The sequence below is a fragment of the Gossypium raimondii genome, chromosome 7 (genome assembly GCF_025698545.1).
Source record: "Gossypium raimondii isolate GPD5lz chromosome 7, ASM2569854v1, whole genome shotgun sequence".
NCBI classification, from domain to species: Eukaryota; Viridiplantae; Streptophyta; class Magnoliopsida; order Malvales; family Malvaceae; genus Gossypium; species Gossypium raimondii.
The window spans coordinates 5,414,309-5,486,397 of NC_068571.1; the positions used below are offsets into that span (position 1 = coordinate 5,414,309).

A 72,089-nucleotide genomic window follows, 5' to 3' on the forward strand; every position below is an offset into this window, starting at 1 on the left:
CATATATCAAATAATATCAAAATAATACATTAAGTCACGTGTTTACTTACCTCGGTGCAAAATATCGTAATTTTGCACTTTACTCCACTATCTTTTCTTTTCCCCGTTTGATATACTCTTCACGTCTTTCTTGATCTATAATAGCAAATTTAACTCGTTTAATATTCAAATTTATTAAAATAATCCACCACCCAACTTTTTGAAAATTACAATTTTGCCCCAAACTTTTGCATAATTACACTTTTGTCCCCAAGCTCGGAAATTAAACTTCATCACTTATTCTTAAGTTTTATAACATGCTGAACATTTTTCCCTTCTATGGCAACATCAAATTCCCACTCCAACACATACTTTTGAATATTAATTATTTTTGGATTATGTCTATTTACCTTTTAAGCTTAAAATTGCTTAGCAAAAGTTGTTTAACATAATCTCTAGCTTCATATTCCACCATAAAACAGCAAAATAAACACATTTCACCTATGGATATTTTTCCAAATATGAACCCTAACACGAATTAATGGTAGAATAAGCTAAACCAAGTTACCGGGACTCCAAAATCGAAGAACATTAAAAGCGGGCTTAGAATCACTTACTATGGAGCTTGAAAGCTTAAAACCCTAAATATGGCTTCCCCCTTGCTGATTTCGTTCACCATGAAGAAGATGAGCATATTTTGCCATCTTTTTCCCATTTAATTCTATTTAATAACCAAATGACTAAAATGCCCCCATTTAAAAAAATCTATTTCACCCATTTCTTATGTCTATTTTTGTCCATCAACTAACTAATGGTCTAATTACCACATAAAGACCTCCAATTTAAAATTTCATAACAATTAGACACCTCTAAGATGTAGAACTCAACTTTTGCACTATTTACAATTTAGTCCTTTTGACTAAATTGAGTGCCCAAACGTCGAAATTTTCGAACGAAATTTTTACGAAAATTTTCCGTGAAATTGTAGACCATAAAAATATAATAATAACCATATTTTCCCTCGTCGGATTTGTGGTCCCGAAACCACTATTCCGACTAGGCCCAGAATCGGGCTGTTACATTCTTAATGAAACTTAATGCATGTAATGAAATGTAATATAAATGCATGAATGCAAAGGGAGGCATTGGTTCTAATTCAATTTCATTAGAAGAACTTGATTTAGAAAACAAATTTCTTTACATAAAATGGACTACATATACGGCTTTGCCCTTATACTCAAAGTTTTAACACTCCTAAGGAGCTGAGCCAACTCTCGACCTCGGCTTGATTCTAATTCATAACTTAAACTTAGCACATCAGCTTGAACTGCTAAGGTTTGCAGATGATCGGCTACTTCTCGTACTTGAGTAACAGCTTGTCCCATAATGTAATCTCTATCTCTAATCTGATTTTGGGCATGATGGAACTGCTCTTGGTACTGTTCGTTATGCCTTTCAAGAAGCTCCACTCGCAGTTCAGAATTGTGCAATGCGTCTTCAAGCTCTTCTATCTTTCCTTTTAGTTCTTCGATCTTATTTAAGCTCGCTCTTAGTTTGATTGTGGAGTTGCGACCACGGTATAGGTTAAGTGACTTTTCCAGCTCCGCCACCCGAGCTTTTAAGTCTGCTTTCTCATTTTGACATTCTAATAAGCTTTTCTCCAAAACGCTTTCTCGAGCTCGAACATCTTGGAATTCCCTCTCCCATTTATCCGCCTTGGTTCTTTCTTCCTTGATCTCCAGTCGCCACTGCTCTGATGTTTTGCCTAAACCGGCAGTCCTCATCGACAATCGCAACTTCTTATAATCAGTTTTTAGACTGTCAAAATCCTCCTCAGCCTTGTTCTTTCCCTTCCTTAGTTTCTCGGCTTCTAGCTTGTGGACATCGACGTCTAGTCCCAAACGCATATTCTCCTCTTCCAGCTGTTCTATCTTCTTTCCCCATTCTGAACTCCTTTTTTCAAAGTCTTGTTTGATGATCTCCAATTCTGACGGAACCACCTGCAGATACTCCTCTAGAGACTGAACGCAATCTTCTCTCAACTTAGGGATGTTGTCATTGATCCTTTTACTCCACCATCTGTAATATTCAGGAGTTGTCATTGCCCCTACGGTAAATCTTTTCGTCCGGTGAACTTGTTTCCAAGCGTTAGATACTTCTCGAATTTTTCTCTTATAGTTGTCATCCTTATAAGAAAACTCACATTGCGCCAACCCATGTGTTACCGGTATGAACTGTCTCGATCTATACTGTCTTAATACCAACAAAGGGGTATATCCGACAACTCCCCAAATCCCAAGCAAAGGGACCCAGTTAAAGTCCCCACATCGGTATAAGATTTCATCGGGCACCATCCAAGGGGCCTTCCATTCAACATCATCCTCTTGAAGATTTTGGAGAATTGCCATCCATTTCTCCTCCGTGATGTCGTCTCGTCTTGGTGTAGCTACTAGTTCCTTTAGTGGGGAGTAGCTTTCTGAGAAGACCCGATATGAGACTTTTTCCACCTTCCAAAAATGGCTATGGAACCACGCCAATAGTAGTTGCGCGCATCCAATGAACCTTCCCTCTCCTGCTCTTCGACATGCATTTAGGGACCTGAAGGTTTCGGCCAAAACTTGTGGGACTGGTGTAACCCCTCTTCAAGCCTATCAAACAAATCTGAAACTGCCTCGTCCACATGGCCTAATGCTTTTGGGAAGACAACCAAACCATAAACGCTCAATGCAAAAATATCAACCCTTTTCTTTTCATCTGGATGTGCCAAGATTAAATCTCGCAAGTTCCTCCAAGGTATGCATTTACTGTCCCCCTTTTGCTTAATCCGCGCGGTGACCCATTGCTCACTCATTCCTGTGATGCACATTAATTTCTTCGAGAATGTCGGGACATTAGCTGATCTTGAATAGACCTTGTCAACTTGGATCCTTGGACAGCGTAGTAAGGTCGTATACTCCTCTATCGTAGGCACCAAATCTACTTTTCCCAACGTGAAACAACTATAGGCCGGATTCCTGTACTGCCCAAGGGCTCGAAATAAGCGTTTGTCTATTCTCACATCAAGTAAATAAGGCAAATCCCCATAGTTACTGTAAAAGAGTTGCTTAATTTTGTTATCCCACTGATTCCATATTTCCTTCAACTCTTGCACACCATCTTGAGTCACACTAATGCAAGTGAAATCCCATAATTCAGACGTGTATCCTTCTGCGAGGCTATCACCCTTTTCTTGCTGAACCTTTTCGGACCAAACTTGGACTGCCGCATTGTCTTCCACTTTACCAAGAAACTCTCTTTCCATATTGAGCTCTTCTATTTAGATCTCGAATATCAACCAACACCTCTTTAGAAATGAAATGTCATGCAATCCAAGATAAAGCCAAAATAGAATAAGTTAGTATTGCATATCAAGCTAATTTCATAACATGAAAAAGAATAAATAGTCTATTCAGGTGGCTACTAAGGTTTGGTGCGGTTCTACCTAGGGGAAGCTCTCAAGGCTCGTTATATGAGGTTCGGTTCTAAAGTAAGGGTACCCGAACCGGCAGATTCCTCGATCCTCACCCATTATAGGTTCATTCGGACCGAGTTCAGTTCAGGGGAACACATTTCCTTATGACTACACGGAGATGAAAATCTCACGAAGACATAAGTACGGATGTATCCCGGAAGTGATCCACTATCCTACACGGAGGTGAAAACCTCACGAAGGACTAGTTTCTTACTCCCACTTAGAAAGGTGTGACCTACGGTCATGCAATGTAATGCAGAAATATACTGAAACTTAAACTAACACAGCTTTATAAACCAAAACCGTGAAAATGTAATAAAGGCCGATGAAATGCAATGAAAGGATCGTACATTTAAACCAAGCTTTCGATTTTCGACAAAAAGACAAAAAGTAATCAACTCGTGGCCTGACTCTCTTTTTATTCTCCCCAGTGGAGTCGCCAAGCTGTTGACACCATTTTTTGATAAAAACGGGGTCGACTTGGGTTTTTTAAAAAATAAAAACGAAACAGGAGTCGCCACCAATCTTTTTTAATGAGGTGTGATTAGACCACCTTGTAAAAGGGGTTGTTTTTAATAAACAATTTAATTTTATTAAAATAACGATTTTGGTCTACGAAATTTAGAAAAATGGGTTCGGGAGTCGGTTACGTACGAGGAAGGGTTAGCACCCTCGTAACGCCCAAAATTGGTACCTAAGTTGATTAATTAATTTCTTAATGTCGAAGATTGAAAATTTTAAAGAGATTTAGGGTACGATCCTAAAAAAAACCTCGAATGACGGATTGAAAATTAAGAGGATATTTGGCTATTTGACTGAACGAGAAATCGAAATCCAAATAGCGTTAGGATACGTTCTCCGAATTTCCAAATACAAAACATTGCCTTATTTTAAAATTTCGAAAGGATATTCGACTATTTGGTTAAACGAGTAATCGACACCCAACACGTTAGGGCACGTTTCCTCGATTTTTCAAACGTAAAACATTGCCTTATTTTAAAACTTCGAAAGGATATTCGACTATTTGGTTAAACGAGTAATCGACACCCAACACGTTAGGGCACGTTTCCTCGATTCTCCAAACGTAAAATATTGCCTTATTTTGAAAATTTTATTATTTTTTTTAAAAAGGGTATTAGTATGCGTAATAAGATGTTAATGAATACAATGGCGTAGCATAAATAATACGAGTAATAGCAATGAAAGGAAATTGGATAAAAAAGGGCAAATCAATGACATGTAAAATAGCAATACATATAAGCAAATAAGATCAAAACGTTCTCTCAAAATAATAATGAAAATGTAAATAAAGAAATGAACAAAGAAAATGAATAGAACTATAGAAATGTAATGATATATATATATATATATATATGTAAAATTATGGAAGTTTGCAAAACGTATATATATGTATATGTTTCAAAATTATTGTAGAAAATATATATAAACATGTAGGTAAGCGTACGTATATGCATTAAAATATGTATAAAATTATAGAAAGTATATAAAGTATGTGTATATATATATGTAGAATATATACATAGGTGTATAAATGGGCTTTAAAAGGGTATTATAAAATAAGATTGCACACGAATATATATATATATATATATATTATACTAGATTAGCGTAGAAAACATATAAAGTTATACATAATGAAATTAAATATCAAAATATTAATGAAAATATGAACAAATATAATAATCTATAATAATAAGAGTAATAATAATTAATAGTAAGCCAAAGAAACGAAAGGGATTAAATCGAAGCTAAAACCAAATTACAAGGGAACAAACATAAATAAAACCAAACAAGGACCCATGTGCAATGCGCGAACAACGTGGAGGGTTAATCGGAAATATTTCCCACTCTCTCTAAACGCAGCGTAGCATGGGGACCAAGATGAAGTCCGTAGGAAAATAAGTGGCCCAATTTAAAGAAACAACGGAAACTAGATTAAACCAAGGCACAAAAGTGGAGGACCTGGCGCGCAAATAACCCTCCCTACGTCAAAACGCGCGGATCTAGCCGCGGTTGGATCGGGTCACTGGGTTAAAAGCCTCATACGACGCCGTTTTAAAGTCACCTTTAAATACTTCAAAAAAAGAAAAGAAAAACTAAAACCTAACATTTTAATCCCTAAAAGAGACAGATCCCCCTCACCCTCAGCCGCCTCACATTCGATGCTCCCCTTCGGCTCCGACGAAGACCGACAGAAGAGGTTCCAACGGCACGCCTTGGTGAGGCTTCTTTTATCCCCTTCTTTTTTTTTTATAAAAGGAAAAAAAAAGGTAACAAAACCAATTTAGGTACTTAAAAAACGAAATGGAAAAGAAAAGGAAATGGCCTTTCGGCCTTTGTCCCCGGTTGCAACACGAACGAACCCTCGAAGGGCTTTCGTGACCTTGACGAACAGAGGGGACCTCCGTCGACGGCGCATGACCCAACCCCCAAGTACGTTTTAACCCCTTTTCCTCTTTATACTTATAATAATATTCGAAAAAAAAATAAAAATTAAAAAACAGGAGTAGAAACTTGAAGATAAAAGAGACTATCAACCTTTTTTTTGATTGACTTTTGCTCTCCTTTTCTATTCGATTGATCCCCCCTTTTTTACAAGGTTATTTTAGTGGCTTTTATAGCCACGATTACACTGTTGGTCCATGTTACTGTTCGCTATTTTCTTTTCTATGTTTTGCTTTTGTTTCTGTCTTCTCGTTGTCGTTTCTGTGCTGCTTCTTTTGGTCTTTTTTGCAGGTGTCGGGGGTCAACGGAGAGGATTGCTATTTTGGTGTCAATGGAGGCTGGGCAGGCCTCGGGACGAGGCGTGGGCGTTGCGCCCGAGGAGGAGCGACGCAAAGGAGAGGGAACCCTAGGGTTCCCTGCGCTTGCCTAGTCTTTGGGCCCCCTTGGGCCGTTTAGAATCCGGGCCGTTTTGGGCCTGTTGTACGTGGGTCATTTTATTATTTTGGTTTTGTTTCGGGCCTGGGCTAAATTGGGCCTCTACATAATTAATTCAAAATTTAAAATTTTTATCGAATTTTTTAAATTAAATTGAATTTTGCTCATCCTAGATGTCCCATGTGGTAGGGTTGGTTGGTCATAAAAGTTTTAGGCTACGTATTTATCATGAATTTATAGGATCAACCCAATGGTCTAAAATATTTTAATTAAAAATTGCTAATAAATATTCATTAACATGGATAAAAATTAAGAGTTGGAATTCTAAACATACATATAAATCTACATTATTAATTCTAAAATCAATTTCATAGTTTGATTGACCATTCAATTTTAAGATCTATGCATTCAAGGTTTTGAAAGGCTCGGTTTAATAAATTTTAAATTTTCATCCAACTAAATTGAAATTAAAAATATATATAAACTATATGGTTTCCCAACTATGTTCGTGTTTTTGTTCACTCAACTTTAAAATTTTTCAATTTAGGCACGACATTAGAATTCGTTCATGTTTTGGTCACTCACAATTAATTTGATGATAAAAATATTTTTTTCTAACTGGTACAATAACACATTTAGTCCTCAATACTTGGATATTCTATCAATTTTATCCTAATTCTAAATGATTTAATAAATTTAACCCTTCACATTTATAAATTCTATCAATTTGATCCTTAAACTTTCTAAGCAAAGCTTTCACTTTAACAACAGAGGCATTTCACATCTATTAATTGTTTTATTTATAGTTGAAATTATCCAATTCGGTATATAATCCTTTTATTTATATTTGTAAGAAGTTAGTGTTAAAAATTAACTACGCACCATTAAAAAAACAAAAATACAAATTTTAAAAATATAATATATAATAAATTTATAAATAATTTAACATTTGTAAAAAAAATTTACTCGACTAGCATAATTTTAATTTTTAATTAATTTGGCAAATAATTGGACACTAAATCAGATTATTAGTGATACACCTTACTTATTGTGGATTTAAAATTAAAACAAATGCTTAAAAATAAATAGAACACGTAATAATCTCTTAATCAATTTATAAAATTAAAAAAATCATTATCAATGTAACAAGGAAATCCAATTAATTCTTTCACATTATTTTTCTTATGAAAAATTAAATGTTAATAATTTTCTTAAGTAATTATTTCTCGAGACTTACAAAAGTAAAAACCTACTTGAAAATATAAGTTAATAGATAACAACAAGTAGGGTTGTATCCACAGGATGGTAAAAATTTAAAACTAAAAACTAAGTAAAAGGGATTTAAAATTTAAAACTAAAAACTAAGTAAAAAGAGATGGTAAAATAAAATAAATCAATGGGGGAAAATTGTAATCAAAGGTGAAATCTCCGTTTGATTCATATATTCGATCATCGAGACAAAGATAACTTCAATGCCTTTAATAAATTAGTTCTAATTGTTGACTCAACTTCGAGCAACCAATCGATCCATACTTTCTTGGTAACCTAGAGGCAAGTCATTTGAAATTACTTCTCTAACCGATAAACAACCTCAAAACTCAACACCCAAGATTTAACTTACCAGCAACATTAAGAACTAGAGAGACCTAATTATAACCAACAAACTCACCTCAACGAGGTTCATTTAAACTAGATCACACATCCACACCACATAATCATAAACTACGACATAAACGGGTTATTCAGTTTGTCACTAGTATTAGAATGAATTAAACAATTACAAATTTAATTATCCTAATTGACTTAGCAACCATTTTAAGCTATTGAATATTGATCATTTATTCAATAAACTTGAACAATTATAATTAAATCAACAGAGGCATAAAGATCAAAGAATAATTAAAGCATAAATTAAGTTTTACGAATTTATTAAATTAAACTTTTATAAAACCTTTGACTAGAAAAGCGGGCTTAAAAACCCATAAAATAAAGAAAAAAAATAAAACATAGAACAATTATGTCTCAATCTCCTTTATCTCAACCTAATAATATCTATTTATAGGGGGAAAAATAATACAATGGAGAAAATACAAAAATGCCTTTAATTACATAAAGTAGAGATTTTCAAGATTTCTTGGTAATTTTCGCGTCAAACAACTAGGCCATTTTTGGACGTCTTCCTGACACTTTTTGGGCTCAAGCGGTGAAATAAATTTGGTTAAATTCTTTAATTCCCTTCGAATCGGTGGATTATGAGTCCAAAATGAAGGTCTATAACTTAAGTTATTGCTAAAATATTGAATTTACACGGTGCTGAAAGTCCAAAAAATAAAAACTTGCCAAAAATAAACTTTAAACTCACTTTTTTTTCCAATTATTCCCTAAATCAAATATAAATAAAATGTAAATATAAATAATACATTTAAGAACATAAACATCATTATTCAAGATAAAAAATATCACAAATAAATAAAAATTTTACGTACTTAAAATCAAAATTTAAAAACCAACTTCGAGAACCATTTCCCCTTCCAACGGCTTCCGCTCTCTTTTTTTCTAAAATACTGCCCTCCCTCCCCACGTTACTATGTAGCCATGAGGCTACTTAAAAAGTTAAATTTGACCTGTCGCGTGGGATATCTAAGTCCCCGTAATTTTGGCTTCCACAAGCATAGGAAACCATGCATCAAGACCATTTTTTTATTTTTAAAATTTTGTAACATTTTTAGAGTTTTTAGTAATTTTATAAAAATATATAAAACTTATATGATAAATGTTTAAATCATATTTTTTTTTCCTTTTTAATTTATTATATTAATATTTATTTATTATATTATCTACTATTTTGTTAATTTTATGTTATATTTCATAAAAAGATTTTATCAAAAAAAAGACAAACTCAGGGTGGGTTTGAATGGGCAGTGCGTTTACCTACGATTAGTATAAAAACAGCGTGGTAGTGAAATTAGATACTATAGCGATGTTGTAGAATGAAACAAAAAATAAGTTAAACGTACCGTACCCAATTACCCATCTAAACCCACCCTCAAATTACCGTACCCAAAAATCATCATCTTCAATCTCATGGCCGAAATTAGCAAGGGAAAGCCATGGTTAGGGTTTTCAAGCTTCCAATCTCGATTGTAAGCCCTTCTAACCCCGTTTTTAATGTTATTTACGTTTTTAGAGTCTCGGTAACTTGATTTAGCTTATTCTAGCAATAATTTAACCTAGGATTTATATTTGGAAAAATACTCATAGGTGAAATGTGTTTATTTTGATTTTTTATGGTAGAATATGAAGCTAGAAATTATGTTAAACAACTTTTACTAAGCGATTTTAAGTAAAACGAGTAAAATGACATAATCGGTAAAAATACCTAACGTTCATAAGTGTTAGAGTGGGAATTTGATGTTTCCATAGAAGGAAAAAATGTTCAGAATGTCATAAAACATAAGAATAAGAGATGAAATTTAATTTACGAGCTTTGGGGCAAAAGTGTAAATATGCAAAAGTTTAAGGGCAAAATCGTAATTTTACCAAAGTTCGAGTCAAGGACTGTTTTGATGAATGTGAGTGTTAAATAAGTTAAATGTGCCATTATAAGTCAAGAAAGACAAAGAATTGACTTTGATTAGTGAAAAAGAAAAGAGAGAAAAAATGAGAAAAAATGAAATTCCAGTTGAACCTTCGGAATAAATAGGGATACAAATGAAGTGACAGATATGATCACATGTGTGGCACAGACTGTGTGTATGCCACTATGTGAAAGTGAAAGTGATGGTCACGTGTGTAGTACTATGTGCAGGCTACTACGTGTACCAGAAAGATAGGTCGCATGTGTAGTACCATGTGCAGGCTACTATATGTACCGGATAGCTTCGATCACGTGTGTAGTACTATGTGCAGGCTACTACATGTATCGGATAGTGATGATCACATGTGTAGTACTATGTGTAGGCTATTATGTGAACCGGTATCATTAATTATAAGGTGGTTGCTATGTTTTGATCTCACCGGATATCATTGATTACTAAGGGTGATTGCTGTGTGTTGAATCCATCGTGTATCTGTTATTATTCCGAAGTGTTCATCGGGAAATTGACTAAGTGAAAATACATGAGATCATGTAACGATTAAGTGTAATTGAATAATGAATATATGTGTGGAATTGAATTGAATATTTACTTGAAAATGGCAAAGTGAATATTGAATTGAATAGTGATTGAAAGTGAAAAAGTGAAATTATGAAAAGTAGAATTAGCAACAAAACAGTTTTAGACAGCAACAATCATGTGACTTTGAAAATCACCAAAAATGGTAGAAATATAATTAGAGAGTGAATAAGATATGAAATGAAAGCTTAGTGAGTCTATTTTTACATAAAAGAAGCAGAGCAAGCAAAAGAGTTATATATTTTGAGATATTTGAATTTTAGTGAGACAGAGACGGATTGATTTCAGAATCCCTATTCTGATTTTAGAAAATCATTAAAATTGTATAAAAATAATTATGAGTTATAATTTATATTCTTAGAATCCTTAATGAGTATATTTTCAAGAGAAACAAATGAGAACACCATTTGAATTATGTACAATGAGATAATTCATTTTTAGTGAAAGTGGTCAGAACTGTCAGACTGCATAACAGGGTAAACTTTAAAGAATAAACTGTACTATTTGGCTAAACCAAAAATTTTTTAAATTTTATGGTAAGAAGATATGTGAGTCTAGTTTCAGGGAAAATTAACGGTTCTTAATTTGGAGTTCTGTAGCTCCAGATAAAAATAATTTAGTGATACTGACTCGGATAGTCAACTTTGAATATAGATAAGGGTGAATAAAGAAACTATAGAAAATGCTATTTCTAAGAATGTTAAGTACACTAAGGATGTGGAATGGAGAGGCGGAGGAGGAAAATTAAATATATATATATATATATATGAATGATTTATGTATAATTGGTTATATGATCGATTATAATCGATAAACGTGGAAATAGAAATAATGCTTACATTTGTATATTATTGATCATGGTTTAAGCTCATATTGAAAAATAAAGTTTCATAATATGTATGTATGGTATATTTGGTATATGATTTGGTATGAAGTAAGGCCATCAATGGTATATGGATTAAATGCACTAGCTTGCGACTATGGTTGAGTGTAATGTTTATATCTTGTGTGATATGCATAGGAAACGGGAGTGGAAAGGAAATGAAATACTAAGTTCATGCTTGAAGTGTAAAATGACGCAAAAAGGGGACGTTAAATTAAATGATAAATATGTAATAGTATTGAACTTAATGAAATTGAACTGTACGTGAATTAAATGGAAATTGCAAATGATTTTATTTGAATTAAATGAAGTATTGTGGTATTGAAATGTATATTGAATTGAGAAATTGAGTTGAATCGTGAACATGGGAATCATGAATTAAATGAAATGGAAATGAAGTATTGAATTGCATGAGTATGTATTGGGTCTCAGAAGCCCTATTTGTTACAAATATAGTATTTTGAAGTTATAACGTGAAGATTTATAAAAGCATGTTAAAAATTTAAAGAGTTCAAATTTGAATGAAAATTTATAACTCGGTTTAACATGTTTATAAGTGTATATGTTCTGGTAATGCCTCGTACCCTATTCCGGTGTCGAATACGGGTAAGGGGTGTTACATGTGGGTTAGTAATTTTTTTTAATTTTAAAAAAATATATTTATATATAAAGTTTATATATTATCTCTTGATTAATTTAAATTATTTTGATAATTTTTATATATTAAAATTAATATATTATCTCTTTTACAATATATAAAAAACTATCTCTTTAATATATAAAGTAAATGTATAAAATTATTTTAAATAATGATATTTCAATTTCTTGATTTTTAACATATTTTTCTATGTTTTACTTTCAATATTTTCTATGTGTCATCAAGTCTTTTAAAATTTTAATATTAAATTAAAAATAATTTGTATTTTAATTAATACATCCAATCAACTTGTGAATCATACAGGAAAGAAACTAGTTTATATATAAAGAAAACATAGACATGAATCTAAAAAGAAAAAATTAGATTAAAATCTGCAACGAGTCCTTGAACTCATCACAAATTTGGAATTTAGTTCTTGTACTTTTATTTTTAGGAATATAGTACTTCATTTTTCGATTCTGAAAATCGAGTCCAACTATTAATCTTGTTAAAATTATTTTGTTAAATTCAAGTTAATTATAACATCATTTTTTAGTTACATATCCACTAAATAGGGTTTTTTTATTTCAAAATGTTACATAAAAATTAAAAAATTAATAATTTGACTTAAATTTTAAAATCTAAAAATAAAAAAATTAAATTTCTAAAAATAAAAACACAAAGGCTTAACTTGTGAAATATTTGTGTAGTTAATTTCTTTTAACTTTTAAAACTAAAATTCTATAACTTTAGTGCCCAAAAGGTTTCTAAAGGGTGAAATAGGAGTAGGAAAAAGGTAAATAAAGAGAATATTAAATTTAAATATGATGTCATTACATAGAAAGAAAAAAATAATTAAATTATAATGAAAAATAAAAATATATATAGCATATAAAATAGGTTAAACCTATGATACAAAAGTTTTGTAAGACAAAATAAAATGATAAACTATATAAATAGTCATTTAATTATTAGTGTGTTTTGTTATGGCTACTCGGGATTAAAAGTTTTTTATTTTAGTCATTAATACTATCGAAATTCAATATTTTAGTTACTCCTCTATTAAATCACTAACGGGACGTTGACGTGACTTTTTTTATTGGCATAATAAAAAGTCTTCAAATGTTTACACATTCTATTAATTTGATCCTAATGCTAAAACATCCAATAAATTTAACCCTCAACTTTACACATTTTTAAAATTTAATCTTGATTCTTAAAATTTCAAACATAAAAATTATAAAATAAAACCTTAAAAAATAAAAGTTCATTTTTCGATAAAAATACATACAAAATTATAAAAATATTTATAAACAAATATCTATTTTTCTCATTTTCTAACATGACATTTATTTATTAAAATATTTTATAAATAAAACAATTTAAGAGAAAAAAAAACCATGAAGAAGACTTGAGTCATCGTTTCTCTTATTTTTTTCAACATTAATGACAATCATTTTTAGATTATATATTAAACTCTAGCTTGAGGTTGAAAATGGTAAAAATTGATGTCTTTAGGTTGTTGCCCAAAACGAGTTTGTTGCATTTGAGGTTGTGTTTGAGGGTGGGTATAATTGGGAATATATAGGTGAGGATGAGGTCTTGAAGACCTAGTAGAGGGAAGATCATGCCAATAGCTCCACAACTGATTCTTAGTTTAATGGCATGACAGTGGAGGATGTAGAAATCGAGGAGTTTGGAGTAAGTTAATTGATGCTGGTGATTGTGACGAAGGCGGTACTTAACACTTGACAAATTTGGCAAAAACTAATAAATAAGGCGTGACCTATAATAAATAGATTATTATTTTTAAAATAAAACTAAAAAAAGAAATCTTGAATTTGATTCAAGTCTTTTTTGGGCTTTTAAAAAATATTTTATTCATAAAATCATTATTTTAAGAAATAAATTTCATGTCAGAAAAAGAGAAGATTGGGTATTCATTTATTTATAATTTTGTGTGTATTTTTATCGAAAAATGAACTTTTAAATAATTTTTATCTTTAAATTTTAAGAATCAAGACTAAATTAAAAATGTGTAAATTTGAAGGTTGAATTTATTGAATTCCTTAAAATTAGAACAAAATTATAAAATCTGTATATTTATTATAAAAACCCAACTTTCATTTTTTTCAAAGAAATAATGTTGAAAGTAAGTGAGACTATAGAGCTGAATGATTGATAGGGTCTAGTCCACTGCCACCCTTGATGCTCTTATATAATTAAAAGATGCTGTTACATGATATCTTAATGTTGGTGCTTTTGCTATAAAGATGATTGCACCAGCAAATACACAAATTTTACACTACTTGGATAATATTCTTTGTATATACATTGCACAGCAGCTGTTCTGGAACTTCAAACCAGGACCAAGTAATGGTTATTAGACCTCAACTTTCATATGGGATACTCGATTTGACCCCGCATTAATACAATAATCAGTCTACCATGAACGACTTATTATATAATTATGTGTGAGATTATGACTTTTTCTTACCCTGGAAGTTTTCTCATTGTAACCCCATTCCTGGCTAAGGTTTTGTGAAAATGAAATTAGCTAAGGGGAAGTTGATTGGAGGTAAATGGGTGTTGAAGTTGGGGCCATATTGCAGTATCCATTGGCTGCACTGAGCATTGGGTCATTGTCCCATTAGAAACATTGCTATGCAGTGCAAGGTTTTGCTGCTGCTGCCCAAAAATGGCTGATGCCCAGGAATCTATTGTGGATATTGGATGTGCAAAATTGTTGTTTGATTGAAATATCTGAAAAAAGAAAAAGGAAATTTAAAGAACTGAAACATTGTTCTTTAGAGAAATGAAATAAATATATAATTGTTGACATTAAAGCTTAGACTTACATCCTCGGACATGACACTATCCAGCTTAAAATCCAGTCTGCTATTAACTGAAGCTAGCTTCATTGAGAGGAACTTTTCATGGAAAAAAAATTCTCATAACCATTAGTCATGAAAATTTATCTAAAGAAAATTTTTTGATCACTATATATGTTCATCAATATTAATCTACCTCAACTTGTCTCTGCAATGATTGAACGTATTTTATAATTTCATCCAGCATAACTGCTTTTCCAATGACCTGCAATTAGAGGGTTTGATCAGTAAATTCTCACTTATCACAATAAAGGCATTTCCAAATTACCTTGTTGCAACCAGGAACAAGATCTTGCAGAAGCTTCATTCTTTCACTAATTTTCTCTCTACGGACCTGATCAAGTGACAAATTTATATAGCCTTTGTTAAATGCAAGAAAAACCCAGTTGGTCATGCTTGAATTCAGAACAGTATATATATGATTCTCACTCTTTCAGCTAAACTGTGGCTGTCAGTGGCTTCACCCCTTCTTGCTCTAACATGAATATAGTCCTTGGGAGGTTCTAGAGGCTTAGTATTGGTATTAGTGTTGCTCCGTTTTTCATTTGATTCTTGGTTTCTTTCAGACCCCTGGAAATGGATATAATTTTAGTGTCTTAAATGTTGAAATAAATTTTCTAGAGTTGCAATTTTGAGACCTTAAAGTCTATTGTACCTTTGCAGCAATTGTTGGTGAAGCTGAAGTTTCCACTGTTTTTGTTCTTTTCCTTGAATTCCAATATTTTGAAGCTTCCAAATCAGCATTGGGATTCAGTAATGATTCATTTTGAGAAGTGACAGACTTTGATCGACCCTGCAATGGAGAAATGTTGTTGTTGTTCCCTTGAAAACCACCAACTTGGGATGGCATTGAACTCAGGGGGAGGTGGAAGTGTAGACCATAATAATCAGTTGGTTGTTCACAATGTTGGGAGCAATTCAGCTCGGTTGCATGAATGTCCATGGCGGAAGATAGGTAGTAGGAAGCTGATAGGGAGGGTTCAAGGTGGAATGGTGGTGCATTGAGGGAAAACTGGTTGTCCATGGAAGAAGGAAAGGTTATTAGGTGAATGTGAAAATCCAGATGAAGAAAGGGGCAATTTGAAAAAAAGAGTGATAAATAGTTTGATAGTTGAGCTTTGGATTCTTTATGTTTGGGAAAGAGAAAAGAGGTGAACTGTGAATGGAAATGAATGTGCTGTATTTGTGAGATCAAAATGATTACATTACTTTTTTATATATAGAGAAGAGAAAGAAGAAGATTGGTTAGGTAACGAAATGCTAAGGAGAAATAAATAAAGAAAAAGGACGAGGGAAAAAAAAAAAGGTTAGGATCATTTGACTTTTAATACCAAACCTCAAACCCTAAATCTTGAACTATGAACCCCTGAACCCTAAGGGCACGTTTGGTTCGCTGTATTGGATTAGAGGTGTAATAGCAAATCAACTGTTTGGTTGAATGTAATGGAATAGAGGCGTAATAGTAATCTTGTGTTTGGTTGAATGGAATAGAGATGTAATAGCATAATGGAAAAAACTAAAATGACTAGAATACCCTTAGCATAAATTTGTTTTGGTAAATGATTATTGTTATTGTTATTTAAATTTTAATAATATTATTATTATCAATAATAAATAATTTAATCATATTTAAACATAATTATTATTAAATATATTTTAATTAAAATATTTAATTTAATAAAATTCTTAATAATTAGCGAAATTTGTTTTGGTAAATTATTATTGTTATTGTTATTTAAATTTTAATAAGATTATTAATATCAATAATAAATAATTTAATCATATTTAAACATAATTATTATTAAATATATTTTAATTAAAATATATAATTTAATAAAATTCTTAATAATTAATATTCTTATATGAATTTACTTAAATCATAATATATGATCTTGAAAAATATAAATTAACATAATTATTATTAAATATATTATAATTAAAATATATAATTTAATAAAATTCTTAATAATTAATATTCTTATATGAATTTACTCAAATCATAATATATGATACTATAAAAGAAAATTTGAAATAATTAATATTAAATATATTTTAATTAAAATATATGATTTAATAAAATTTAAAATAATTATAACTAATAAATTATATTTTATGAATTTGTATAATTTAAAATAATTATTATTACATATAATTTAATAATAATATATAATTTCATAAAATTCTTAATAATAAATTTTCTTATATGAATTTATACAATTTAAAATAATTAATATTAAAAATAACTAAAAAGCACGTCCCGATGAGTTTGGATAAATGATTGTCTAGATGCACTTGAATCAATAAATTCATTCTTGATGTAAAAACCTTTTTTATATTAATTTATATAATTTAAAATTTCAAAATACTAATAATATAAATAACCACTTATTAAAAAATACATATAGAATGGATCTAGATAAATAGGTGTCCAAATTCAATTGTATCTAGATAATATTCAAATAATAAACATAAAACAGAATGGAATGAAGAGGGCAGACAGTAAAAATTTTGCCATGAAAGTATGACTGCAGATGCCTGCTAAATAGAATGCATGTCTTACAAGATCCACCTTGTTTCTCAAATGATTGGATAAATTTTTCTCACACAATTATTTTCTTATCATTACAGCCTAATCTTTCCAACCCAGATCACCGCACAAGAGAAAAGGGGTTAAAACAATAGAAACGGTTCAGAAATTCTAGTCGAGACCAAAAGCTTGGCCATTAAATTCACAAAGATGTCAATAGCCCCAGTATTCATTCCGGATCTCATCATCGAATTTCTTTTTAAGCTCTGGATGTTTCTCAAAGTACTCGTCTGCGGTCATGGTGCTGATCTTTTGCTGTTCATAAAAAAAGATAAAAAATTCAGCAATTGTGATTTGGAACACAACAACACACATTTCGGCATTGTTTTATTTATTACCTTAAGTTCTTGAACCTCGGCAATTTCTTTCTCCAATCGCTCAGACTCTTTTAAGGATTTCTCCTCTGCCTCTTTCAATTCTACAAGCTATAACCACAAATAAATAGCACATCATTCGAGGAAAAAACTTGGAGACAGGGTAAAAGAGAGTCAATTATCCTGTTGATTCTCACCAATGCATCAAATTTTGGTTTGTATTGAGGAGTGACGGTGTCAACAAACTTGGGGATCTCTACACCTGCAATGGAAGAGTATATAACATTTGTAACGGTGAATCCTCAAAACTCCATCCAAACCTTATAACAAGCATGATAAATATGATTCTGCATTGCTAGAAATTGCGCACAAGTGAGAATTGAGTAGCTAGATGTCTATATTTTCTTCATTCTACTTTGAACATAAGTATAGGAGTATCTCAAGTTTTGGTGTCCAGAAGAATCTGATCACATAATAGCATTATTGAAATGAAACATCTACGACATTAATCTGAAATTGTTAAATGCTAATAGCATTCAACAAGTGAATTGCACACAAATAAGAATTGTATTTGCAAACAAAATAGCAGCCAATTTAAACAATGTCCTCATTGGCAATTGATTTCCATTTAACTTTCAGTGAAGTATGGGGCATGGAACTGATCTAGGAAAGATCAAGGAGATCTGGAGCTAGAAAATGATTGATAATTGTGTTACGCAAACTCGAGTGCAAGTGTCTGATCAGGCTAAATGTCCAAAATGGGTATGTTTAACTTTTTTCCAAGAATTTGTAGGGTCCTTGAAGGGTCATATCCCCATATCTATGGTCTAGATATAGGTCAGGCATTGATATTTCCGTAAAAAACAGTCAGAGAAATATAAAGCAATAGCAATAAAATCCATACTTTACTAATACCCCTTTCAAAACCCCAAAAACTGAGAGTGAAGAAAGGAAAGAGCTAGCTACTTAAGGTGACCATATCAGCATCCAACTAAGTAATAGTTCCCTTGTACCATAGAGATGATCTTCAAAGTAACAAATTCAGGAAGTGGCACCGCATGAAGAACACAAACATGTGGAAGCCAAACAATTTATGATTTTACAGACCTGCAACTGATCTAAGCATAACCATATATAGGATGACTGGAAAATTGGATAGAGAGTAGGCCAAATATGATAACTATCAAATTAACTTACTCTCATATGCCTCTTTGTACATATCTACCAGGCGAGAGCCAATTCCTTTTCTATAGTACTCCCAGTCAATGGGTTCAGGTTCCTGCTTAAGAAATCGGATTATTAACAAGATAGGACTAAAACCTTGAACAAAACTAAAATTTCCTTAAAAATGAAAAAAAAAAGTTCCAAAATCAAACCTTGAACAAAAAAATTCAACCTTATTGAAAATTTATTTCAATATAAAATATTAAAATCATCATTAAAAAACTAAAACCCTAAGATCTAATCAACGGATTAACCCAACAAATCTATGAAAAAAATCAATAAAAATGCTAAAAAGGAGCTAGGGATTAGAGAGAATATAAGAAAAAGACCTGGCTGAATTTGGTTTGTAAAGTAGAGTTAACTTCATCAAAAGTGCGACGAAGAGTAGCAAACTCTTTGCGAGCCTCATTGGAGACCAAAAGCTTAGCCATCCCTTCCCAATCAATGTTCTTTGATGCTTTGAACGCGACATCGACGACTTTCTTCCCCGGTCCGCTCATTTTTCCCGCACTTTCTCGCTTCCCAAACGCGAGACAGTGGAGATTTGGTTCGAAGAAAACTGCTGTTGATGTTGGGAGGGAGGGGGTGGGGTGGAGCAGCAGATTTTGGCTGGGGAGGGTAAAACAGAAACGATTAGCTAATCCTTACTTTTGAAACGGAATGGCTAATCGTTGTTGAAGCAGAGAAAATGGGGAATACATCCGTGTTGTGATATGCATGTAATAGGCAATACATCAAACCAAACACGGGATTAAGTGGGGATTAGTGGGGCCCACGGATTAGGGATGTATTGGCTAATCCAATACACCCAACCAAACACGCTCTAAGTTTAAGGTTCAATGTTTAGGGTTTAAGATTTAGTGTGTGAGGTTTAGGGTTTTGTGTTTATGATTCATGTTTTAGGGTTTAAGTTTCAAGGTTCAAGTTCAGGTTTGGGGTTTAGGATTCAAGAGTCAAGGTTCAGAGTTGAGTTTGAGATTTATGGTTCAAGGTTCAGAGCAAAAAAAAAATCAGAATTACTTGTTAGTGACATGAAAAAAATTGCTGAAATGTCATTAAATAATTGGAAAGGGATTGTGGATGATGTGGTGGAAAGAGTCCATGAAATAATTGCTTCTATTAAGTCACGATCCAATTAATCTATTCACTATTAAATAGTTCAAATTAATTTTATAATATTAAAAGGAATTAAATAAAGTCAAATTAGAATAGGATTAATATTTATTGTTTTAAAATGATATGATTTTTTTTCATTTACCATCCAATTCCAAATTGAATATTTCGTCAACAAAATCATAAAAAGATAAAGGAAAGTGTAAATTTTAAAGAAACTAAATGAATATTTTTTCCATTTTGTAATTTTGCAACGGAATATAAAAATGCAGATGTGGCGAGTTCAGTCAATTTCTCGTTAATGAGATAATGGTTGAATAACTATTTTGAGAAATTATTCTAACGGCAGTGACTAAATTAATAAAAAATTAGAATAACCCAAATAAAAATAATTTAGTCAATGATTCATGTCGTTCCTATTTTGATTGCTCTAAATTTAATCCAATTAACGGTACACATCGTACCAATTTAATCACTAACTACGTACTTATATAACCATTGACTAAATTAAATTTTGATGACATGGAATTAATTCTTTATTGAAATATGATATGATTTTAAAATGAATTAACTAAAAAGTAAATTGAAAGAAAAAATTCCTGTGAGTATCTAAATCATGAATCGAAGGAAAGCGCTTCTATTCTTTAATTCGGTACCTAAACTATGAAAGTTTGGATGGTTATTGCAGGATTCATTTTTAAAAGAAAGATAAATTTATGGAGTAGAAGATAATGAGTGTTGTTGATGAAGAAGATGGAGTTTGGTATTTTTATTATTATTTAATTTTAGTTAAAAATAAAGCTTTGGTGTAATTATTCTTTAATCCCTTCAAATTGTTTGTATAAAAAAGTTATGTGACCAATTGTGCCATGGGTGACCTTTTAATTGTAAGCATGCCATGCCATATCAATGAATTTTTCACTATTTTTTAATTCAATACCACAAATGTATTCCGCGCATGCAATCTAAAAACTCAGGCAGGCCCTTATTTGAGCATATTTGAAAGTTTCAGACCTGTATTTGAGCATTTTGAAACGTTAGAATCTTACGTGAGCAATCCCTAAAAGATTAAACCTTATTTGTCCATACCCATCATTGAACTTGATGTTTTTCTCCAAAATTTCTCAAAAATTAATCAGATTTCGTACTTGGACAAATAATGTAACCTAACCTTTGAACATATTTAGTATTTGTGAGAATTTTTATTTTTTTGGGACTTGATAATTTTTGGGGGGACCTTAACTTGATGAATAAATGAAAATGTATGAGAAATAAATTCAATTGAAAAGGGAAAATTCCATGGCTGACCCGGCACATAGATTTGCTTAAATATTTGGTTATTCGTCTCTTTCTTTGAACACACTTGCGTTTTTCCTTTTGGATTTAAATGAAGCATCAAGTGTTTGCCAACCCTTGTGATCTCTCATTTATGATCACTTTATACTATAAATAACAATAAATTTGCATTCTTCATCTAAAAATCTAAGTGTTACGTGAATGCTACATTATTGCTATAGTATCTAATCTCATCGTCATCGTTGTTTTCACACTAACCGCAGGTAAATGCATCGTCTATCCAAATCCACCCTAAATAGGATTATATAAAACTTATTAATTCAGTTGTTAAGATGTATACTGCCTTGTAACTTGATACAATATTTATTCTTTCTATACAAAAATTATTCTTATCTTTTCAATCATAAAAACAGTTGATGTCTTGGTTCGTGGTTTAAATATTCACGCATGCATATTTCACAATTAATTATCTATACAACTTTCAGCTACATACTCTTTCTATTAATCGAGGTGTTCTCTCTGTGAATCTATAGGAGTAGGACTCTTCGCAAAGTCAGGAGACAAAACCCGAATCTGAGGCAATATCTTCAATTGTTAGTTTATAAATATATTTATAAAAAAATTTACATATAGATATATGATGCTTTGATTAAAATGGTAACATTAAAATGTAGTACTTAAAAAAATACATTAAAAGATACATTTGTTAGTTTGTAAAATGATTTTTTTTGCCGAAATTTTTGTAAATTAATTATTTTTTTATATTCAATTAATAGGTATTCATGCAGGATGCGTGAAATAATAAAGGTGGTCAAAATTCAACTACTACTACTCCATTAAATGGTGGTCTTGTGGCATGGCTGACCAGGCAACTCCCACAGTCCTATCACATTCAACTGCTATCTCTACTTCCAACTTTTTTGTTTCCGATTATTTTGCCAACACTTTATAAATTAATTATATCCCTCTAGCCTACTATATGCACCATCCACAAAAAGGTGGTCAGCTCAAGTTAATGTCTTTACTGCATATATTTAGAGGGCCAAACCCAGATTTATTACCAAAAAAAGAAGAAGAAGAGGGGGAGAGGGGATGCAGTCAGCAGCTTTCGAAGATAAAATGTGTACAAATTAAGGGAGAAAATGATATAAATCATTAAAATGTGAAATGAAAAACCTTAATCACTGCGAATGTTATTTGTTTTTCTTTTTTATGGTGAAGGATAAGTTCTATCAACATAACAAAGATTTTGGTCTCAACATCAATAAAATATTATGACACGTTGACAATTGGCTATGCCACAACTCAAGCACGAGATATTTGGAATGATTGCAAGCACATAATATGATAAGGAAATTGGTCTTGGATGGTCCAAAGCGACGAGCAAAAATCAGCAAAAGAATCGAGCATTTACCAAACTAGAGAGGACGATAATATAATCATCCCTACAATCATCTGTAAAACTACTATTAAATGCATAAACAAGACTAAAAAACGTGTTACTTCTAAAACTAAGGACTTATTAAATAATGGAAAAACAAACAAAAAATAACATATAAAACTTAAGACAACACGAGTCTAAATCGACAAGTAAAATCATTTATTATTCTAAAATACTCTCAAGACAAAAACTAATTAAAAAGTTGACGAGAAGTCACCAACTTTCCAAAAAAACTAGTGCGAATGCTATTTGCTTTTTTAAGTTTGGTGTGGCTGATCCATATTTGCTTTAAAGCAATGGGAATTGGGAGGGCAAGATCCCAAAATTGACCAAAATATATTCCTAACGCACGCCACGCATTGCGGGATAAGAAGTTCCCCTGATCGGATCTCAGCTTTCCTTCTTGGGCTTCGAGTTGGGTCAATACTTAAATATAATAATTATAGTTTAGGGTTTCATAGCCCAGTTTTGATGAAGCACTAAATTTGGGTCAAGATTAACAACAAGCTTAATAATAATAATAACTAGGAACAGCAGTCACCAATGGGCCTTAATGGATTTTTAGAACGAAGTTAGAGACGTAATTATCCAAATAGGGAAGATTACATGATCACATCCTCTACAGTCTACATTTGGATTTCAACACCTTCACGTAATGCCCCCACCCTCATATATAACGACCCATTAAAACAAAACCTATTAAACCCACCCATTTTCATGGATGAAGTGATTGTGTAATTATTTGTTAGGTTCTGCGTTGGATCGAATTGGATTAAAAAAATTTTGAGTTAATCGAGTTCATAAGTTCTATTTTATTATTCTAATTCAATTTAAATTTTTTTCGAATTGAGTCAAGTGAAATGATATTCAAGTTGAGTCGAATCAAGTGAAATTGTTCGAGTTAAATTAAAAATTTAAATATATCAAATAAAAATGACATTACAAATATAACTAATTTCATGTTAGAGCACTTAAATTTGAAACCATATATATTTGAAAAAAATTCAAAGAAATTTTTTTAAAAAGATACTTGAGTATGATAATTTTGAATCGTTAATTAGGTTTGAAAGTATTATTTTAGAAAAATTTAAAATTTTAATTTTTAAATTTTTTAGAATTTTAAAAATATAAATTTTGATTTTTTTATAAATATTTTGAATTTTAAAATTTATTTTGAATTTTGAAAATTATTTTAATTGATTTTGTAATTTTGTTGTGTGAGAGACCAATTTACTTATTTTCAAAGTTAACAAGGACCAAAAGGGTATTTACACTAATTTGTTATTCGAATTGTGAAATTCAACTCGACTCAAACTCAAAATTCAAATCGAGTTATTCGAGTTAACTCGAATAATAACTTGAATAATACGAATAACTCAAATAACTCGATTCGATTAACTCGAAAATGTAAAAAAAATGATTTTTTCTAATCAAATCGAGTTTTGCTCACCCCTAGTATTTATGCAGCTAGCAACAGGGATGAACAAAACTCGGTTAGATTCGAAAAAATTAGAAAAAAAAATTGAATTTCTAGTTAATCGAATCGAGCTATTTGATTTTTCCGAGTCAACTCGAATAAGTAATTCGAGTTTGAGTCAAATTGAATTTTACAATTCGAATAACAATACCCCTTTGATCCTGTTAGTTTTGAAAATGAACAAATTGATCTCGACAAAAATTACAAAAAAGTTCAAAATAATTATAAAAATCCAAAATTTATAATTTTAAAAATTTAAAAATCTAAAGAATATATAAAGTTAAAAGTTTAAAATTTTCTAAAATAATAATGTTGGGACTTATTAATTAACTATTCAAGTTTATTATACTAAAGTATCTTATTTTTTTCTTATTTTGCTTTTTAAAATTCAAATATCTACAGTTTCAAATTAGTTATATTGTAATAAGATTTTAATTTGACATGTTTAATTTTTAAATTTAACTCGAACAATTTCACTTAACTCGATTTGAAAAAATTCAAATCAATTAGAATAATAAAATAAAAATCACCAACTCAATTAACACAATTCTTTTACTCAATTCGATTAAACATTAGAACTCCCAAAGCTCCATTCTTTTTCTCTCATCACACAAACAAACACCACAATCTTAGGGGAAAGATGAGTTGAAAACTAACGCACACATATAGGGGACTATATTCTCTTCACAAGTTTGTATATGAGTGGCGCAATGATAGTTGTCCCTGCCTGATGGGGCTTAGGGTTATGAACACATGGAAATTGTTGCATCCCATTCAGAAAGCTAAACTCCAAACTTCATTTTATCCACTAAACTCATGCCATCCATCCATCTCAATAAAGCTATAAAACAAGCAACACTATGTATCTTTGTCCTCAATTCAAGGCAAACAAAAGATTCCCATCACTCACATGTCTTGGACTTCAAATTGAAACCTCCAAACAATGACACCTTTTACCCTATTACCCGCGTGTTGGATTTACAAGTTAAAAGATTTAAGTAAATTAAGACTAAATTGACGCCATATATAAAATCGAGGGTTAAAGTTGTTATTATGTCAATTTTAAGAGTGTGCTTGGTTGAGTGAAAAAAGTGAAAGGATAGGAGAAAAGAGTGGAAATGTAGAAAGAAAATAAATTCTGAGTGTGCTTAGTTAGAAGAAAAGTGAAAGGAAAGACGATTATTTTTCATCCTGATGTATACAAAAAATACTTTTTTCAAATTGGAATGATGAAAGGAGAAAAAATAAGAGAGACGTACATGTTAGTTGAAAACTATGCATTTTTCAAATGTTTTATTTCCTTTCATTTCGTTTTTCAACTCTACCAAGTAATGGAGAGAAAGAAAACTACTTTTTTCTTTTCGTTTTTTCATCTTTTCTAATTTCTATCGAGCACACATATGAAAAGACAAATTATATTCTCCATCATTCTAGTTTTCTACCCCTTCAAATTTTCATCGTTCCAATTTTCTTTCCCCTCAACCAAGCAAAGCCTAAAAGCTACCACTATTAACCTATTGGTGATCCAAAAAAGACAAAAATAAATAGTTGAGTGATTATTTTGTAATTTTTCATATAGTTGGATGATCAAAAAAGAAATTTACTTGTAATTGAATGACTACTACTATAGTTTACCCAAAATTTAATGTCCCTTAAATAAAATTTTGGATCCAAATCTTATAGACATGAAAAACTACGTTGAGAATTTGTTGAAAGTGATAACTATAAACCCCAAATATAAACTATGAAACGGACATGTAAAATGCCAAAAAAGTTAATAATATTGGGAATGCTTATTTTGTTTTAAAAGTCTAATTCCACTTAACATAAAAATTTGATGAGAATACTCTTTACCTGCACAATAATTATATTTGAAAATAGGCAATTAAAAATCGTTCTAAAAAGCATGTAATCGTTAAACGATAATATATATATATTCTTTGAACTACCCATAGACTCTTTCTAACTCATAAATAAGAAGATGATGTACTTTAACGTACTCGAACCTACGTTTTTTTGTATCTGCAACAAAACTAATGGCAATCAAGTTAAACGATAATTATTTGAGGATGACTTTACTTTCATTCTTCTGTCACATGATGTATCATTAATTTCAAAGATACTCTCTAGTACATGATCCCATAAAAACTATATATTAAAAGACTGTTTAATGATTCAAACACCTAATCATTAACTTATATTAAATGTGATCCATTCAGAAATAAATCATTTATTTGGATCTAATTTATTCCAATTATTTTTTTGATGTTAATCAAGCAACTGTGTTTCCATTATTTTAATAAACATTGCCTAATTCCCTTGTACCATTTTTACAGCATTTAATTAAGAATCTCAACTTTACATGACTATGAAGAAATACAAAAAATGTGAGAGATTTGGGGCTTAATTGTATCAAGCCACATGTCTTTTCTCCTTAAACTTAATGGGATTTGACTTTCATCTTCACTGCTCCCCAAGATTCTTCCACCTAATTTTTTTTTTGTTTTCTATTTAAATTTTTAATAAATTAATATTTAGTCATATTAGTGAGATGATTAAGCTTCTCGATCCACTCAGAAAATGGAAGGGTTTAAGTAAAAATATAAATTTGAAAAATAGGTTTGGGCAAAAAATAAGACTCGCTTTCGAGTAAACTTTTTTGACCCAAGCTCGACCTGAATTTGTAAAAAAAAAATGATGTTGTTTTCCTATGATTTTAATGTTATTTCATTGTTATATTGCTACTATTTTATTGTTATTATTTAGATATTGTATAACTCTTGCTTTATTGTTAATTTTGCTACTATTTTAGAGATATTTGCTTGTTAAGTTGCACTTATTTTATAAATTTATTTTTAATTTATTGAAAAATATTTATTTTAATGTTTTTAGTGTGTTTAATGTTTTATATATTTTAAATTTATTTTTATATAAAAAATAATCTAAAACAAATTAAATATGGGTGGACCAAACTAGACTGGACTTGAACAAAATTTTAAATCTATTTTTCGGACCGAGCCGAACCCGAACCTATGAAACGAGTTTGAAATTTTGTTACAACATGACCCGACTATGATCACATCTAGAGATGACATTTATATAATAAAACGTGATTAATACATAATTTTAACTTAATAGTAGTAATGTGTTAAAACCAACGCGTATTGAGTTCTATGTTAGCAAAACTCTAATTTAATTACCATTTTATTTTATTTTCATTTAAATAAATTTATATTTAATAGAATATTAGTCTATTAATCCTAGAAATACATTTTTAGCAATGCAGATGGTCCTTCCTTGGGATTTGAGGAGACCCTAAACCCTAAATCAGCCGCGATTTCTGTTGAGAAAACTATGGATCTTGACTTTGACCCAAAGTCCTATAAGTAATTGGTTGGGTCTACCTACTATTGGTGTTCTCCAGTTCAGCTTATACTTCCCTCAACCCCTCGCCATAATTTCTTACCTGGTCTGACATGTACCGCCATCTCTTGCTACTGTGTGCCACGTGTTATACCTTTCATTTCATCTACTTGTACTAGACTGATGTGAACTTCTGCCACGCTTCCAACCAAACCATTAAAATTTTAGGTTTTAAATTTTATTGAGCAGGATCGGGTTTAGGTCAAATCGATATAAAATTTTAAATTTATTTTTTAAATTTTAACTCGATCTGATTTGAAAATAGAGCTAAAATTTTGTCTAAGTTTAACTCGAATTAAAAATGTTAAATCTTGGCACGCATCGATTGTATGAAATTTGTTTAAACTACCTTTTTATATCAAAATAAATTTTAAAAAATATAATAAATCAAATGCACTAAAAACATTAAAAATATATTTGTATTTAAATAAGACTGATATAATTTTAACTTAGTAAGTAATATAATAACGAAATGACAAAAAAATAATAAACAAAATAGAAAGTTCAGGTTGGATCAAGTTCGAGCCAAGAAAAATTCTACCAAGGCCTAGCTCGTTTAGAAAACAAGCATTATTTTTTATTTAAACCTATTTTTGAAGTTTATATTTTTATCTAAACCCTCTTACATTTTAGGCAGGCCTAAAATACAGGTGACTCGCCCCATAATTAAAAAGGAAAAATATTTTAAAAAAATTAAAAAGAAATTATAAATTATTATTGGAATTATTTTACTTTATATTAAAAAAATTTAAATGATATTTATTTAATAAAAATATAAGGCAAGCGTGTTGCCAGCTGTATGCATGTTGGAGCATGTGGGTCCTTCATGCATTATGGAGTACATAATTTGTCTAAAAATTAATTTGGTTCCACACGTGGTATATTTTATACTATACACATCTTAAATGTCCAAAACCATGTTTTCTTTAGGACCAAATCGGTTACAATGTAATTGTTCTTACATGTTCAACAATTTTCAAAATTAGGATGGCTAAACATTCCATGAATCAAGTTCAAATAAAGAAAAAATAAATTAGAAAGAGGTGTCTATATTAAATTTCTCAAATTTTGATTTTAAATAAAATACTGAGCCTCGCATGTCATAAGCTATTCGAGATCAATTAAAAAAAATTGAATTTGATTCAATATTTATTGAGTTGAACTTGAGTAACTTTGAACTGACATCGTAATACTTGATTCGAATGACTTGCAAACTTAATTAAACTTTTGAGTTTAGTATAATTTGTACTACGCGTTGTAATAAACGTCGATAATGACGATAGAATGATTGCAAAGCAACAAGAAAAAGGAAAAAAAAAATAAGAACAGATAGATTTTACGTATAAACCTTTTCAAAAAAAAAACTAAGTGCAGAGGAGAAGAAATTCACTAATGTTGAAAAACGAATAACACAATAAAAGTTTCGAGTATATCTATTTAAGGGTCGAAAAACCTTGTTCTAATCAAAGTCAAATAGAAGAAGTATGGATCTATACGGACTCAACTTATGACGTATGGTCCGTTTTGTGCTTAACGGGAATATATAGTGGGATTCGAGTCATACAATCTCTAACACTATAACATTACATTTTTACCCTTATTATATAGGAAGGGCTTAAGTAGGAATGGATTCAAGCTTGAATACCAAGGAGCTTAATCGAGTTCAATTTTGTGTACGAAATTTGATAAATGAACTTGATTGAGCTAAAGCTATAGTAATCCGATTAAGTTTTGAATCACGCTCGGGTTTATAAATTAATATTCTATCAAGCTCGAATGAGTATTGAGCCTTAAATTTTGAGTTGAGCTTAAACTTGCCATTATTCGAATAGAGATTGAATTGGTTACATCCCTGGTCATATTTTTAAAAAACTAAGAAGTTGGTCCATAATTTCTTGGTAAACACAATGAACTTAAACTATAGGTTATTGCTAATTTATTATATAAATTATAGAAAAGTTCATTCTTTTTACTAATTTTTCATATAAATTATAAAATTGTTAATTCTCGTTTTAAATATATAAATATAGAAATATGAAAAATAACATAAATACATATATACAAAAGCACCATTAAATATATTTAAGAAATTAAAATTAAAGAATAAAAACACGTGTTTAATTTTTGTTAATTCAATAAAATCGTAATAAAATTGAGGAGACAATCAAATAGAAATTTATGTAATAATTTTGAAGGGAAAAATAGAAGTAAAATATCCCGCGAAATAAAACCAGAGTCTTACGTGGCGAAATCCGAATTAAACGCAAAGGTGGACAGAAACGCATTGAAGCGGCGAAGAAACCTCCCACACTGCTAAGGAAAAAAGTTAAAAATGAAAATAAAAAGATAAAACAATTATTAATAGAAAACAAAATAAATAAATAAATAAATAAAAATGGAGTGCGGTGAGCAGTAATAGGAAGAAGAAGATAGCAGGAAAGTATTAAATTGTCGTTTGTTTTTTTCCTTTTTAATAAAATATCCGCAGTTCAGAATAGAGAAAAATGAAACAGAGTATCCTCATTCTCTGTTCTTTTCTCCATTGATAAATTTGTTTAACGTCTTTGATTCCTTTTTGATTGGGTGGGATGGCGAAAACGGGGGTGTTGAGTTCGGATCCAACGGTGAGAGCGAAGGCAGTGGAACTGAAGAAAGAATTGCAGAGACTGGTTAGGACTATCGTCGACGACGATGATTACAGCATCCATGCCATCGATCGAGCTAAAGATGCTCTTTGTGCTTTGAGAGGCCTTATTATGTTCAATAAACGATCCTCGCCGGCCACCTTTAAGTTACGTGAAGCGGTGCCCTGTCCTGAAGAGTTCAAATGTCCTCTTTCTAAACAGCTTATGAGAGATCCTGTTATTTTAGCTTCTGGTCAGGTAATGAATGACCTTTTCTTTTGGATTGGTTTCTTCAAGATTGAAAGGAAAAGAAAGCGATGCTTTGAGATTTCATTTTTGGGTCTTTTCTTGATGAAGGTGGTTAGTTTGTTTCACTGTTTGGTGATAAGAAAATGTGGGTGCATGAAAATGATTTTTAGGTTGACATTCTTTGTATATTTTTCTTGTCTGCATTTCCGGTTACAATAAGAACTTCATCGCCACTTACGCGTGATTCAGATTAATTAGCTGAATTTGAAGATTTAGAAATACTACTATCTGAAGATTTCAATTCCTTTTTTTCTCAATACATATTTACTGTACAATATTTCAATATGGCGAATGTTATTGCTCGATCTTTCTGTTTTAGAGACTTGAATTCTGGGAATGCATGAATTTGCTTGTATAATATACTGAGGATTCAAGTTCACCACTTGGATTGTTTGTTCTAGTTTATGTTAAAAATGGATTTATTGACTCTTTGTGGAGCTTGGTTCTTGATTTGGTTTCATTTGGATTTGCAGACATATGACAGACCCTTTATCCAGAAATGGCTGAATGCGGGCAATAGGACTTGCCCTAGAACCCAACAAGTTCTTTCTCACACGATTCTCACTCCCAATCACCTGATCAGGGAGATGATATCGCAGTGGTGTAAGAGTCAGGGGATAGAACTGCCGAACCCTGTACAGTGTGGTAGGGAGGAGGGCATCACGGAAGCAGAGTGTGATCGTTTCTTTTCTTTGCTCGACAAGTTGTCCGCTGCAGTGCCTGAACAGAAGGAAGCAGCAAAGGAGCTTCGTTTGTTGACAAAAAAGGTGCCTTCATTCCGAGCTCTTTTCGGTGAATCCATTGATGCCATTACTCAACTGCTCACCCCGCTCACTAGATGCAACTCTCAGAGTGGTGTTCACCCTGATCTCCAGGAAGATGTGATTACGACACTCTTGAACCTTTCGATCCATGACAGCAATAAGAAGCTTGTTGCTGAAACACCAATGGTTGTTCCCCTTCTTATGGAAGCACTGAGATCTGGAACTATTGAAACAAGGAGCAATGCAGCTGCGACCCTTTTCACTCTATCGGCACTTGATTCTAACAAGGTTCTTATTGGTAAATCTGGTGTCTTAAAACCTCTCATTGACCTTCTAGACGAGGGTCATCCGTTGACAATGAAAGATGTTGCTTCTGCAATATTTAACCTATGCATTATCCATGAGAATAAGGCAAGAGCTGTGAGGGATGGTGCAGTAAGGGTCATTTTAAAAAAGATTGTGGATGGTGTGCATGTAGATGAATTATTGGCTATCCTTGCAATGCTTTCGACCCATCAAAGGGCTATTGAGGAAATGGGGGAGCTTGGAGCAGTTCCTTGCTTGCTTCGTATTGTCAGGGAGAGCAATTGTGAACGGAATAAGGAAAATTGCATCGCAATCCTGCACACCGTCTGTCTTAATGATCGAACCAAGTGGAAGGCACTAAAGGAAGAAGAAATTAGCTACGGAACAATATCTAAGCTTGCTCAAGATGGAACTTCGAGATCCAAGAGAAAGGCTAATGGAATTCTCGAAAGACTAAGAAGGGCTATTAATATTACTCATACTGCATGAAGATATCACTCGATGCAATATCGCCAAGTGCATCATCTGTAAATTCTGTTTCCAACACCCTGTCACCACTTCCGCGTATCAGCAATCTGATCTTGTAAATTATTGTCCCTCATCAGAGTTTTAATCTCTGGTTTAACGGTTAGCTGCCGCTGTTAATAAAAACGTTGGGAGCTTATGTTTATGAGATGTTCTCTTTGTTTCATCCAATAACTTGTAAGTTGTTTTCCTTTGCATCCACACACACCTGTTCTTATTTGAATACCAATCATGCATTAGATTCTTTTTTCTTCTTTTTTTTTTGTGTAGATCCAACAGTTTGTACACAATTCACATGGCCATTTTTAGCAGCTTCTTGAATTTTACTTGCCATATATAAACTTGAACCCTTTTTTCTACACTAGTTGCATGATATCTCATCCTTCATTCTTGGATTTATGGCAGAAAGATTTAATCTTCTAACTTGTGCATTGTCCTTAGTGTTGTCCATAACCAATTCATCGTATGACGACGTAGATACTTTGAAATTTTGTTGCATTAGTACATGTTGGCTCTATCACTCGGAGAAATGAATGGTTCCTAGATATGGAAGGGGACGAATGTGTCCATATTGAATGGTTTGTTGATTTCTGGTGTTGTGGTCCAACCAATTGGCAGCCTCCCAAAGTCTTCAATGTAACAGTTACCGCCCTAAATAGAGTGATGCAGAAGCCTAGTTCCTTCTTGTTCTCGTCTCCTTAACCTCCTTGGTTGAAACTGGGTTTATGATAGTGACTTGTATCCATCATTTTCATAAATGTATTATTTCATTGCAGTACCTGAAAATCCTGAAATGTTGGTGCCCAAAATTTTGAAGATAATGGTAAAAGTACAGAGAGAGGTCGTTAATGGGTCTACCATGTGCCTTGCCAACTGCATTGGTCGATACTTGCTCCTAGCCTTACAAACTGAAACGCGCATGCTTTGTCTGCCCGCAGCTCTCATACCCTTTATCCTCTACACAGGATCCGATTGGTGATTGCTGTTTCTACCAATAAAATATATCAAATTCCGAGGTTTTGGGTTGAGAAACTTTGGAATTTCATGTTAAAATCTCACTATGTATGGGTTTGAGTTGAGTTTAAGTGAATTAATGTTGTTTGTAGTTATTTGGATGAATGATGATGATGAATCATTGTTGTTGATGTGATACACAATAATTGGTTCATGTGCTGGCTTTTCTCATTGCAAATTCCAAAGCATTTGCGAAAGACATGAATATAAATAAGAAACAAAATCATGTGTATTGAAGTGACCTTACTGATAAGAAAGCAAAGAAAAGGAGTGAATTAGGTAGGATTGCAGATCCACACATAAATGCAAATTCCTAAATTTCCCTTTTCTATTTTTGAACTTCCTCTGGGTTCTCTAGGAAAAAGCCTTCTATGGCTTTTACTCCAATTTATCCCCCCCCAAAATTCTGAATTTTATCTTTCTACTTTATAAAAATTAGGAAATTAGTTCTATTGTGAGTACACACATCAAATTGTAATTAATTAATTAATTAATGTAGATACACTAATTCTTTAACTTTTATAAAATACATCGATAAAATTTACAATTTAACCTGATCTTCTTTCTTTTTTGAAAGCCGATCTTAGGTGACGTTTGGTATGATGGAAAGTAGTCACTTTCTTGGAAATTTAATCAATTGAATGTCAATTTTTATTTACTTAGAATTTAACCTTCCTATGAAATGGCAATATGATTTCCATGATAAAATGTGGAAAGAAAACTTTCCCCTGTAGATTGGAAAGTTAAAATAATATTGATGCAAAATTAACCCTATTTTATATTGATTCATGGTATTGGTTTGTCAATAAACATAAAAAAAAAAAAAAGAAAGAGAGAGAAGCTATTGCCCGCTTCCTTTATCCTAACTCTTACTATTTGATTTTCTCTATTACTCGATAGATTCTTCGCAAATATTATATATACATTCTTCTTAAATTTATTCCAAAATACACAGTTTTTTATGTGTTTTATTAAGACAAATTTGCTTTCAATTAACATTATAAAATAAAAAATAATTAAAATTTATTATTAACTATTTAATCCAAATATTTTTTAAGAATAAAGTTTATTATAAAAATTAAATACAAGAATATTATCTTTTATTTTATAAGCATAAGTTCGTAAATTACCATTACATTCTTAGGAGAGTACTTAGTGAACCAAACGTGCAACTTTCCTAGAATTTTAATCAATACATTCTAATATATACCAAGCGCTGTAAAGTAACTTTCTCAACAATCACATTCTATCGGAATTATAACATGGGAAAGCACCAAACGTTACCTTATAGGCATGAAACAATAGTTTGATTTGGCCAAAATCTATGGTCTTCATTAGCCGGCATAGATGGCTAAATCAACAATCAGGAGTATTAATATTTATGTATGTTTTAGTATATGGGTTAGCAATAAACTAATTCAGTTGGTAATATTTAGTCACACTTATGACTTATTTTTAGCAAAGAGAAGGAAAATTTTTCGTTTATTTTTACAATAATTTTTACTCATTTTAAGTTTAAATTTGTACTAACTTATTCCTTATATATTTATTACACTAATAATCAAACGAGGCATAACTTAATTATCTATTCTTTATCTCATATAAAAGCCATCAAATATCAATTTTCAACACTTTTTAATATTAAATATTTTAATTTAATAAAATAAACTTAAACAATTAATATTTGTATATTTGTTGCATCTAAATAGTAGAATTTTTTTTATTGTTTGCATATAAATTATGGAATTGTTGATTTTACGTCATTGATTTAACGAATATGTTTAGCAGTGTTACCTAATTGAATTAACTTTTAGTTTTCATAAAATATAAAGACTACATTAGAATAAATTAAAATAAACGGACCAACTTATCAATTTTAGTAAAGTAGAGGATGCATTTGAGAGTCAGAATTATACAAATTCAAGTTCAAAAGAATTTATGCACATTAAATAGAGATTAAAATGTCAAAAATAACAACAACCACACTGAATACTAGACTTTTTCAAACTTGGACAAAAGTAGGAGAATTAAAAAAATGAGTTTAAGAGAAAAAATTAAGTCGATTAATATATAGGTCGAGCTTGAGCTTCAACCTTCAAGGTTCGAGCTTGGCTCGTTTTATATTTTTATGATTTTTTTTTCTTATGTATAAATATACTTAAACTCACGTTTTCTTCTTGATTGTTGCAACAATAATAACGCCAAACTAGATCTGCTCATGGGTCGGGCCACTCGGTCCAGCTTGAAATGTGGGAGGGTTTGGGCAAAAATATAGACTCGAAAAATGGGCTTGGACAAAAAAATAAGACCCGTTTAAAAAATGGGCCGGGCCTCGAGTAAGACATTTTTTGCTCGGGCCTGGCCCGGCCCGAATTCACTAAAAGATAAAAAAATATGCTTTTTTAAAATATTATTTTCTTATTGTTTTCTCCCTATTTTGCAATCATTTTACTATTATGTTGCTACTATTTTGTTGTTGTTGTTTGGATATTGTATAAAACTTATTTATTGTTAATTTTGTTATTATTTTAAAGACATTTATTAATTTTGCTATTATTTTAGAGGCATTTGCTTGTTAAGTTGCGTCTATTTTAGTGTTATTTAAGTATACATATTTTTTAAAATTTATTTTCAATTTGTTGGGAAATATTTTATTTTGATGTATTTAGTATTTTTGATGTATTATATATTTTTTAAAATAATATAAAAAATAATATGGGTGGGCCGGGTTGTGCCCGAGTTTTAGTATTTTTATTCAGGTCGGGCTTGGCTAAAATTTTAAGCCCATTTTTTGGGCCGAGCCCGAACCTAACAAACGAGCTTGAATTTTTAGTTGGACCCGACCCGACCCGGCCCATGCACACCTCTACGCCAAACGAACTAAAATTTAATCATCTAAATATATAATTTATATAATACTACGTAAACATCAAATAGCAGACAACACGAAAACATTAAATAGTTGAGAAACAGCCAGACAGGAAATTGACGCACAAAATAATTTGAGACAAGGAGTTAATTGAAACAAAAAAAAAATTCAAAAACATTAATGATTTCGATTTTTAAACTAGTTTTTCTTTAATTTTTTAATTTTTTTAGCTACGTGGTAAGTTATGATTCGGGACTAATAGTTAGGGTAAAATAGATAACGGTTTAATAATTTAGATACCGATTCTGATAAAGAAAAATTTAAATACTAATTAAAGAAGTTTAAGTACCATTTTATGGTTGAAGGTATTGCAGAAGAGAGATGGATATTGTTATTGATGTGGGGAATCATTATTATAATAGTGATGGGTTATTTTCAATGACAACCCATTATACCAATCAGAATCAGGATAAGGCCAAACTTCACCATCTATGCATTTTCTTTCTTTTTTTAATTGAATGTGCAAATTCAATAATGGAATTTTAAATTTATTAATTGTTAAAAAAATTACCCAAAATTTATATCTTTAATTGGAGCTGCAACATGCAAATATGTAGATGTTAATGATGTATTAGGAAATAGCAAAATAAATAAAAAAATTTCTGCTACTAGTTTCGTACTTTGTGAAAATTATGGATTTAATCTCTATATTTTAATTTGTTCTTTTTAATCTTTGTACTTTTTAAAATTTTCAAATTTCAATTATCACCGTAGAATAATTGTTGAATTCATTAAGTTCTATTTCTACAATATGATACGGTAAGCATATTATTATATCTGTACTGTTGTGTCAACTTTTTGTTTTTACAAATTGCTTGCTAATAACTATCATTTGCGTGAAGACTGGAATTTTAAAATTCGAAAAGTATACGAACTTAGAACAATCCACCTGATGAATATAGACTAGTTATTGAATTTAACCAAACGAATTTAACTATTACTATTTGGGTCAAAACTAAAATTTGGTAAACTACCAAAATAGTCACTTTTGTTTGCCTTAGGTTACATTTTAGTCACTTATGTTTGAAATGTTACGTTTTAGTCGCTTACGTTATCGTGTTGTAACATTTTAGTCACTAAATCATTAATTGCCATTAACAGTGTAACCAGAGGTGAATCTAGGAGGGCTGGCATGGGCCCTGCCCCCCCCCCCCAAAATGCAAAAAATACTATTTAGGCCCTCTAAATTTTTTAAAACTATAAATTAGTGAAGATAAAATTACACTTTGACCCCCTTAAAATTATAAATATTTGATTTAATCATTTAAAAACGATAAAGATATATAATATAAAAAATTAAATTACCGTTACATCGTTACACCGTTAACGACTTAGTACTAAAATGTTACAATACAATAATGTAAGTGACTAAAACGTAACATTTTAAACATATGTGACTAAAATATAACCAGAGGTAAATAAAATTCATCAAATTTAAAAAATAAAAATTAAATTAATTAAATTAAAATACAGAAAGTAATAGTAGAACTTAAGCGAGTTGGAAGTGAAAAGAGGCTAGATGAGCATGGCATTCACATTTGGTGGGCAAATGATTGCTTAGGTTGGATGGAGCTTTACCACAGCCATAAATGAATGGGTAGACTAGAGTGGGTGGGTGGATAATTGAGTCTACTTAGACCTACCGCCTATAAATGGCCCAAATCCATAATTGGTACTTGGACCAAGTCTTGCTGATTTTCCTTGTTGAAGGTTCTGCCTTCGGCCATCCATACATTACTGAAATAGTCGCCATCGCCGCCCTTTTGGGTCAAAATGAATTTGATTCGTCACTTTGCTGTTAAACTCCGTTACCTCCCTAATAATAACCTTTTGTGGCAGTTTAAATAGATTTTAAATGCCAACTTAGATATCTAACTGGGATGAGAATAGTTTTTATAGTTAAAATGAAAAAGAAAATAAAAAGAAAAATGAGGAGAATGATTTTTTTTTTCCCGTTGAAGGTGTAATTAACTTAAAATTTTTAATTAATTAAAAACTTATTCTTGTCCCGATTGGACATCTAAGTTGGCATTTAAAACCCATTTGGACTGCCACGTAGGATTGTCGTAAGGGAGGTAACGGAGTTTAACAGCAGAGTGACTACTTCATAACAAAACGATAACGTAAGTGACTAAATGTAATCTGAGGCAAACAAAAGTGACTATTTTTATAGTTTACCCTAAAAATAATTACTGATATGGTATATATGTGAATTGCTATGTCAATAAAGTTAACAAACGTTAACTTTTTCATCCGTTTTGAAGTGTTTTTACAGACAATACAAGTTTAAAAATTAAAAGAGACGAAATATTAAACGAGAAGTCATTTTAACTTTTCCTTTTGTAAAATTAAACGACCAAATAAATTATTATAACATTGTTTTAATAACATTTACTAAATTATAGTTAGATTAGATCCATAGGAACCACATGGATCAGTGATAATAGACTTACTCTACCACATTTTAATTGCCTAAAACCTTGATAGGTGATGCCTTCTTGTCCTGCTCATTTGTACCTTCCTTACTTTGCTTCCACAAAGACGGTTCATGTCATTTTAATCTTTTTTTGTTTACATTTTTAAAACATTTTAAAAATTTTATATTTAATGATATTTAAAATACAATAAAAAATCAAAAGTTTAATACATTTAAAAGTTTCATAAAATGGAAATAATATTTTAAAAACAATTTTACAAGTTTGAAAACTTCAAAATATTATTCATAAATTTTTAAAATTTTTTAAACAACTAAACAAAAAAATCAAATTTTGAATAAATTACATAAATTTAGAACAACTTTTGAATGAGTAGAATATCGTGCATCACATTACATAAAAAATAATTTAATAAAATATTTTTATCAATTTAAAATATTATAAACATTTAATTGTATACCCTAGGAATTTATGGGAATAATATAATTATTATAAATATTAATGCATCCTACAAATAGGAAGAAGGAGTAATTTTGATTTCTTGCGGTTCAAGCACGCACCTTTTCTTCTTGATTATGTAACACTACTTTGAAACCCCGAAGGCTAGACCTTTAGAAGCGCGTTTCTTGCTGTTTTTCTATATAATAAAAAGTAAAAGTTAAAACTTTATGACTTTACCAAGCAAACACCTGACCACCACCACCCGCGGCTGAAACAACCCCTTCACGTCTTCTAGAAGCCCCACCTCCACCCAACTATTAATTTAAGTCTGGATAAAAAAAAAAAGAAAAAGAGAAGCCCATTGATTGCACGACATCTGGCATGTACCGCCGGAATTGCACACGAGGCGAAATGGCATTCAATTTTGAAAACTTCCTCTGCAAGAAATTTTATTTATTTATTTATTAAATAAGAAGAAATATTGAACCCTTATAAATTGTTAGCCACCAACCACCTCCCCAAAACCCCAGGAAATAAACATTAAAGCCAACCGGGTTTTATCAGCCTCCGCCATGATTGACGATCAACAACAACTCGATCGAAGACCACACCATTCGATCCCTACCTTGGATTTAGATCGCTTGGAAATTGTTACGGCTCTAGGACGAGGAGCGAAAGGAGTAGTGTTCCTTGCCAGAGATAAAGTGAAGGATGAGGTTTTAGCTTTGAAAGTAATATGTCGAGATTCGATCGAGAAGAAGAATCATAAAGCAGTCAAGACTAGTCATGGGAATGAAGGAAACGAGTATAGAAGAGTTAGTTTTGAACAGGAAGTTTTGAGGAATCTTAACCACCCGCTTTTACCTCGGTTGCGAGGAGTTTTGGCTACTGATAAAGTCGTCGGTTACGCCATTGATTATTGTCCCGGTCGTGATCTTAATTCTTTGAGAAAGAAGCAGACTGAGAAAATGTTCTCCGATGATATTATAAGGTATAAATAAACTGCTCTTCTTTTTTTTCAGTCTCATTTTTCTAGGTTTGAAATTGAATGAGATTCATTTCACGTTTCAAGAAAGTATTACTTAAAACTATTTTCTTCTCAATTTTTTTCCCCAGGTTTTATGCAGCGGAAATGGTTCTGGCTTTGGAGTATCTTCATAATTTAGGCATTGTTTATCGAGATTTGAAGCCTGAAAATATTATGATCCAAGAAAATGGCCATCTCATGCTTGTAGATTTCGATCTTTCCACGAAACTTTCTCCTATGTCGCCTGAAAAATCGATTCCTCCCAACTCGGTCAATCAAACGCCGCCGGACTCAGTCAAGAAAAAGCGATTCTTCCCTTTTGTTAGGTGCTGTAACTCCGGAATCTCTCCGGACGACACGGCATCTCAAGAAAGTGTCAACTCGGAGCGTACTACTGAGTCAGAATCAGTAGAGAAATCAAACTCGTTCGTTGGAACAGAAGAGTACGTCGCGCCAGAAATCATATCAGGCAACGGTCACGATTTCGCCGTGGATTGGTGGTCTCTAGGGATCCTCCTCCACGAAATGCTGTACGGGACGACGCCGTTCAGGGGACCGAACCGAAAAGAGACCTTTTACAGGATCTTAACGAAACCGCCCGACCTCGTGGGCGAACCGACGTCGTTGAGGAACTTAATAAGAAAATTATTGCAAAAAGATCCAAAGCAACGGATCACATTAGAAGGAATCAAAGGGCACGATTATTTTAAGGGGATTGATTGGGATCTGATACTGCAAATGGATCGGCCGCCATATATTCCCGCACAATCAGAGGCTGAGATTTCAGTGGTGAACAAGGAAGGAATTAAAGGATTTGATGATGTCGAGTCATTTGTCCAAGAAATATTCGCCAATGGCGAAGATGGTGGGAAGAATAAAGGTAGCAATGATGAGAATCCTAATACTAACGATTCACATAATTTAAACAATAATCCCTTTTCTGTATTCTAACTTCACACATCATTCATCATTATTTTGTTTTTTTATACTACACAATATGAATTCAACATATAATTCTCGTACGTTGGGTTCATAACTTTCAGTTAAAATCAGTCTCAGATTTCTTTCTTTTTTATTGATCTGGTTGTTGTTGCTGCTGCTGTAGCGTGGGATGTGATGTGTTTCCTGAAATCACGTGAATGGTCGTACAATGCTAACTTTTGACTCAATGCTTATTTTAAAGTTTTCATGACTAAATTTTGTTTAATATTTTCCCCAAAAATTTGAGTTCTTCCACCAAAATAATACTAATTAATAACTCCTAGGATTGAGCAAAGAAATCAAAAAAATCGAATCCAACCCACATATTTGGTCCGTTTGGGTTTTGCATTATTCAATAGCTGGTCCGCATAGTTTGGTTTGACTTCAAATTTTTCACATCAAACCTATTTTATCCAAATCAAACCAAATAAAAATATATATGGTTAAAAGTAGGGGCATTCAAACTGAATTGACAGTTAATCGATCTAGTTCAGTCGGAGGTCGTTTAATTTTTTTTTAAAATTTCGGTTAACAGTTAATTCGATTCAGAATTTGATAATTATCTGAACTTAATAAATAATAGTATCTATTATATATATTAAGCTATTACTAGTTTGATTAAGTTCGGTTAATTTGGTCAAATGAACATTATAAATTTATTATATTTTTACTTATTTTAAACATATAAATTTCAGTTAATTCGGTTAACGAAATATTTCGTTCGGTTAATTTTTTGAAAAATTTCGATTCTATTAACGGTTAAAAGATTAAAAAGTTGAGTAAATTTAATTAATACTAGTTCAATTTGATTAACCGATCGATTAACTGTTTAAACACCGCTAGTAGTCCTAATAAAATAATAAATTTACCTAAACCGGATCACAATTATCAATTTCAGATACTTTGATTTTTATTTTATATAATTTTAATTTCGGTTTTAAAAATAAAAAGCTAAGGGAATATGCCTTCTAAAATAGAGGATAAAACGGGCGCACGCACCTTTCAGTATTGTCGCGCCAACCAGTTGGCTATCCTCTGTTCTATTGGCTATTGCTAATGCCTTGGAAATCGAAAATTTACCTTACTTTGATTAGTGAATGGCCGAATATGCTTACAAGAATAAATTAAGAAATTCAACGTGCCTTAACATTTACCGGTTAAATATCTGGTTTTTTTTATACCTAAATAATATAAAAATTAAAAAAAATACTGAAATAGGATAAGCAGTCATTTTTTACAATTTAGGTAAATTAAACAGTATTTTTTAGGTATCAATATTGGTGCTGTCGATTGCTTAGGCGCACTCTAAATTTTTCTTTTTTAAAATTTAATGATTGCTTCAAACATCGGTGGCAGGTGAGGGAGTGCCGTCAATTGCTCAGGCGGTATCGTAGGGTACTGTTCAGTTTGCCTAAATTAGTAAATAATGGGGGGCTTATCCTATTTTAACATTTATTTTATTTATTTATTTTACTCGGGTATAGAATCTTTATATATTTTACCCATAAAAAATCTTGATTTTATTATTAAATTAAAATTATTTTAAATATCAACCTCTTAAAACAGTAATTAAAATATTTGAAAAATGATTAATTATGTTATATGTATATATTTACTTTCAAGAAATTTTAAAATATCTTTCTAATCTACTTTAAAAATATTATATTACTTTCTATTTAATAAATTATTCTCATCAAGTTCAAATAAACATAAACTGTATATTATTTTTAAAATTTAAAATATTTATACTTTAATATTAAAATAAAATTTTCATAGATAAAATGATAGGCTAGAGACTTATTTAATTACAAAAATAGTAAAAGAACTTATTTAAACAAAGAATAATACTTTAAGGGTCTTTTTAGTATATTAGCCAAGTTAACGAGCAATTATTGAAAACATTTTCATAAAATAACAATATTATTATGGGGATATTTTTCTGGCTTTAAATAATGTAAAATTTAAATTTGATGAAATTTGAACCCAAAACATCATTTTAATGTTTTAATTTTATCATTTCAACCAAAGACTCGTTTATTTAATATATTTACAATATATACATATTTTTTTCAGTATCATAAAATTTGATTATGCCACGAAATAAAGTGAATGCTTATAATTAAAATCAATTATTACAGTACACTGTAAAATATAACATAAATAGTAAACACCATGTGATGGTATGATAGTCAAGAGTGTTCACCGCCCTAGGGAATAACTTAAGTTCGAGTCGTGTTAGTCACTTCCTAGATGATATTTATGATGTAAGAACAATTAATTCAGTCAAATATATTGTTCAAAATTTTGATTCCAAACCTCAAAATTTGGTAGGGAATATTGGGGATTTTAAATTGCAGCAGTTTTAGCGGCGGGCAACAGCAAATGGCAGTAGGTCAAATATACACACACCATCAGACTGGTCCAATTCTAATGATGAAATCCTAGAGAAATTAGCATCTACATTCTAGAAGCTTGAAAATTTCCCTGTTACGACCTTAATAGCAATAATAATTGTAAATGATTTTTTTTAAAGGTGAGAAAATATTACAATCTAGTAAGATGAGAAGTCGTGGAGAGATTGCGGAAAAAAAGATTGTACCAATTTTTAGAAAAACAAATTGGGGTCAGGTGGTGGTGAAGGACAAAATAAGGGGTTGGGAATTATGATTGTAGAAAAAAATTATAGAGAGAATTTTAGGTTGCTAAGGTCTCCCTAAATGATACGTTCAAACTTCTGTTTATAATCTGTAGAAAAGGAAGTTAGATAATAGTTATAATGACGATTAATGAAAGTTGCACCCGCTTGAAATATTTTAGCAAGGAAGGCTTTTAAGTGCCAATGCAACGGTTGTTCGTTAAAGAAATAAGGAGAAAGCACTTGCATTTCCAAAAAAAGAGTTAAAAGAAAAAAATTTCAACAATTTTCGTATCTTAGCCTCTAAACCATACTCTCAAAAGTGAAATAACCCAAGAATCCTGCTAATCAAAACCGGTTCTCAACATAGAGTTAGCTCTAAAAAATATATATGCAAGGAACAAAATTTCCTGAAATTACCATTGATTGGATAGTTAGTAACAAAAGAAAACAACTATCTACGATAATAAATTATCCTTGCCATCTAAGTAATTGGACATTAGGGGTTTATCAAATGTATGAAAAATCTTTTGGCCACACTTTATAGTTTGTAAAATATATAAATAGAATTAGATGGGTAGAGTTCAGAAGAGGGAGGCAAGGGCAACCATCATTTCTAGGAGTTAGTTTAACATGTGGTTTATGTTGTATTGTAGAAATAGGTATAGCCCACATGGTTTAATGGCTTGGGAAGCAATCGCTACCTACCAAGCTACTTTTTATTAACCTAACAATAATAAGAATTTACTTACACTATATTTACTAATACGGGTCTTGACTCTTGAGTTCATCAGAGATCTTGGGTCTTGAGTACCTAAGTCCGAGACCTATCATGCACAATTATGTAAATAAAAGTAAGGAAGTCGTAAGTAGGAATGTCCATGACTAATATATCTACATTTGGTGAAATTAATTTTAGATACGTACATCATCAGTAGGTGGTCTTCATCAAATTACCTACCAGGTACCCTTGTTTTCCTTTTTCCTGTTATTTCTCCCCTATTTGGTAGACTACATACATTTTTAGTGTGGGTTATGTTTAGCCTTGCTTATCAAAAGCACATTTGAGTTCATAAATGTGTCTTCGTCAAACTCATACATTTTTTATTTATTTTAATTTTTGCCTTTGAAGTCAAATATTATTTATAATAAATATATTTTATATAATATTTATACTGAGAATAAAAATAAAAATAAAAATAGAATGAATAAATAAATGTGGGATGAGTATAAGAGCTTAAAGCATGTAAACTTTTCCTTTTAAAACTTAATATCAATAAAAATTTTATTTAAAAAATTCTCATTATTTTGTGTACCTAACTACGATAAAATAAAAGGTAAACGATTTAGTTCGCCATCTAAATTTTAGGGTGTTTTCATTTTAGTCACTTGAGTGTTAAATCTCTCATAGCGATTAAGTGTACATGCCACATTATGTTTGTTATTATATGATCATGAATCTTCTATGCTAAGCTAAAAGTAAAGAAAAATCCTTACAGTTAATTAAATTAATTAATTTTATCTTTCATCCCAAACAAAACTCATATTTTTTCATCACTTCTTTATCCAAATGAAGAACAAACAATTAATTTAATTAACGCAAGTATTTTTTTCCTTTACGTTTAGCTTAGTTTGGAAGATTCGGGATTATATAAATAAAAGAAGTTTAAGTTTAGAAATGATTAAATTTGTGTTATTTGAGTTAATTTAGTTAAGGATAATCTAGAAACATAAAATAAAATTTTAAAATTTTAAAAGGATATTAAATTAATTAATTTTAATATTATAATAACAAATCCGTTGACATTATCAAAAGATAAAAAAAACAATTTATTCAATTTATTTTGATGTTTTGAAATTTAAAATTTCAATATTAAAAAAATAGAATTTCAGCAATGAGATAAATAAATGCAACTTGACAAGTTTTATGTATTATTTTAGTTTTATCGCTTTTTCCCTTTAATAATTGATTTTTTACCTCAAACAATACTTTAAAAAAAATATTTTTGGGTAACCAAAATAAAAGCGACTTAAAATTTGTGACCAAAATAAAAGTATAAACATGATGTGGCATGTACGGTGACTAAAATGAAAACACCCTAAAAATTAAGTGGCGAATTAAGTATTCTACCTTAAAATTAATAAGTCAAACCACCCTTCATGTTAAAACTCAATTATCTCATTGAAACCACAAGTTCTATTTTTTCTTTTTACTTTTTTCAATTAACAAATAAAAGAGTATAAGTTTTATATGGGGTGTGTCTCGTATTTACGAGACAACATTGTGATGAGGATTACGATGTCACAATGACGCGATGGAGGCGTCCTGATGAGAAGAAAACAATGTGACAACGTATTCCCAAATTCAATTGGGTTTTTTTCTCCTAGTTAAAGTCTGCTATTTATTTCCTAGTTAGACTCTGATTATTCTAAGAATATTATAGTCATATTAGGACTCTAGTTTTAGCCTATTTAAAGGGGCCATTGTATCTTTGATTCGAGATGCCAATTAAGAGGCAATTAAATATGTAGTACTACAGGGCTTTTTTTTTTTCCGACAAGATATAGTCACAAATGAGTTTTGGTGAGAGTTTTTGTGGTAACTATGGAGATAATTTTGTACCCATTTTGAGAGAACTTGATGAGATTTAAAGCTTTATTTTCAGGGTATAAGTTTATATATTTAGTACATTTAGGTTTATTTTCTCCATATCGTACTCCTATTTATTTACTCATTAGTGAAAAGCCGAAACCTCCTTTATGTGTGGTTTTTTATCCTATTGGGAGGGTTTCCCACGTAAAATATTTGTATCGTTCTTTTTCATTTTTATTATTTTGTTGTTTATACGGGTCGATCCCCAACATTTTATATTTTATTACATCAAAATAAACCCAAAATTTTTGAAAAGAACTTTTCCCGAATAGGTTCATAGTACAATAAACCAACATTTCATTTATAAAAAAATTATTCACTCCCAAATAGAAAAGATAAAAGATAAAACTTGTCGATTGAGTCTTAGCTCGACTGGCATGAATATTATCTTCCTATTTATGGGTTAGGAGGGGCTATTGGTAGGTTTAGACATTGTGTCAAAAAGAGTAGATATAACCAAAACCTATAATAAAATTAAAAAAAATATAAAACTTTGTTTGAAACTTTTAAATTTCCATTTTTACCACAAAATTAATTTTTTTAAATATATTTATTCAAATCTTATCATATACAATTGTATTAACTTTTACTATGTACAATTATGCTTAAATCCGAGTCCACCATACGAGATTATTAACTCATTACCACGTCTAATTTGTATTTGTAATTATACTCTACTTTTCCTTTAAAAAAAACTTTTATGAATTCTTTTCCTATATTAAATTGATAATATTTAAAATTAAATAACATTTTCTTTTATAGACAGTTGGATCTGCGGTGGAAAAGTAATGAAATAATGGGAATTACATTAAATGCAATCGCAATCGCAATCGCAATTGCAATTGTTTCAGTACTAAAAGTTAATTGAGTTAACGAGTCTTATTTTATTATTTTAATTCGTTTTAAGTTTTTCTCGAGTCGAATCAAGTCGAATAAAATAAAATTATTCGAGTTAAATTAAAAAATTAAACATGTCAAATTAAAATTTTGTTACAATATAACTAATTCCATATTAGAACATATAAATTTGAAACTATATATTTTGAAAACTCTTTCAAAGCAAAATAAGAGCAAAAAAAAAAAACTTTAGTATAATAAACTTAAATAATTAATTTACTTATTTAGGTACTAAAACAATTTATTTTAATTTTTATATATATTTAAAAAATTAAAAATTTAAAATTTGGAATTTTTATAAATATTTAGATTTTTTTAATTTTTGTTGAGAGGAGATCAATTTGTTCATTTTCAAAATTGACAAAGACCAAACATGTATTATATTTACACCAATATGTTATTTAAGTTATTGAATTGTAAAATTTAACTCAATTTGACTTTGAAAATTTAATTTCATATTCAAATAGACTCAAAAAATCGAATAATTGAAATAACTCGATTAGATTAACTCAAAATTTAAAATTCTTTTCGATTTTATTTAGTGGAGTAGGGGAAAGATGTCATTTTCCTGATTGAAACCTACATCTAACTGCGTATATTAAAGTTGATGTAGACAAATACCTGTGAGATACTTGTAGTGGACGAAATTGTAAAAACCAAATGGATTGAAGATACTTGAAATTAGATAACCCAATCATGGTTGGGAAACATGCAATTCAAGTGAAAACAAAGATACTTAAAAACATTTGATCCGAAGTTCTGAAACTTACTAAACGATCAATTATTACCAAAATGCAAAACCGACATTCGAGGAGGATCAATCTTCACTCGTCTTCTTGGCTGCGCAACCTAGCCAATTTGTTGGTTTCAACAGCATCCAACTGTGCTGCTCGCTCGACAATTTCCTTCCTCTTCTTTGTTGAAATATCATGGGATATCTCAGCACAGCATGTCCTGATAATACATTAGCAACAAGTGAGAAAATGCTTACAGATAATGTAACACTTCTCACCCGTCTTGACGGTCGGTGTGAATGATAGATACCATTGAAGCATGAATGAGTAAGAAATCTCGAATTTTATTTAAAAGTTCAAAAAATTTTTTATTGTAAAATAATTAAAATATGTTTTAGACAAATTAAAAATTTCAAAAACAATTTAAAATCATTTTGACTGGATGTGGAGTGGTTGGGGGTGATCGGAACTTAAAATAGGTCCCAAAAGGTCAAAACGACTTAAATTAATGAAATGCTGAAACAGGCGTGAAGTAGCGACTTGTGACTTATGACACCGCAACGTGACTGATTGAGTAAGGATATCGCAATATGGGGAATGTGAAGTCACAATGTTGAGCATTAAAGTTGCGACGTCACTCACTGAGTATCCCAAAACACTTTACGAATACTCTAAAACATCCTTAAATACCATCAAATCATCTCATTGTTCCAAAGCATTTAAAAAACATTTCTAAATCATATTTAATAATAATTCTAAGTCATAAACATGTTCAAATTACTAATTTATAATTCAAAAACTTATCTTAACCTTTCAAGGAGGTTACAAACAACACTTGATTTTACAATTCCAAAAATTTATAAACACTTATGATAGTCTTAGTCTCTATGTACATACCTATAACAAATGAAAATAACATTTAATAATTAAAGAACAACCTTAAAACTTGATAGGTGATGTGATGCTCCCGAACAAAGCTTCAAGTTTCTCGAGCAACATCCTTTACTTATGCGTTTTTAAACAACTAATGTGTGAGCTTAAAAAGCTCAATAAGTATCAATGAATAAACCTACTTATCTTATGCTTTGTTAATGTTGAGCCCTTCTTAAACATGTCTTTGTCAATTCGTTCAAGCCACATTTTAATTCCATTAACAAATTAATTAATGCAATCAACTTACAGGGCTCAACTTACCACTTTATGGTTCGTTAACTTATCACATTATGAAATTCATATATAAAACTTTCGTGAACGGTTCATATAGTATTTAATCTTTTGTACCTTAATTTCCAACATTATATATATAAAACTTTTCATACATTTCCTTCCCATACTATAAGTTTCATCCCTTTTCCTATTCTAAGGTAAACAAGAGAGCCAATTACTATAATTTCATTATGGGTAAACTCACATAGCCCACATACATGTACACTTAAACTTATTACCGTTTCAATTCCGTAGTAACGTATTTTCACATTAAATTCTTATTAGCTCAACCATTCATTTGCATTCTTTTCATTTCATTTAGTAAGAACCCTTTTTGTTATAACCCAATGTTTTGTTTTTAGCCATTTATATTCACTTCTACCATTATCATTTTCATTTTAGTTCATTTTTTTTTGCCATAGTAAACTTTAGCAAAATCAACTAAGATTCACGGGAATTCCATCCCATACAACCAAATATGAATACAATCATTGGACAAAAGTGCCTTCCAACCTACACAACCGAGATATTGCATTAAGAGTGCTCTGACCCACACAACCAAGGTTCTCAACGGAGAACATCCATTTGACCCACATTGAAATATCAAGCTAAGGTAATATAACCAATCTTTAAATCTTCATATAACATGTACGTGCACTAATAATCCCTATTGTCATGTCAACCGTATCCTTACATTTCGCTAAGTCTACTAGGGCACTTTACAATTATAATTAACATATATGTATCAATGCCATTAACACATACATACACACACATAATGGCACTTTGAGTGATTTCACATACTTATAATCAAATCCATATTAATAAAAGGCCTTGCAAGTAGACGTGATCATGGGTCAAGCCAATACAAAATTTTAGCCTCGTTATATAGGCTCGGGCTTGACTTGGCCCAAAAAATGGGCCTAAAATTTTGCATCAAGCTCGGACCAAATAAAAAATGCTAAACTCGAGCCCGACCCGACCCACCCATATTAATTTTTTATATAAAAAATTTAAAAATATAAAACATCAAATACACTAAAAATATTAAAATAAATGTTTCCCAACAAATTAAAAATACATTAAAAAAGACTTTATATTTAAATAACACTAAGATAGTTGCAACTTAGCAAGCAAATGCCTCTAAAATAGTAGTAAAATTAATAATAAAACAAGAATTGTACAATATCCAAATAATAACAATGAAATAGTAGCAATATAATAACAAAATGACAATAAAACAACATCAATATGACAACAAACAACAACAAACAATAGTAAATAGCAATGAATTTTTTTAAGTAAATTCGAGCCTAGCCAAAAAATCTTACTCAAGGCCTGACTAAAAAATGAGACTTATTTTTTTTGTCCAAACCCATTTTTTGGGAAATATTTTTGCCCAAAGCTCCCACTTTTCGAGCGGTCCTTTGGGCATAGGCGGGTGCCCCGACCCATGATCAGGTCTACTTGCAGGCATGTTCATTTTTCGAATGAAGGCACCATAGGTGCTTTACATTTACAAACGCATTTCTACATTTCTTTAAGCCTTGTGCATATGTCCATTTCTTTTAATAGTTTCAATTTGTGTAGAGTCATATTTTTATTTTTCTTTACCTTTCAATACAAAATTTTCTATCTGAGTAGTAGTCACTAAATTATTTATTTCTCAATACAAAAAAAAATTCAAAATCAAGATCTGTTTGATGTTCTTGAAACTAGACTCTTGAACCTTCAATCAAAAAATTTTCCAAAATTTTTACTCTTGTACACACATGCTAGAAAATTTTTGAAGTCAGGACAAAGTTGTTTCCAAACAACTCTAACCTCTTTTCGCTCAAAAATATTTTAATTCTAAAATATAATTTGGATGAATTCACCATTACTTTTATTAGAAAATATACTTAATAATAGTTTTATACATATAAGGCTAATTGTCTAATTCATTTTATACTATTATTAACAAATTTTCAAAGATGAAAAAGGGGATGCTACCAATAGTTTCAACCTTCCCTCACTTAAACATATTTATCTATTATTGTATAATTCGAATTAAATTTCCGTTTGTTCCAATAAAAACTAGACTCGTAAGCTTTCAAACCATATGTGGCTCAACTTCTAATTCAATTTCTACCATTTTTGATGAATTTTCAAAGACACACTACTGTTTCTGTCCCAAAATTGTTTCAGTGCAAATATTAATAGCCAAGTAATTCAAGTGCCATATTAAACGCATTCACCCAATTATAACACATTTAATATATATTCATATAACAAATATCATATTTATTACACTATTTTCATATGAACAACTTAAATTCATTATTTTCCTAAGCAATTTAGTATAGGAAAAGTAAGAGTATCCAAGGGCACTTACCTTAATAGATACTCTAAAACACTTAATCATTACCTCGATAAGCTCTAATTTGTCCTCAATCAAGCTTGTAAACTCTATTTTTTTATCATTTCTTCAGTTTCCATATTCAAAAATATAATTCAAAAATCAATATAAATTCATTCTCATAATATTTCACAACAATTGTCAAGTTTGTGGAGGTGTAGGAAGTCATTTCTTACCTTATTAAAGCATTCTCACTGTACCTTTAACTTCTCTCATTCAAGCTCCATAAACCTTAGGCTTCCATTGAAGAAATTGATGGAAGAATTGAGCTTAGGAGATTATATCCATAAAGATTTTAACAAAATCTTAAGGTGGAAGGCAAAGCTTTTAAGGGAAAATGGAGAAAAAAGTGAGAAAAATGTAAAAGAAGAAGATGATCAACCATGGAGGTTGCTACACACTGAAAAAGAAGAGAACGAGGGTTGGTGAGGGGGGGCAAGTTCTTTTCTCTTATAAAAATACCAACAAATTAGCCCAAGGCCCATGTTAAACTATTTAAGTCTAATTTTGTCAAATTGTGGTATGATTCTTTAATACGAACTCCCAACAATTAAAAATAATTTTAAATATCAAAAATCATATTTAAATATTATTCCTATAATAAAAGTCTCAAGAATTTACCAAATTACCTTTCATGGCAAAATTACCATTTTGTCTATTTTTTTGACTCTTTGCACGATTTCTTCTCAATAATGGAAATTGTCAATCTTAAACCTTATAATTCACTAGTAAACTTAATATGAATCTATGGATGATGATAATTGCATCTTTTCTCTTTCTCTAGTTGAGTCCTTAAACTTTTTATCTTTCTTATTTGGTCCCAAAAGTGATTTTCACTATAGTAATTCATATTCCCATTTATAATTTAGCCCTTTCATCACATCTTCACCTTCAAAATTATTTTCATTAAATCCCATTTTTGAAATCACTTTATCTTAATGAGAATTCTTTTATTTGACAAATTTTCAAATTTCCCAATAATTCACTATATTCGCTACTAGAAATTTGTGATGTTACAAACAAAATGCAATAAAAAAGGGATAAAAATAAGATGTACTATACCTGATGGGCATCATGAGAACCTCAAGCTCTTGAACCATATGCACAACAAACTGTTGGGAAATGTAACTATTTTCTATATATTTGAACGATGAATAAATAGATAAAGTTAATTTCACATTTCACTATTATATCTTTTGTATTTTTGTTTTCCATATTTGCATACATAGCGAAACTATGACAAGCAAATATTAGATCATTAATTGTCTAAGCTCAAATTGATGATAAGTGGCACTGTAAGAATATTTACATTGTGAGAAAGACAACTTACTTCAGTAGATAATCTAAATGAGTTCATAATCCCGTAAAAGAATCAAAGTGACCATTTGGTTCAAATACTTAGATGGATTATTATGTTGTCTAGAATTCCAATTAGAGAGATGACTAGTTTTGGCTATCAGAGCAGTTAACTCCATGGGTAGAGACGTAGATGTACTCATCGGAAGAATGATACATTGGGTTGGACCTAAATTGAATTAATTCTAAATCTGTTTGTGAATTGATTCACTTGTGACCTTAATGGTGTGACTTACCTAAATCTTGAGTTAGTCACTGACCATGTGTATGTAACTTTTGTGCTTTGATATAAGTGGAGGCTTATGCTCTAAAGATGATTGAGTCGATAGCTGGTATGTTGAGTACACGACTTGTGTTTGACATGACTTTACTAGCAATAATAGAATTCATTGCTCGATTAAAGAGTTAACGATATCCTCTCACTGACATTGTGTGGATTCACTGCAACAAAACAGGCTTTTAGCGGCGTTTTTTAGGTCTATAGCGGGGCTTAAAAGCTTTAAGCGCCGCTAAAACTATTTGCGGTGCTTTCACAAGCACCGCAAAAAATGCCGTTATAGACAATGCCACTAAATTTTGCGGCATTTATGTGAAAAAACGACGCTATAGAACATGACCTTTAGCGGCGCTTTTATAAAAAAACGCCGCTAAAGAACATGACCTTTAGCGGCGTTTTACCCACGAACACCACTAAAGAACATGATCTTTAGCGGCGCTTTTATCACAAACGCCGCTGAAGAACATGACCTTTAGCGGCGCTTTTATCACAAACGCCGCTATAGAGAATGACTTTTAACAGCTTTTTTTCACAAACGTCGCTAAAGAACATGATCTTTAGCAGCACTTTTATCACAAACGCTGCTAAAAGTACCATTCTTTAGCGGCGTTTATGAAAAAACTCCACTAACTTTGGAAAATTTGTAACATTCAATTTTCATCCATATACAACCCTTCTTGTAGCATGAAATCCAACCAAAAACAACAAATTTAAATGATACTTCAAATTCAACGAAAGATATATGATATAAATTGATAACAGAAGTATAATTCAAAATATTCTTACAATAATATTAAAAAGTTACAATGTTAAAAATATTCTCTCAATAACTTAGAACTCTTTAGATGTTTAACCCCAAAAAGTGATTGATAAAAATATTACACTACCTAGCATCGACCTCTGATTTTCTTAGCCGCAACTAGTGGAAGTAAATCCTCATCATCCGACTCTACATCTCCATATTGCCACATTCCACGTCGACCAGTTTTCGCTTCCTCCTGACACTGTTCCAATTTATTAAGCATCAATTTTCTCTCCTTCGATTCCCATTTCTTCCTCTTTTCCAACCTAGTAAGACTGTCCTAAAAATAAAACAAACAAATAACACGCCCGTAAGATTTAAGAAATTCGATACAGAAATTTGTAAATGGTTGACATTGTTTTGTCACAACAAGGATGACCTGGACATGACCCTCTAAATTCATGAAAATCAAACCTTTAAACATATTAGGATTTTTAACACAGTTAGAGGTTGAGTAGAACAGAGAAGGGATAATTTATTGTTCAAACTTTCAGCATTGCATCATTGATGCTATCCTCCGGGTCCTCGATAAAGAGGGTTACAACGAGACAAGTACCAGTTCCCTATCCCTTTACTTTTCCCCCAGAAGTATCCCTTTCCTCTTTCACTGCCTTGAATTGCAGTAAACTTCCTAATGTCCGCTCACTCGAAAATTGGGCAGCCTCAGTACCAAATTCATCATCGAGGCTTGGAACTTTCAAAAATGCAAGGCTGTATAACTGAGCAAGCCCAGGTGTTGCTGATAATGAAGCATCAATAGACCGTAATTGACTATAGGGAACCAACTCTTGGTTTCCATAGTTGAGATAAAACACTTCAAACCTGTCATTTGAAGATTGAACTCCTCTTCGAGGTGTATTGACAATCTTCACACGTCAAACAAGATGCATTCAGTACCAAAAATGAAAAGAGAAGTGAAAGGTGAAAGCATAAACATGTCAAATGGCACACGAATATGCCTAATAAGCGAGACAACCATGATTCTTAATTTTAGAACATTGAGAACCATTGTTTCACAATTTCTCCTGTTAGCTTCAAAATATTTTAGAATGTCTTTAGTATTTAAATATTGTTATGGGTTCAAAATTAACTGTGCCAGACAGACTTTTGGAAAATTTTGGCACTCCTTACCCCCACCATTCTTTAAACAATAACAGGAGGCACAATATGAAACTAGTTGAAAATTCCGTAGCCAAAACCATTCACATAAATGATTACCAAAAAGAGAACATATTCAGAATCAAGTTTACCGAACTAACCAGTGCCATCTGCCATGGAAACCTTCCTTGAATATTCCATTTCTACAGTCATCTGAGAAAAGTATGTTGACATATGATGAATAAAGGTTCCTAACAGTAACAAAATAAGATTTTAAAGAAAAATTACTCAAACCTGTTTTCCAATAAGGTGTGTTCTCAAAAACTCTCTTGCTTCCCGGGCATAAGCAGCTGGCTTTTCATCTCTACGAGGATTTCCAATTTTTGGACACCTAATTCTTGAAAGATTGACTCGGCGCTCTGCAAGAGAACTACCATATGGGGATGTCATCAACCACAACAATGCAGTCCCCGCTAACAACCTCTACAACCTAAGTTGAAAAGTCATACTATTATAAATAGTTACAAAAAAGCCAAAAAACATTTACAAGTGGTACAAGAAACTTGCATGAAAAAGGAATTAAAAAATTGCTGCTATTACCTTTCCTGTGAAGTTCTGGTCACGGATTGCCTTTGAGTTTATAGCTAGGGGTACATAATTTGTCCAGATCCTTAGCCGAGTCTTCTTAGCTTCAAGCTCTGCAGCCTTCAATCGCCGTTTGGCATCATCTTCCATCATATTAGCACTCCATTCAACATATTTTGCTAGACCTTTTATCGTGAGAAGAAATTGTTAGATTTAGAAATGAGGGGTGGGAAGCAAGCATAAAAGAATTTAATAATTCAGAATCTGTAAACAAAAATTAAAGATAAAAAGGATGCACATAGTGTTTTATACAATTTCTGGTATGAAAGAAATCTGCTAACCAAAGAAACAGTTTAATTGATAATATGCCCAAGGCATCACATAAAATAGTATCATAACTACACTAAGATATAAGTACAGGTAGCTTCTAACTTTAAATTTGCATAGTGGATAGGAAAAACAAAGTAAGCTAGAGATTTAAAACAGCTCATTGGAGAAAACAGCTAAAAAAATATTTAAAAGAGGATTAAAGTTATAGAAAAAACCAATCTCAGTAAAGATCTGAAAACAAGAAAATATTCTTTTACTAATAAATCATGACCAACAAAATGAGATAGAAGAGAAAAAAATCAAGTTCTTTACATATAAACACTTCAGACACAGCCTCAATAGTAATCTCAAACATAAAAAATCTTTTCTTTAACAAATAAATGTGATCTTTTAAAGATAGTTCAAGTGTACAAACTTCTCCTCGAATGGAGAACTGCCAAATTATTATCAAGAAACTAATATTTTGGGAATAAAAGTTTTTACAAGCAAAAATTGAACAAAAGAAAAGTAATTCAATTCTAAAACATGAATAATAAAAACCCTATAATTCAGTACTCAATGCTAATATAACATATTAAACATATTTTAGGCATGCACAGAAAAAGAAATCCAGGAACTTACATTTTCCACAAGCTCCAATACAAGGTCTTTCCCAGTTTCACCTTCATGATAATAAACTGATCCAATCAAATTGCTAAATTTGTCAACACCTTCAAGAACAATATGAACCTACAACATCAATCTTGACTTTAGGATATATATATATATATATATATATATATATATATATATATATATATATAAGATGTACTCACACAAGTCGACTGAAGTCTTTTCACTCACATCTCTATTCAAGTAGCGAACTTCAGAAATGTTTAGCTTCTATCCCAAATGGATCAGAGGACACTTGAAGAAGAAGAATGCAGACATAAAAAGCTTCATGCAGATGTTAAGGCGCCCATGGCTTAGTTGAAGCATCTCCATTTTGATCATCGAGGTCATATCCGTTTCAACAACAGTTTAATGACCCTTCTACCCATTGAAGGGACTACATGAACAAGGAAAAGAAGGTAAATATTCACGAAGACAAATTAACATGCAATTGAAATAAAAAGGCAGAACTGCAGTTTGTAGTGCACCTGGATACCAGTAAAAACACTTGTACAATCTGAAAATCTGGGAGCAGATAGACTCGAACAGTACTACCATCACGAACCTGCTCCACAATACCTTCCATTGGCTTACCTTATTTGCAGCCAAAAGACCCATGGCATCCAAGTGACTAGGGTCACCAATTGCAGATGGAGGTAAATCCCGAATAGAAGCCTCAGCATCACCAGACACCTACAACCACGATAAACATTTTCATTTAATACCTACTCATTGTTTCTAGGTCAGTTAGATGACTGTGCATATAAAAAGGGGAAAGAGATTACCTTGCTCCATCGACCCGTACTTTGTTGTTTGGCCTGTTCCTCAAGACGTAGCAATTCACAAAGAATAGGGCTTATTTCGCCTTTCTACTGTCCTTGCTCCTTGACCTGTACAAGCCAGGCTCAAATAACCTAAACACCAATTTTTTAAAAAATTATTGAATCACTTTCCCCAGTATCACGAAAAAATTGACAAACGAATGACCCTTATATGGGTTTATATGGGTTTTCATTATTAAAGAGATAGGGTTTTTGATCAGTTAGGGGAAATTAGGGAAAAGAAATTGGTGAGGAAAAATGATTTCTTGATCAGTTAAGGTTTTCAATCAGTTAGGGGATTTGGGAAAAATTTCGGGGAAATCTGATTTGGGGAAGAAAATAGAATTTTGACGTTTAAATCAAATCTAATTTGGGGAAGAAAATGACGCCGTTTAAGTCAAATTGCTATTGCAATATTTGCGGCGTTTATAAAAACGCCACTAATTGTATAACTTTTGTGGCATTTTTAGCAAAAACGCCACTAAATAATTAAATTCCTGTAGTGAAACGACACTTTTTTGAAAATTTTTAATACATAGTTGCGGCGTTTTTGGTTCAAACGCCGCTATTGCTTACCTTTTGCAGCATTTTTCTCATAAACGCCGCTAATGATTAATTTTTTTTACAATTTTATATTTAATTATTATATAATTCATATCAATTTTAAAGTTGAAAATTTAAGTAATATTTAAAAGAATTAGATAAATTTTAAAATTTTATATAATTTTTATGTAAGAAAACAAAAACAAAAAGTTTCAAAATATGAAAAAAAGCTTTAAAAACTATAAAGATAATTTTAATATATTAAAATTTATATTATCTCTTTACAATTATATAATAAATTATTTAATATATAAATTAAAACCTTAATCAATCATATACCCACAACACTTTAAAATTATTTTAAATAATAGTATTTTAACTTTTTCATTTTTAACATATATATTTCTATGTTTTTACTTTCAAATTTTTTCTACGTGTCATTAATTTTTCTGAAGATTTTAAATATTAAATTAAAAATAAATTATATTTTAATTAATATATAGAAACTAGTTAAATAATAAATAGAAGAGGATGAAAGAGCGCATGAGTTGTCGAAAAGAATACATGATGGCCACTTGGACCCTAAACCTTAAACCTTAAACTCTATAACCCTTAAACCATAAATACTAAACTTTAAACCCTAAACCCTAAACCATAAACACTAAGCCATAAACTTACACCCTAAACCGTAAACACTAAACTCTTAACACTAAATCATAAACCTTAAACCCCAAACCATAAAAATATACCTTAAACCCTAAATATATATATTACAAGGGACAAGTAATTAAAACCGAATCTTATTGCTTACCTAAACCCTAAAGTAAATTGATTTTTTATCATTTTATCAAAAACCCTAACCTTTAAACCCTAATAGCCTAACCCCTAAAACCATGAACAGTACTAAAACCCTAACTATAAAATAATAAACCCTAAATCCTAAACCCTAAATCATAAACACTAATCCCAAAATAATAAACATTATATCTGAAGCCCTAAAACCCTAAACCATAGACATTAAACCTTAAATACTAAACCTTAAACCTTAAAATAATTTTTTTGCGGCGTTTTTATCAAAAATGCCCTTAATGCCACTAAAGCTCAACAACAAAAAGAATGTCGTTTTCTCCACTTTTTTGCAGCATTTTGTGAAAAGCGCCGCTAATGCTCGATCTATAGCGGCGTTTTTCAACAAGCGCAGCTAATTCTCTATCTATTGTGACATTTTAAAAAAAAACGCCGCTAATGCCACTAAAGCTCAACAACAAACGACGTTAATTTGCTCAACTTTTTTACGATATTTTCCCGAAAAGCACTGCTAATGCTCGATCTATAGCGACGTTTTTCGATAAAGCGCCGCTAATGCTCGATCTATAGCGGTGTTTTTCAAATATCGCCGTTAATGCTCGATCAATTGTGGCGTTTTTTAAAAAGTGCCGCTAATGCCACTAAAGCTCAACAACATGTTTTGCTCAACTTTTTTGCAACGTTTTCAAAAAAACGCAGCTAATGCTCGATCTATAGCGGCGTTTTTCAAAAAGCGTCACTAATGCTTGATCTATAGCGGCGTTTTTCAAAAAGCGCCGCTAATGCTCGACCTATAGCGACGTTTGTTTTATAAGCGCCGCTAATGCTTGACCTTTTGCGGCGTTTTTGTCATAAACACCGCTATAGCTCTAACCTTTTGCGGCGTTTTCATACTAGCACCTCTAATGTACAACTTTTACGGTGTTTTTGGTTTAAGCGCCGCTAAAAACCTATTTTGCTGTAGTGATTGATACATATGGAACGTGGCCGCGGGTTGCTTGTTCTCGAAAGAGTAATTTATCACAATCATTAGTTGATAGTGATCATATTAATCATTAACAAGACATAATGGTGACAATGACATAAAATAAGATTGTATTAAGTGAACAAATTTGACTCAAAGGAATCACGGATATCATATGAAGGTAACACATACATGATAATGTCATTGCACAAAGCAGCTGGATGAATTGTTTTCATAAAGAGTATATAATAAGGATTTTTCAATCATGATACTTCTTGTGGACTGACTCCATGATTAAGTAAATTGCGAAATTATCAGAACGATGCTTCTGGACATAATTGCAATTACTCGAGCTTAATTGTATATGTTTGATTGACCCCTCCATTAGCTGAACAAAAGCTCGATCAGACTGCATTTGAATCAAAATAAATTCTACAACTTTGAAAATAATTTAATTGAGTCGATTTATTCGATAGGGAATTAAATTAGGCGGTTATAAGAATTTGTTCAACTAGATAATTTGATTAAATAATTTTCTTGAAAAAATTAATTTAGAAAATCTCAGTGATTTTAAAGAAATGTAATTTTTATCAAGTAAAATTAAATTAATCAAATAAATTAAATAAATATAATATTTTTTAAAATTGGACCCAAGATAAAAAATTAGAGTCAAGAATAAAAAACCGAGACCAAGACCTAAAATTGGTTGAACTGGGCCTGATGTATGGAGCTTGGCCAACAGTTCAACTGATGGCTGGACTAGATTGGTCAGAGCAACCGAATTGGTTGTCGCACCAGCTAGGCATGCGAATGCCTAGTCTGTAATAGCTCATTTTCCAGTGGTGTCAGAAATAGTGGTTTTGGGACCACAATTCCGACGTGAAAGTCCATAAATATTAGTTATTAATATTTACAAGTCAAATATAATATAATATAATATAATATAATATAATATAATATAATATAATATAATATAATATTAAATTTTAATTTAATAAATTTTGCTAATTGAACAAATACTTAAGTACAAGTGGTTTGTCCCTAAAGTCTAGTGGTTTTGAAAAATGAGGTATCGGGATCTCTTTTCTGTAAACTGAACCCGTAAATATTTTTATTAAATATGTACAGAGTGTTTATATAGGTGTATTGAAATTTGGTTAAGAAATTTTGATGTTTGAATAGTTAATTAAGGAAAAAGAACTAAATCGTAAAAGTTATAAAAGTTAATCGCTATTAATTTAAAAGGATTAATTGAGTGCAAAATTATAATTGAATGGATCCTTATGGAAATTTAGCCATAGTCAAGATAGTGGACGGTAGATATATGTATTTTAGATTAAAATTATGTTTAATTAATGGCATTTTGGTAATTAAATAAAAATTAAGATAAAATATTAAAACAACTATCATCTTCTTTATTTTCTTGGTGGAGAAACCAAAAAAACCAATGCTAAACTTGGGGAGCTTTTAGCCAAGTCTTTTTCGTGTGCATGGTATGTATTCTTTCACCCGCTTTTAATGATTTTTTATATTTTTGAGATAATTGTAAGTAGGTCCAACCAATTCGTATCTCCGTTTTTAAAATTGTTAAAGTTTGTTAAAATTACCATTGATGATTTTTGGATGTTCTTGATTTTAAATGGAAGATTTTTGAAGCTTGGAAATGTTTTAGGACTATTTTGTTAAATGATTTTGTATGGTTTTTAAGGATTAAACTAAAAGTAAGTAAATTTTGATAGGGTGTTCTAGAAATTTTAGAAATTGAAGGTTGTGTAGAGATGGCTAAAATTCAGCAATTTGGGTTTTGGGTTAATTGTGAAAATAATATTGATTTGATGATATTAGAGACTAAATTAAAATGAGGGCAATTGTGTAAAAATTTCATCTAAGAAGTTTTATGCTTTAAATTATATTATTTTAAAATAATTAGGGCTGATAATTGAAATAAAATATCATATAGATCAAGAACCTATAGAAAATCGTGGAAAAGGAAAAGTTGTTGAATAGTCTATGAATTTTACTATATCGTAGTTTAGCCCGATAAGTTCATAATATTTAATTTAGTATAATTTGCAATAATTTAGTATATAATGAAATAATCATAAAGATGATTCAAGGTGAGAAAATGAATTAAATTGTAAAATGTTATACGATTACCTGTATCGAGCTTGAATGAATTTAGGACAGGATATAATTGGTATGCCAATAGGTTATATAAGCGCGGTACGGGTTTGGCTTGTGAAAAGATGGTAATTATTGATTTGTTACTGTCCACTGAATATACCGAAATCCAACATTTGTTGTGGACTATCGTGTTATATTTATAATGATTCTAGCGTGTTACTAAGGGTGGATGTAAAGCCTATGGGCTTGGCACTTAGCACCCAGGTGTATTTCGGAGGGATGTTAGCCTTCAGGTTAGGCACTTAGTGCCAAGTGTGTTCTTAATTGGTTTGGCTCGTTTGAGCGTTCTAGTGTGTTCTAGGTGGTTAATCGCGTATCCAAATGTGTTTATATCGTTCATTGGGCTGAAAATTTTAATGGTTAAATGACATGATATTAATATGTATTTGATTTTCAGTTATGATGCTTCAATGGTGAATTATATATGTATTCATGGTTTCCAATAATATATCGTGACTTGGTAATGGTTGAAACTGTATAAATGTGATGATTAAAATGACTCGTAATTACGAAACTCACCTGTTGAATTGTTGTGGTTGACAGGGTTAATATCAATTAATGATTTTGTTAATTATTAAATTGTGGCTATGTGGTAAGTTTTAATGTTTCAACTTGTCAACTTATTAAGCTCATAAAAAGCTTACTTAAGTCGTTTTTCTGTTTTCTTGTAGATACATTTTGTAGAATCGGGCGATCAAATCAACTTGAATTTCACACTATCCAGATATCTTTTAGTAGTTCTTGATATGTTTACTTTTGAGTTATATGACTTGTAATAGGTGTGTTTGTATATGTTTGGATACTTATTTCATATGTTACACTCTTAGCTTGGTGTAAAGTTGTTTGAACTTGCTTGTGTATGTGCCTTTGGCTTTGGTATGTATATGTTCTTGTAAATTTTTTTTGGCCATTTGGTTTAAGTCTCTTGGAAGTGTTTGAATCATGGTATGAATGGATAAGAAGAAGTTGTAAGTTTGGCATGAGTTTTACGTATGAACTTATGAACTTGAATGCAAATTAGTTTGGTATGATATGTGAAATGAGATTGATAATTAAATTGTGGTGTCAATGAGGACACATTAGTTAGGCACTTAGGTTGAATGTTTTGACATGTTTTAGGTTTGTTTGAATGTGTTTTTAAAGTATGAAAATGGTTGATTTAGATTTGGCTTGGTACCTAAGTGTTGGATGAAACTTTGCCTTGTTTTGGAAGACACATGGGACACGAGCTGTCACATGGTTTTGTGTCACACACAACCCGGCCACATGGTTATGTGCCTTATTAAATTTAGGTGCAGGATTTTTCACACAGTCATAGTTAGTTACACGGTCTAAGCATACGAGCATGTGGAGTAGCCACACGACCATGTTTGAGGCCATATGGGCTGGCTTTTTTCATACGGCCGTGTGACCCCTGTTTCCAAAATTTTTCAAATTTTTCATGTTTTTCTATTTTGATTCAAATTAGTCCCTGGTTGTTTCAAAACTATTTTTAGGACCCCTTAAGCTCGATTTTAGGCCTGTAAATATATTTATGCTATGAATAATATTTAGTTTTGATTATTAATATTTAAATTAATATTTGAATGGTTTAATGATGTTAAATGTTTCAATATGTTTCGCAATACCCCGTAACCCTAATTCGATGAGGGAGATGGGTCTCGGCCAACCCTATCAGCAGCACCGGGCCAGGCGTGTGAACGCCTAGTTGAGGGAAGTTGTACCTCATGTGGTTAGTCGTATGAACGATCGATCTGGGTAGGCACCTGCCGACCTTCCAACCACCATTTCAGCAACGAATAACCTCATGATGTTTTTCCACACTAGACAAGAGGAAGGGAAAAGCTTGTGAGAGTACGTCTAGCAATTCAATGCCCATACCTTATAAGATTAGATTCTACAAGGAAATAATGAGATAAAAGTCCACTTTAGACCCTTCTATATAAAGAAATGCCCTCTCCAAGAAGAAGTAAATAAGTAATAACTAAGTGTCAAGCCCAAAACTTTGCTTTAGTATTGTAACGGCCTAGAAGTTAGTAATATCAGGAATAGTGGTTTCGGAACCCCATTCTTCGATGCTCGAGTTCGTAAATATTATTAAATAATATTTATGAGATAGATATAGTGTTATTGTGAATTTTGATTTTATAAATTTTATTAATAAGGTACAAGTAGTTTGTATTGAAAGTTAATGGTTTTGGAAAATGAGGTATCGGGACATTGTTTTCATAAATCGAGCTTGTAGATATTTAATAAAAATATCTACATAGTTGTTTTATAAATGAATTGAATTTTGAATGTAAATTTAATGAATTAGTGTTTAGTTAAGGTACAATAACTAAATTGTAATAGTTGTAAAAGTTTAATTTCGGAGAACCTTTAATTAAATCTTGTAGAAGGGACTTAAGTGGTAAATATACCACTTGAATCATTAGTGGATGGTAGCTTAGTTGAAATAATGGAAATATGTAAGGAATTATTTAATAAAATATGAAATAAAAAATAAAACAAAATAAATTAAAATGTTATTAAACAAGTTAGTAGAGAAATAAGCACATTTTCATCATCTCTTTCATGCAAACCGTGAGAAGAAAAGAGAGAAGAGAGAACACACGACCATAAGGGTTTTTGAGTTTTGAAGTTCAATTGGTTAGTCAATTTAGTCCATTTTCTTAAAATTTTTATACTTTTGGAACCTCGAGAACTCAAGTTAGTTGACCTATGTTGTATTTTTGTTATTGTTAAAATTTTTGGATGTTACCATTGTTGAGTAATTGAAATTTTAGGGACTAACTTGATAGATTTTATGTTTAGTATTGAAAAAGGACTAAATTGTAAAAAATTCAAAATTTGTGGCAAAAATGAAAAATAGGAAGTTAAATTAGGCCTAGAGTGAAATCGGTATAAAAATTGGAGGTTTAATTTGAAAGTTATGTTAATCTCGGTTTTAGGGACTAAATTGAAAAAAACAAAAAAGTTACATAAATGAGAAATTGAACGTGAAAATGATTGTGTATTGATGATTTGGCATATTTATGTTAATCTGTAGCTAACATCGGCCCGAATTCTTTAAAACGAAAAGGAAAAGATAAAGTCATCGACAGATAGCTTGGAGTTTATGGTTTGTATTTTTATAACCCGAACCTTTTCAATTGTTGCATTCACAAATCACGCTACATGTTAATAACATAAGGTAAGTTGGAAATGACAGGATGAGCTAAATTGAACTGATTCAAATTACTTGTTTGTGATAATGACTAAATTGAACAGATCTGAAAATATGATATATTAATATAATTGTGCAATTGAGTTCAATTAGTGATGAATTATGTTGTCACATATGTGATTTAATAATTGGTTGATGAAATTATATTGTAGAAATGAGAAATTGAGTCTAATGAAATTGAATATAGGGTAGATAGTGGATATTAGTTTATAAGCTCGGTTTAAGATATGTAAATAGATTGAATAATTAGGTGATGTTATAGGACTAGTATATTGTCATGTTAAAATGCATTATAACATTTATAACATATTTTATTGTTCGATTATAGAAATACCACTAAGTTATACTCAGCAAACAGTTTGTTTTCTCGTTCCCAGCTGAGGTACAATTCGGTTTGTCGACTCAGCATCCAACAACAATCTCAAACTCAAGTGTTGGTGATGCTCTTAATTTGTTTTGGCATGTACCTAGGAAATCGTGTCTAAAATGTTGATTTTGTAGTTTGATGGCATTTTATATCGTGATGGTCTTGATTATTATGTTTATAAGTGTATATAAATATGTATATATGAGAAGGTAATGGTGTTTGGTGGATGACTTTTTAGATTGCTTGAATGGTATGTTTGAGCATATTCATTTTGGTTGAATCTGAATTGAAAATTGAGGTGCCTTTGTGGGCATATTGGTTAGGCAATTAGGTTGGGTGGTATATGGTATGTTTTGACATGATTTAGTATGTTTGAAATGGGAAATTTTAGGTGTAAATGGTATGGCTTGGTGACCAAGCAATGGTAGGTGAAATGGTTTGATTATGAGGTTATTTTTAGGTGCACACGGCCTAGAACACGATCTACCACACGGCCGTGTCACACACTGTTACCCCACACGGCCATATGGCCTATTTAATTTTTGGTACAGGTTGTACACGGTCGAGCACGTGATCTGCGACATGGCCGTGTAACCCTATTCTGAGTTGTACACGATCTGGCCACACGACCATGTTCTTGAGCCACACGGGCTGAGCTTTGCCACACAGCCTGGTAACACTGCCATGTGACCCTAATTTCACACGACATCAGGCTATTGTACGATTTGCTCACCCGGCCATATGAGCCATCCACACGACCTCAGCCATTTACACAAGCAAGGGTCAAGGCCGTATGTGTGTGCCCCCCGTTTTTAGTTTTTTTTCCAACTTATTTTCGATTCAAATCGATCCCTGTTCTTTCCTGAATCATTTGTAAGTTTTCGTTTACTCAATATTTATCTGAAATAGATTGAATAATGCATTTATACGTGCTAGTTTGCTATTAATTAGTATTTAATTGAGATTTATATGAATAAATTGTATGCTTTTGATTGGTAATTTGTTTGTAACATCTCATTACTTGGGTTCAACGATCAGACTGGGTAAGGGGTGTTACAAGTATCACCTTAACCTTCTCCAACCGTCAAACCTAGCAGCTATCTGCACCATTCATGGTGTGGATCGTGCTCATTCTAGTGGCCCTCTACACTTTATTAAGTTCATGGTGTGGATCGTCCACGAGTCACCAACTAAGTTGGGAAATTATTAAAATACTCTCACTTTTATTAAAACACTTTAAACCCTTCTCCATAAAGAAATACCCTTTCCAAGAAGAAGCAAATAAGTAAAAACTGAGGGTGGGTTTGGATGGGCGGTGGGGTGCGGTGCGTTTAGTTTACTTTTTGTCTCACGCTACAGTACTGCTACAGTATCTAATCTCACTGCCACCGCTGTTTTTACACTAACCGCAGGTAAACACACTACCTATCCAAACCTACCCTAAGTGTCAAGCCCAAAACTTTGCTTTAGTATCACCTTAACCTTCTCGAACCATTAATTCTAGCGGCTATCTACACCATTCATGGTGTGGATCGCGCTCATTCTGTAACATCCCGATTTTGGGCTTAGTCGGATATGAGATAAGTGAAATAGGAAATTTTTAAGTTAGGGGCATTTTGGTAATTCGATAATTAAAATGAATTAAAAGGGAAAAAGATGGCAAATTGTGCTCATCTTCTTCATTTGGACGAAATTAACAAGGGGAAAAGCCATAGTTAGGGTTTTCAAATTTCCAAGCTCCATAGTAAGTGATCCCAAGCCTCGTTCTTAATGTTCTTTACGTTTTCGGAGTCCTGGTAACTTGATTTAGCTTATTCTAGCAATAATTTAACCTAGGTTCATATTTGGAAAAATACCCATAGGTGAAATGTGTTTATTTTGATGTTTTATGGTAGAATATGAAGCTTGAAATTATGTTAAACAACTTTTGCTAGCTGATTTTAAGTGAAAACGAGTAAAACGACACAATCGGTAAAAATACCTAATGTTCATAAGTAAGTGTTAGAGTGGGAATTTGATGTTGCCATAGAATGGAAAAATGTTCAACATGTCATAAAACATAAGAATGGAAAAATGTTCAACATGTCATAAAACATAAGAATAAGGGATGAAGTTTAATTTCTGAGATTTGGGGCAAAAGTATAATTATGCAAAAGTTTAAGGGCAAAATCATAATTTTTCTAAAGTTCGAGTCAAGGATTGTTTTGATGAATTTGAGTATTAAATAAGTTAAATTTTCTATTATAGATCAAGAAGAACGAAATTCGGAGTTAGATCGGGGAAAGAAAAAGATAGAAAACTAAGTTGCTAGATTTGGTCAAATTTTGTACCGAGGTAAGTTTACGGTAAATAAATGCAATATTTCAATAATTATTATTAATGCTGTTATTTTCCAGCAATTATATATTTATTTCATGAATTTATTTAATGTTGACTCAATTATGAGACGATAGAGAATTAGTATTAAAAAACCCCGTTGAAACATTGGTATCGGATACAAATGTCATGACATTAAGGGAATGAGATCCCATGTAAGACCATGTCTGGCACATGGCATTAGCATTATTGAGGTTATGAGAGGTCCCATGTAAGACCTTATCTGGGACATGGCGTTGGCACCGAGATGAGAGGTCCTCCGTAAGACCATGTCTGGGACATGGCATGGGCACCGATATGAGAACTCCCATGTAAGACCATATTTGGGATATGACATTGGTAGTACAAGAAACATCCCATGTAAGACCGTGTCTGGGACATGGCTTTGGCATGTTATTATCAGAAAAGAGACCCAAGTATCCTTATTATTCCAATATGGCTCAACGGGCTAGTAAACAAATTATGTTCCATGAAAGTTCAGGTAAAAGCATAATTGACAAGTTAAGGTGAGTTATAAAGATTAAGAGTATATCAGTTATTAGTTGAGAAAAGAAATTTCAGTGAGGAAGAAGTAAGTTATAATCATGAGTTGTTTAAGCAAACAAGTAAGCAAGTAAGGGAGTAAGTAAAGAAGAAAGTAAAGATCATGAGACTTGATGATAATTTATGAATACAATTATTTGTGACAAATGTTGTTATTTATTTACTTGTAAACTTACTAAGCTTTATGCTTACTTCCTTTATTTTCCTTCTTTCTTTTATAGTATCGCCAAGCCAGTTCGGAAATCACAAGGACGTCGGAGTTCGTCTTACACTATCTACAGTTATCTCGGTATTATGTGATTTTGAAACGTTTAAAGTTATGGCATGTATAGGGACTTAGTCATTTTGAGTGTGTTCATATGATATGGATATTGAAATGGCTAATAGAAAAACAAGTTTGGTATTATGGATGTTTAAATGTTGGTTAACACCAAGAAATTATAAAAGAGTAAAAATTTGTGATCATACAGTTTTTGGACAGTAGCAGTGACGTGATTTTGAAAAATCACCAAAATTAGTAGGAGAGGAATTAGAGAGTTAATGAGATATATAATTAAATTTTATTGAGTCTGTTTTCATATGAAAGAAACAGTGATGTTATATTATGAGATATTTGAATTTTAGTGAGATAGGGTCAGAATGGTTTCTGAAGTTTCCTGTTTTGAATTTAGAAAATCATTAAAAATTGTACATAAAGAATTAGGAGTTATAATTTATATTTTTTTGATTCCTTAGTGAGTCTATTTTCAATAGAAACAAGCGGAAGAATCATATGAAGTCTGTATAATGAGATATTTAATTTTTAGTGACAATAGGTCAGGATAGTCGAACAGTGAAACAGGGAAGACTTTAACTAATAAACTGTACTAATTGGCTAAACCAAAAATTCTGAAAAATTTATGGTAAGAAGATATATGAGTCTAGTTTCAGGGAAAATTTACAGATCTAAATTTCTAGTTTCGTATCTCTAGTTATAATTAATTTAGTAACTGCTACGCGATTGGACAACTTTGTTGTAGAAATTAATTTTAAAAGCAAATTTTTATGCCTCAAACTAGTAAGTTAAGTCAAGTAACGTCTCGTGCTCGACTCCGGCAACGGTCTCGGGTAAGGGGTGTTACACATTCTAGTGGCCATCTACACTTTTATTAACTTTTTGACTAAATTTAATGTCAAGAGTCAACTAATCACCAACTCAATTAAGAAATTATTAAAATACTCTTACTTTTACAAAGTAAAAAATATATATGTTAATCTGAAGGGGTTTTTCATCTTCTCATTTTTTAGTAAAATAATACTATGATAGGTTCTCATTTTTAGTAAAATAATACTATGATAGGATATTTGGAATGGGACATAAGAATTCTAACATTTTTCTAACCATTTTAACCACCAAAGCTAATATTCAAGTTAATCTTAATATACATAAACTACTAAATAATGTATAAAAATAATAAAAATATTTTTAAATTTAAAATAATAAAAATTTTATTTTTCATAAGAAAATTATATCTTCTTTAATATTTTATTCAATTAAATCTTTTTTATCAATGATATAAAATTCTAACTAATGATATAAAATCAAAATTTCTAAATTTATGATTATTATTTTTATTATTTGATCAACTCAAATGAAATTATTTTATAATTTGACATAAGAATATTTAGTGCATATTATATTATTAAAAATAATATACATAACATACACATCTAATGACATACAATATATCAACTGTTATATGAGAAAATTATGAATGTATAAATTAATTATTATACTACTATGATATTACAATGTGCATTTTTTTTATGAACGATATGCAACCTAAACTTTAAAACATGTTACTAGGGCTGAAGAAAAAAAATTGAAAACCGACTTGAACCAAGGTATTTGGACAGTTTATGAAATGTAAGTTTAAAAATTGCAGTTACCCTAAACCAAATCGAATTCTATTTTTATTTCATAAATAATTAATATTTATTTTATTATGTAAAATTAACTATTTTTATTTAAAATAGTTAAAATATTTTCAAAGTTCTTAAAAATCATTATCATTTTGAAATATTTATGAAAAAACTTTGAAATTTTATCAAATAATATTCAAAAGTCATAAAACAAAGCTCATTTTCCAAAAAGAAAAAAAATTTAAAATTCAAAACAAAAATTAACATGAAATCAAGAATTGAACTAAGTTGAACCGAATTATAATGTACGGTTCCAAAATTCCTAAAAATATGATCGAAACAAACCAATATCACCACCCCTACATGTAACTAACTTTATGATAGATTATAGTATATACAATTAACATTATATGGTTAAGGTTGATTAACAATAATGTCTAACCTTATATGCAACTAAGTTAATATAATGTACATTGTTATATTAATGATTTTAAACCATATGTTCAAATCTTGTTATAATATTATTTTACTAAGAAAACACGGAAAGACAAAAACATCTTTAAATTAATATTTGTTAATTTGTAAAGTAACGATAGTTTAATAATTTCTCAATTAAGTTGGTGCTCGGTTTACTAACCACTAACTTAGTCGAAGTTTAATATAGGATTATAAGTATAGATATTAAATATTCGACCTGCTGGCTTTTGACAATAATATAATAAATAAAACTTATTTTAAAATTTAAATTTAAAATCTAATTAATGAATAGTTTTAATATGGAAATTCAAATATTATTAGTATAAGTATTACTATAATTTATATAATTTTAATGAAAATAAAAAATAATTTGCTTTAAAGTTGGGCACATAAAGCATAAGCCCAATATAAACCCACATCAATTTAAAAAAAAAAAAAAAAAACTCTATAAAACCCAAACTTCATTAAAAGAAAAAAAAATTAAAACTTCCCCATGTATCTACCAAACTTTCACAACTTGAAAGCCTATGTCCTACTCAATAGTAGATGAGTCCATGGCCGATCAAGGCCTACTTTCAAAAAAAAGCTCAAGTACAAACCCATTTTTTGTCGAGTCTGGCCCGCCCAAAAAATCATTTTACTATTTAAAAATAATAAAATAATAAAATTTTATTTTTAATTGATATTTATATATTTTATAATTAAATTTAAATTTTTATTATTTAAATTGAATTCAAACTGACTCGACTCTAATTATAAAAATCTTTTTCCAAGTTCGACCCTAGTTGAGCCGAGCCAGCTACCCAACCCTTGAATAGTACTCCTCAGCACACACCTATAATCAATTGTTATCATGCTTGATTTTATGTTTGGAAACTACTTATATTTGGAATTATAATATGATGTTTTGTTTGGAGTTAGTATGTTTCTTTTATTATTTGGGACTCAAGTGGAATTATAATATCAGCCCTAATCCTTGGCTTTCCTTTAAAAGTTTAGGGGAAAAAGTTTTATTATCCAACAAGTGGTTAGGCGCAATGATAAGGCACA

At 31.0% G+C, this 72,089-nt stretch overlaps 5 protein-coding genes and 1 pseudogene across 6 annotated transcripts; 2 read left to right on the forward strand and 4 right to left on the reverse strand.

The window, feature by feature from the left end:
• Positions 1-14,257: 14,257 nt before the first annotated feature.
• LOC105804328 (transcription factor bHLH62) lies at positions 14,258-16,176 on the reverse strand. The gene is made up of 6 exons (XM_012636894.2): positions 15,633-16,176; positions 15,407-15,547; positions 15,246-15,311; positions 15,114-15,182; positions 14,945-15,016; positions 14,258-14,849 (listed from the first exon to the last, which is right to left on the reverse strand). The coding sequence occupies exons 1-6, from the start codon at positions 15,999-16,001 to the stop codon at positions 14,640-14,642; spliced, it is 927 nt and encodes a 308-aa protein (XP_012492348.1). The 5' UTR covers positions 16,002-16,176; the 3' UTR covers positions 14,258-14,639.
• A 1,280-nt stretch (positions 16,177-17,456) lies between these two features.
• Positions 17,457-19,602, reverse strand: LOC105804319 (ATP synthase subunit d, mitochondrial). 2 transcript variants are annotated; one of them, XM_052634021.1, is made up of 5 exons: positions 19,432-19,602; positions 19,076-19,157; positions 18,076-18,140; positions 17,903-17,989; positions 17,457-17,813 (listed from the first exon to the last, which is right to left on the reverse strand). In XM_052634021.1, exons 1-5 carry the CDS (start codon positions 19,600-19,602, stop codon positions 17,718-17,720), a joined length of 501 nt encoding a protein of 166 aa, XP_052489981.1. In that variant the 3' UTR covers positions 17,457-17,717. The 2 variants fall into 2 exon arrangements, with proteins under 2 accessions (XP_052489981.1, XP_012492338.1); XM_012636884.2 differs by having other exon boundaries at positions 17,457-17,819.
• A 10,633-nt stretch (positions 19,603-30,235) lies between these two features.
• LOC105804299 (U-box domain-containing protein 9) lies at positions 30,236-32,630 on the forward strand. Its single transcript, XM_012636857.2, has 2 exons — positions 30,236-30,734; positions 31,259-32,630. Exons 1-2 carry the CDS (start codon positions 30,441-30,443, stop codon positions 32,342-32,344), a joined length of 1,380 nt encoding a protein of 459 aa, XP_012492311.2. The 5' UTR covers positions 30,236-30,440; the 3' UTR covers positions 32,345-32,630.
• Positions 32,631-39,701: 7,071 nt separating this feature from the next.
• LOC105804309 (serine/threonine-protein kinase OXI1) lies at positions 39,702-41,301 on the forward strand. The gene is made up of 2 exons (XM_012636875.2): positions 39,702-40,190; positions 40,316-41,301. Exons 1-2 carry the CDS (start codon positions 39,772-39,774, stop codon positions 41,175-41,177), a joined length of 1,281 nt encoding a protein of 426 aa, XP_012492329.1. The 5' UTR covers positions 39,702-39,771; the 3' UTR covers positions 41,178-41,301.
• Positions 41,302-54,192: 12,891 nt separating this feature from the next.
• On the reverse strand, positions 54,193-55,998 carry LOC105764804 (ribonuclease TUDOR 1-like). Its single transcript, XM_052633814.1, has 4 exons — positions 55,864-55,998; positions 55,558-55,746; positions 55,425-55,476; positions 54,193-55,031 (listed from the first exon to the last, which is right to left on the reverse strand). Exons 1-4 carry the CDS (start codon positions 55,996-55,998, stop codon positions 54,991-54,993), a joined length of 417 nt encoding a protein of 138 aa, XP_052489774.1. The 3' UTR covers positions 54,193-54,990.
• Positions 55,999-56,763: 765 nt separating this feature from the next.
• Positions 56,764-57,844, reverse strand: LOC128031974 (ribonuclease TUDOR 2-like; annotated as a pseudogene).
• Positions 57,845-72,089: the final 14,245 nt, after the last annotated feature.

What these genes read in the sequence shown, in the direction of transcription:
- LOC105804328 (XM_012636894.2), bottom strand. Translation starts at nt 16,001, where the DNA reads ATGGACAACCAGTTTTCCCTCAATGCACCACCATTCCACCTTGAACCC. An exon ending in TTGTTCCTGGTTGCAACAAG is followed by an intron (nt 15,183 to 15,245) that starts GTAATTTGGAAA and finishes CTCTAATTGCAG; the next exon opens with GTCATTGGAAAAGCAGTTAT. An exon ending in ATAGTGTCATGTCCGAGGAT is followed by an intron (nt 14,850 to 14,944) that starts GTAAGTCTAAGC and finishes TTCTTTTTTCAG; the next exon opens with ATATTTCAATCAAACAACAA.
- LOC105804319 (XM_012636884.2), bottom strand. Translation starts at nt 19,602, where the DNA reads ATGAGCGGACCGGGGAAGAAAGTCGTCGATGTCGCGTTCAAAGCATCA. An exon ending in TACAAACCAAATTCAGCCAG is followed by an intron (nt 19,158 to 19,431) that starts GTCTTTTTCTTA and finishes TTTCTTAAGCAG; the next exon opens with GAACCTGAACCCATTGACTG. An exon ending in CCGAGGTTCAAGAACTTAAG is followed by an intron (nt 17,820 to 17,902) that starts GTAATAAATAAA and finishes TTTTATGAACAG; the next exon opens with CAAAAGATCAGCACCATGAC.
- LOC105804299 (XM_012636857.2), top strand. Translation starts at nt 30,441, where the DNA reads ATGGCGAAAACGGGGGTGTTGAGTTCGGATCCAACGGTGAGAGCGAAG. An exon ending in TTATTTTAGCTTCTGGTCAG is followed by an intron (nt 30,735 to 31,258) that starts GTAATGAATGAC and finishes TTGGATTTGCAG; the next exon opens with ACATATGACAGACCCTTTAT.
- LOC105804309 (XM_012636875.2), top strand. Translation starts at nt 39,772, where the DNA reads ATGATTGACGATCAACAACAACTCGATCGAAGACCACACCATTCGATC. An exon ending in TTCTCCGATGATATTATAAG is followed by an intron (nt 40,191 to 40,315) that starts GTATAAATAAAC and finishes TTTTTTCCCCAG; the next exon opens with GTTTTATGCAGCGGAAATGG.
- LOC105764804 (XM_052633814.1), bottom strand. Translation starts at nt 55,998, where the DNA reads ATGGAAGATGATGCCAAACGGCGATTGAAGGCTGCAGAGCTTGAAGCT. An exon ending in CACACCTTATTGGAAAACAG is followed by an intron (nt 55,477 to 55,557) that starts GTTTGAGTAATT and finishes TACTTTTCTCAG; the next exon opens with ATGACTGTAGAAATGGAATA. An exon ending in TTCCATGGCAGATGGCACTG is followed by an intron (nt 55,032 to 55,424) that starts GTTAGTTCGGTA and finishes TGACGTGTGAAG; the next exon opens with ATTGTCAATACACCTCGAAG.